The sequence below is a fragment of the Triplophysa rosa genome, linkage group LG13 (genome assembly GCF_024868665.1).
Source record: "Triplophysa rosa linkage group LG13, Trosa_1v2, whole genome shotgun sequence".
Taxonomy (NCBI): domain Eukaryota; kingdom Metazoa; phylum Chordata; class Actinopteri; order Cypriniformes; family Nemacheilidae; genus Triplophysa; species Triplophysa rosa.
This window is the reverse complement of record NC_079902.1, coordinates 7014722-7084992: the sequence shown is the minus strand read 5'-3', so window position 1 is coordinate 7084992 and position 70271 is coordinate 7014722. Positions and strand designations below refer to the sequence as shown.

Below are 70271 nucleotides of genomic sequence, written 5' to 3'. Positions count from 1 at the left end.
ATGCAACCTTTTATTCAGTTTATTGTGTCACACACATTCGGTGTGGATGTTTTATATTGCTTTGGTTGTCCTCTGATACTCACCTTAAGACATCAGGAAAAAGCAGTCTCCTCATGCCCTATATACAGTTAACCATGCTTTGCCACATCTCCTGCGAGATGCCTCCCAGTCTGATGGACTTTAATAGCATACCTTAATCACCACAGTGCTCTCTCCGCTAAATTTGTTCCCTAAATACAGTTCTTCAATTTTCACAGGAGAAACACAACCGAAAATAGGCCTCCGCATTCATGTGCATGCACGATGCATCAAGCCTATTTCGCTCTGCAATTGGAAGTCTTGGACAAAGAAACCTTTCGTTGTATTTTTTTCTAATAATGCATTGTCTCTTTCTCTTGTCCCTTCATTTTGGGGCCACAGCAGAGATCCAGCACTGCCTTGTAAGTGCGGGAGACGTGGGCTGCGGCGTGTTTGAGTGCTTCGAGAACAACTCCTGTGAAATCCGGGGCCTGCAGGAAATCTGCATGACCTTCCTGCACAATGCTGGCAAGTTCGACTCGCAGGTAAGCACTGCTCCGCACGTGACTCCCCCCACTCTCCCACGGGGTTCTTATACCTTAAATGCAGCCAGAGGACGGCCTCGCAGCCAAGCTCAGCTAACTGGCATCGCAATCAATGCAGCTCCTGTTTCATGTGGTGCAGGTGGATTTTAAGCAGAGGGCTTTAAGCTTGAGCGAAATATCTCTGCAGTCTGGCTTCTGGAGATGAACTTTTCAAACACTTCTAACATACCTGCCGCCTTTGATTTTTCGCTTGAACCGAAGTTCGTTTGGGTGTGTTTTATTAGAGTTGAATCTCGGCAAAGGGGCAGGACTGAGCATGTATATAATTCCATATATGACAATAATCGTTTTGTTACACAAATCTTACTAGGTCATGTCATCCAACAGAGCAGAAATACCGAGAGATTACGACTGCAGATCTAACAAGACTCTTTGTTTTACAGGGAAAGTCTTTTATCAAGGATGCACTCAGGTGCATGGCACACGGGTTAAGGCACAAGTTTAGCTGCATCAGCCGAAAATGCTTGGCCATAAAGGAGATGGTGTTCCAGCTTCAACGCGAGTGCTACATGAAACACAACCTCTGCTCAGCTGCTAAAGACAACGTCAATGTCATGGTGGAGATGATACATTTCCAGGACTTGTTTCCTAAAGGGTAGGTTACACGCTCGACGTATCACCTTTCCGCCTTTGTTTGCAAATACCACGGCACAGGCTGTACAGTAACCAGCTTGTGTGCTTCTTTAGAGCTTTGCAAGTGTGCATGTACGAATTGAGTGTGACTCAATTATCTTAGCTTGCTTTTTTAAAGCTGCAAATGTACTTTTCCATTTAGAGATATTGTGTAAACTGCGTGCTAATGCACAATGTTTTGTCATTTATTTATCCAGCCAACGTAATTAAATAATGTTCGATGTAGCAGCTGTTAAATGTCATTTTACAGTCTCATGAAAGGTCGTTGTAGTCACGTCGTCGCCGTATGGTGACAACCTTTCATCGCAGTTGTTTGCGCCTCTTTTCATTTGGCACCGAACCGGCTAGCAATGAGGCGCTTTTTGGTGGGTAAAACAAAACAACAGGGATTGACATCGTCACAAGACTCATTTTAGTCAGCGTTTGTAAGTAGAGCAGCAACAGCAGGAATAAGCTTTTCGCTTTCCACGACTGACCGCTATCATCCCATTTCCCTAGGCCGTACGTAGAGCTGGTGAACATCTTGCTGAGCTGTGGAGAGGAGGTGAAGGAGGCTATAATCAGGAGCGTACGACTGCAATGCGAGCAGAACTGGGGCGCTTTGTGTGACAGCCTGAGGTTCTGTTCGTCCATCCCCACGGCTCCAGTGTCAGGGCCCTCGGGGGGCTTCGAGCGACGTCCAGGTTCCTCTCATTCAGAGGGGGAGCACCACAAAGGCTCTCGACAAGGAGACAAGGACAAACCTGGCAAGGGTGGGTTCAACCCGCACACGAGAAGTCGGAGCCAAAGCCCTCGGCGCGCCGGGTTAGATGCCGCTGAAGATCCGAAGATCAGCGACATTCGGAGGTGAAATGACAGGATGTCACAACCACGACACCTTTAACCCAGTCGCCAACTTGACAGACTGAGCAAATGAGAGCAGATCATCCAATTCAACCCGCCCACTTGTCACATGCAGTACGCACACACCTGTAACTGTCATTCCAGAATTCCCAAACTGTACATTTCAAAGGGTATATGTGGTGTAGCTTTTTTGATACGACAGATACTAGGAAAGAATGTTAATTTTGTAGACGAGCAGTGCTTATATTTTCGGTCTAATGCAGCATTTCTCTTTTCAGATACAATCACTTCTATTATTTATTTTATGCTTTATGCAATGTTTGAATATAAAACATGTACATATAATTCTATGTATATCTATATTTAAATAAACATGTCTAATTATATCCTCCATATTCAGTACTGATTATGTAATATAGTTCCAAGAATGCTTGCTGTTGTATTAGTTACATTGTTGCACCAATTACGCATCTGACTGTAGATATGCAAGATACGTTTGTTCATTGAATTGTTTGTTTCAAAGTCTGAAATGTGTGTGTAATAATTATTCGAAATACTTGATTAATTCAAGCTGCACAGGATTGAAGTCCAGGTCTAGCACATGCAATGGTTTGTGCTAATTTGATGGGAAATTAAATGTGACAAAAGAATGTCTGAAGATAAGTTTATTGTGCCCTGTGAGTATTACATAGAGGCTTTACCCCAAAATAGACCATGGTAAAATATATATAATACATTACAATGTCAAAATATACTAGCCTCTATATGAAGTAAGTTCAGCATTATATTTAGATGTGTGCTTTGAAATATGTTAAAATATAAACACAAGCATCCAAGTATGATAAAGAATACTGATTCTATCATTTATGTTTAACGTGTATGGCTGCTTCACATTACCCAAACAGACTCAACTTTAGAGCACAGAAAGAAGGCCTGCCTTTACAGATGTACATTGATGTTTCAAAGTTAAAAAATTGACGTTTTCACTTAGAGCCACTGAAAAGAGCCAGAAGCTGAAACTATAACTAGCCGAAGATCCAGAAACCAGGTTCCAGTCTACAGAAGGAGCTCAGGATATGACTGACAATGACTGAAATACGTAAAATGAATGCCATGTTATTGGTTAATTATTAGGATGGTTGGAACTTATTGTTGGTTTATGAAGACACCATGGCTTATGTAGTCGTGCTATTCGTCCACCTAATGATGACAGTTACATTGACTAATCATATATTTTTATTTACTCAGGAATTGTTACAAGAATGCAAGGAAATCTGAAAAAAACTATTTTAATGGCATTACTGTATAGATTTCATGTCCATACAGATGTGTTCTGATGTGCAGATGTGCATGTGTTCCAACGGTTTTAGAAAAATAAATACTAAAGCTCATTTCTAACTCAGATGTGTAATTTTGGATTTTTTATTTCAATGACATTAAATACCTCAGTTTTAATGTACAGTGGACAACGTTGTTTAGAATTTCTGTGCTATGATAACATCTATATATTTTGACATTTGTCATAAATTTAACATATAAAAATATTTTCACAACAGTTTGAACTGCTTTTCGAATTCTTTAACATAACATTGTTTCAAAGGATTACTAACTTTCTTATTAAAAATAAGTTATGATGTGCATTACACATCCAATTACTTTCTAAGTATCATTAAAGGGACAGTTTACCCAAAAATAAAAATTCTGACATCATTTACTCATCCTCGAGTTGTTCAAATCCAAATCTGTGCAAATGTCTTTGTTCTGATAAACACTTAGAAGATATTTGGAAGAATGCTGTCATGAACGATGGGTGGTGAGTGACACGGAGACAAGGACAGAGGACCCAAGTGCAGACAACGGGTAAGGGGTTAACACAAACTTTAATAAATAATAAGCAACAAAACAAAGACCCACGTGGGGGTAAAGTAACAAACATGGAAACAGGAACAAGACTAACTAAACTAACAGGACTAGACTAAAACACATCACAACTACAAAATAAACTAACTCAAAGACAGGAACTCACCACAATACACAAACACGACACAGTACAATGAACCAGCACGAGACAGAAGACACAAGGGCATTATAAAGGGGATAAATCAAGAGGGGACAGGTGCAGGACATGAACTAATTAACAAACAATAACGAGGAGACGAAAGGGCGGGAACAGAGACGCCACACCAGAGAGTGGAAGACCAACAGGGACAAAACGTCACTCTCCACATAAAACAAGAGGTTCTGCCACTAGGTCAAGAGAAGCAAGACAAGGTGGGGCAGAACCATGACAAATGCTTGTATGCTTGTAACCAAACAGTACTCGGTCACCATTGACTACCATAGTAGGAAAAATAACAATGGTAGTTAAAAGTGCCCCAGAACTCTTTGCTATATTCTTCAAAATATATTTTGTGTTCAACGGAACAAAAAAATGTACTAAGCAATTTTTCCTGTGGTAGTCAATTGTGGTCAAGAGCTGTTTGGTTATAAGCATTCTTCCAAATATCTCTCTGTGCTCATCAGAACAAAGACATGTATACAGATTTAGAACAACTTAGGGGTGAGTAAATACAGACAGACATAATTTAAATTTTTGGGTGAACAAGGTGATATATACATTGTCCTTGTAAACAAGCACTTTCTGCCGCTTGATTTACACCAACAGGGTGATGAGCCCCAGAAGACTACATTATCCACAGCAAAACTCAATCCAAACATCCACGAAACCCCAAATTTCTAAGAATCTGGTTGCTCAGCATCAGTGTTGCTTAGGTCCACGTTAACTGTAGCCAGCGCTGATAATCTGATGTTCCTCTTGACTGGCACATAAAGCCGCCAGGACATGTGGCATGGGGCTGGCGCCAGGCTGAGCTTCAGTGGACACCTTCACCAGCCTCCTGCAGAAACGCTCAGCTCGTGGCAGCAGTGGGAAAAACACTCTCTCTCTCGCCGGAGTGGAATGAGACCACCGCACCGTAAACAAGCTCCCCTACACTCTGGCTCAGACTCTCCTGTCATAGGGCTGAAGATCTATAAACAGGCTTTATGAGGCCCTGGTGGCTGTGGTCAAGCAGCAGGCGAACCAGTTCTCAGGCTGGAGCACTACACCTAATATATGACAGCCGAACGCCACAACAAAGTGGCCATTCTGAATGCTGATGAATTTACTGAGCCGAAGGTGTGGGTGATCTGGTCAAGCAGTCAAAGACTCGGGCTTCCAGAGATCCCCGGAGGCCGGTTTCAGAGATGGCTGGCACGGCGCACTGTAAATTTCATACATTATATTACAGCTGTACTCTGTTCATTATGACTAATACATCATAAAGTCTCTGCTGTTTCACAGAGGAGCCTGCTGCCAAGCTACCACTATTTTCCATCTAAAAAAAGCAAGAGATGCTAGGTCTTACTCAAGGTGAAACGTTTACCTTTAAGGGTTTATTGATATAGTATTTGTTTGTTTGTTTATTTTTCATCTTTATTATGTCTGCCAACTTGCACAAGGCTCAGAATGCATTGGTGGCCTGAAGCAAGAAGGAATGAATAATGAAAATAGATCAATAGCCTAGAGACTTGTAAAGATCGACACAACAATTATATGAAATAATTCAGCAATAGAATTCAAATTTGAAGCCAATGTAATTTCATTAATATACATTTAAAATAATCAATGTCAGGCACTTTTCTGGGACAGACACTTTCCTTGACATTGAGTGTTGCTGCCCTCTAACGGTTCTAGTTGTTAATCGCTAGTATCGCTTACATCAAATTATTGTAGAAATTAAAAGTCGTGCAATTCGAGAATTTGGGGACTTTGGTATTTGATCTGCTTCATATTGCGAGCAAACTTAATAAATGCATTGAATAAATAGCCCATATTACGTGGTAGCCTACTTTTGGCCACATCTGATGATCTTTACTAAATGTAGTGCTATTTCTGAAATAAACTGGTGCAAGAAAAACGAGATCGGGAGAGTTATTTTGTCTTCTTTAAAAAGACTGAAAGCAAAAACTTTCTTGTACACTATATAATAGTGCATTAATGCACGAATTAAGCTGCACCTGCAGTAATATTAAATCAGCCAGCAAGGGGGCGCATTCAACTCAGGGAAATAGAGCTGAAACGTAAAGAAACGTTTACGCACATAACAAAATGTCAAATAATGCGAAAATATAGCAACATTTAATTACATATTACCTTAAATAGAATTCATGTAATAATAAGTATGAAATTGTGTTTTTTTTGCCAGAATTCTTATAGGTTGCATTATTGGGGGAATATACGGCGTCTCATGCCTTTCCTGAACAGGGAATGGTCCTTGGGAAACTGACTATCATCACTTGCCCAAAAAAACAACTTACTCCACATCCAGAGGTAGGCTATTCCGTGAGCACAAGTGCCGGAAGGGGCCAGCTGCAAAAGTCCTCTTTAATTATGATTAATATAGAGACAAACCCTTTGAGAAATGTCAGCATATGAACATCGTTTCAATGTGAGCAAGTAGTCAAAACTATTCCGAGACATCCAAAAGAAAACGGGTCGTCTGACTCCCATAGGGAGCAATCATGTTACTCTTTGACCCTGACTAATCCGCTGCCAAATCTCTGAACATGAGTTGACAAAGAAAACTGTTATTCCCTGAGAAATGGAAGACAAATGATGTGATGACAAAAGGCACAAAATATTTTAAGGATTAATTGATGTTAGTTTGACTAAATTACATTTCTGTATGCAACATATTTTCAATTAAATTTAATTTCCCAATGTTATCAAGTCTGTAGCGTTTATGCACTAATAAATGAAGTCTAATTACTGCATTGAAAGGATTAGGAAAAGATTTCTTATTTAATTAAATATTGAAATCAATGATTTGATTTAATTGGTTAAATACAACACTTTTGAAAATAATGTTTCAGCTAGTCATAAAGCGTGTCCCCGCGGTTAGCGTTATTAAAAAGGTTCTGTTTTGTTTTAAAAAAGAACCTTTTTTTAAAGAACAGTCTTATATTTTATAGTCTTTTTACACTACAAAGAAGCGTTTGTGCAATAGAAAGGTCCTGCGAATTTTAATGTTCTTTATAAAACCATAGATGACGACTAACTTTCTAGGAACCTTTATTTTTTAACAGTGACGCTGTTAGGCACAACACATCCAGCAAACGCTTTGAAAACACTGCACATCAATGAGTATGAAATAGCTTATACTGTAGGCCTACTGTTTTAAGAAATTAATATGCTTTATTAATATAGCCTACATTATTTTAATGTATGTTAAATACTATGATTTGAACATCAGATAATTTGACACAAAAGTTGACCTGGTGTTGTAAGAGTATACAACAATAATAAATACACAAAACACATATTTTTAACATTGCTTGTGATTATCGAAAGGGGAAGATATATATATATATAGCATAATGTAACATTTAAATAAGCGTTTGAATAACATATAGGGCCCAAATACCATTGAATATTTTAGTAGATATGTGAATGTTTCAAATTATTGGTGAAAAGTCAAAATAATTCTTTTTAAAGAACGAATGTCACAATCACACATTTTTGACTTGTATTTTATTGTTTACATATTTTTTAGAAGACGACAGATTTAGTTGCGGAGGGCCTAAATGATTTTCAATGCAAAGTAACGCATCTTTAGCAGAGCAAAAAAAAAGATGATAGCGATAACAATGAAAGGCGCTATTAAAAATATATAAAGAAATCATTTTGCTAAATGTCACAACTGCCACGTCCTCAAAATCGTGCTACATTTACCACCATTATTTAAACTCTCCAGATCTCCCTACATGAGCTTCCATCTTGAAGGTGTTAAATTTGGAAGTGATTGACAAGGATGAAGAGCGGCGGAAAGACCCATGCAGGTCCTGTTTTCAGTATACATCCTCTCATCACTGCAGCAGGAATGACTCATTCAGATAACACTCATCTCACCCCTTTGCCCCATCGTTTCCTAAACAGGTCGGCCTACAGGAAGTTTTCAAGAACGCTTATCCCACTCTTTATCTGCTCTAAACGCGCTGTTGAAAGACAAAACTAGATGCAGTTTCTCAGCGCGTGACGTTGTGTCTTCTTCTCTCGGCCATGTAGCCTGTCATAATATTTATTTCAGAGGTGCATCAAACAAGACGAATTATTCCACACCGCTTCGACCCATCCCTGTTTCTGAAAAACTTAGTAAACTCTCCGAAACATTTGAAAGTTTTAGCTCCATCCGTCATAAGGGATCGTGTCCCTAACTGCAGTGGCGCTCGAGGGGAGGAGATGGTTAATAAATCATCTTGATAAAAAGCAGTTTCCATAAGCTGTGCAGCCCGTTTACTTTATTTCACCAATTATTGCAGCGATGGACAGGGGAGTGTTGATTCGCTCATACAGAAAAGTGCTTACGTTCATTTATCAGAAACGCCTATCCTGAGACTCAGACATACAGATTTTCTTCAAAACTATAAACATGAAGCTCTAGAGCAGACACGCACCATTTACTCTGCAGCATTAACTGTTACAGATAAAACAAACGATAATTCTGTCTGTCTCCTCTGCACAAGCACGACCGATGACTAATACCAGCTCTTCTTTCCATCCAGAGGAACGGCACCAGTCCTGCTTGTTGCAAAAAAAACCCCACAGAATTACACTTTACATTAATGTGGTCATGTTACAGTGTAATTACATAAGTATAGAGCAATAATAAGGAAGTCACCAAATTGATGACGTTTCACTGAAAGATCATTTTAAACAGACATTTTGTGCAGTCACAATGTTTGTTTTTAGCAGTAGAAAAAATACAAGGTGATGATAAAGCTTAAATATCCACTTTGCCAATTCTCACTTTATCTCTTCTCCTTTAATGTGTCGTTTGGGGACATGCTTGTTATCAATTGCTGTTATTATTATTATATCAAATAAAGTAAATTAATATCCTTTTCTGCTGCATTGCAACAATGCAAACTTGTGAAAATGTGCTGCAGAAATGTTTAAAACGTAACTTATTTGTAACATTCACCCGTAAAATAATTTTCAAGTATAACAAGGTGCCCTACGTGTCACAAGTGTACAAAAGCAACTTCCGGTATGTGTGTCTATATTTTAGATGAATTACCACGTGTCCCTCTTCTGCTGCGGCTGTTCGGCGTGGGTGGGTTTCTGGTTTGTTGTCATCTGTTATCACGTCTTGATAACAAACCCAGTGGCACCAGAATCTTTCAGTGGTAGACAGTTGGGTTTGTCATTGGAGGTTTCAGGTTCCAGCAGTGGCACTGTCTAATGCCCTGGAGAAAACTCTTCCTTGGCCTGTAGTTTCCCTTTGGATTAAGCAATTAAGCGAAAAGCAAACAAACCCTGCACGCAATTTTGTGCTCAGTGTCGGAAGGGCCATTTAGAACCTATTATAAATGATAGAAGTGATTCATGTATAACTGACATACTTGAAAATGCAAGAACATTTGCTACATGGTATTAGCACGAACAATTACGCACAACACAAACGTATAGGCGTAAAAATGTGACTTCGTTTGGATTTGGACTGTAGGCCTACTATTACATTCGAAGAACTTAAAACACAATCTGATTTTTTTCTATAATTATTTTATTAAAAGTTTCTATAATTGGAGGATGTTTTTAATGCACGCACGAACAATGACGCACAACACAAATTTAGGCCTAAAAATGTGACTTCGTTTGGATTTGGACTATGCCTAAGAACTTTAAACACAATCTGATTTTTTTCTATATTTATTTTATTAAAAGTTTCTATAATTGGACGATGTTTTAATGCATGGACGAACAATTACGCACAACACAAACGTAGGCCTAAATTGTGACTTCGTTTGGATTTGGACTATAGTCCAAGAACTTTAGACACAATCTGATTTTTTCTATAATTATTTTATTAAAAGTTTCTATAATTGGAGGATGTTTTTAATGCATGGACTTGTATGGATAGACTATCTAACAATAAATTATAATATAATGCGTCACTAAAATATAACTGGCCAATGAAACGCTGAGAAACGGTTTACTCGGTGTTGACCCCGCCCTTCCGCCTCCCTACAGCATGCCGTCACTGCGACCTACCTTAGACCTCAAAAGTGTGTTAAGAGGGGTCTATTGGAAAGATGAAAGTGCGTATATACCTCCAAACACAACAGATTATCCCTATTCATTAAGCGGCTAGACATCCTGATAAATGCCAACTGGATTGCTCGTGGGGGACAAGCTGAAGAGGACTCTCATTATTCCATGGCAATGTTTTCCAGCCAGATGACTTCCACTCCTTTCTCAGTGCGGGACATACTAAACCTGGAGCAGAATCAGGAGGACATGGTCTCTTTGGACATGTCTCAGCGGCTGGACAGTAGCCTTATTCCTACATCATCCTGCATGCTGTCAACTTTTAAACAAGAGCAGTTCATGGAAATGCCATCCGGTGCCTCTCTTTTTAGCGAAGACCTTCAGGAGGACAAAGCCAACAAAAACGGCTCTCTGAACTTTAACACCGCTGCCTTTTATGGGAAGAATTACTTAGAAATGGACTATGTTAAAGACGCAAAGACGGATGACACATTTGAGGAAAAAGAGAAAAAGGGTGAGTTTCTTATTAACTAGATTTTTTTATTAAATTGAAATAGCCTATACCACCGAATTAAACCGTATTTGAATGTATAAAATAATAAGTATTGTTATAAATTACAGGTCAGTGAGTGTCTTGGTATTTTATGTTTTGTCATTTTAATTTCGTCTTGTATAACTCTAAAGGCCTACAAACAACGTAACGCCTTTCATGCGTTCTCAGTTGGTTTGCATTTGTCATATCTTCCCTCTGGTCTAATAAATGTGATTTTTTTCTCAGACATCAGCTGCTCTCAAGAAGAGCCGAGCGAGGATCTTAAACTGGAGGATCCCGATCGTCCCAAACAGAGGAAACGAAGGAAGCCTCGCGTCCTCTTCTCTCAAGCGCAGGTGTACGAGCTCGAGCGACGCTTCAAGCAGCAGAAATATCTCTCTGCTCCTGAGAGAGATCATCTGGCCAATGTGCTCAAACTCACCTCCACGCAGGTGAAAATCTGGTTTCAGAACAGACGCTATAAGTGTAAAAGACAGCGCCAGGATCAGACCCTGGAGATGGTGGGCATCGCCCCTCCAAGACGCATCTCCGTGCCTGTTTTGGTTCGAGACGGGAAGCCCTGCTTGGGAGACACGTCCACTTACAACACCTCGTACAATGTGGGAATCAATCATTTCACCTATAACACGTACCCGGCGTTTAGTAATTTCCCGAGTCCAGGCAACACGAACTACTCATGCAACTACCCATCGAGTATGCCGACCATCCCGTCCTCACAGTCAAACAGTAATTACGTGAACTTTGGAGTTGGGGATCTAAATAACGTCCAGGCATCATTTCAGTCCAGCAGCGGGGTATCATCGTTACATGGCATCCGGGCTTGGTGAAATGGACGATAGACGAACTGCATGTGTTATTTCAGTATATCATTGTGATTATTAATGATAGTTTACTGAAAAGCAGATCCAGTGGGATGATTTTTGTTTGTTTAAGCTTGCTTTTAAATAGATGATCAGATACACGTTATACGTTCGTTTTCACGCTTTGATATCTCCCATTAAACGCTGTATAAATAACTTGATTGCACTTGAGTTAAATTATGAAAAATTAAAAATCAACCACAGAACATGCAGGAGCCTATTTATGATTTTTCACTCGATGTATTATGCGCCCCTTTCAACCTTCAAATAGGGGGAAATTACAAAATTTGTAACTTTCTTTCTTTCTTCGTTTTAATTGAAGATCAGAGTTATTTTTGTGTGTAACACATACAGACTGAAACTTTATCATACTATAACAAAAAATAGCACGGTACAAAAAGTATGATAATACTCCATATTAATGCATTTCTTTTCATTGTGTAAATTACCAGAAGCATGTAGATCGCATAAATAATACGTAAAAAATGTGTTATTATTCATTGGTCTGTGAGGGTTTGATTTGTATTTTTTTATAATAAAAACTGCAAGAATGTATGCATTTATCATTTCGTTTGTAGGCTATATAGCAAAGTATCAGTAACATTTTAACTTAAAACAATAAAACTATTATTATTATTATTATTATTATTATATAATAAACCATTTTTATTATTTTATTTTTCTCATTATTATTATGACTATTATTATTTTTATTAGTAGTACACTGCAAAAAGTGATGTGTTAAAAATGACACATGTTGTGTCAAATTTTAACACATGTAGGGAGTGTGTTCAGGGACAACACATGTTGTGTCAAATTTAACACAATATGTGTGCAAGCCATTTTAACACACAAATTGTGTCAGATAATTTAACACACAAATGCGTGTTTTTAAGCAATTAATGTGTTACCATGTAAAATATTTTTAGTTTTAAAATTACGCCCTCCCTTCAGGAGATAACACATTTACTGTGTTAATCTTTCCAGGGGTATTTTTTTTTAATAAAATGCACACTATGTGTGTAGAAAACTACACAGCATGTGTCATTATACTATTAACACAGTGATGTGTGTTGTTTTTTAACACATCAGTTTTTGCAGTGCAGTAGTAGTAGTAGCAAATAATAAAGGAGAATAATAAAGAATAAAAGAATAATTAGGCTATATATTCAGTAATTCGTATTTAGGCTAGGCTATTTGTAAAATTCGTAAAAAGTCGAACAGCCAAATAAATACAACGATTTATGTTACGACAAGCACATTAGGTTTCACACGCCACAAAAAATCATCGTCGCTTTTTAAAGTTGAATATGAGTATATTTAATACTTCAGTAACGTTTAAAAAGCTATAAAATATATTTGTATATTTAATCATTTTAATATTCAAATTAACGCGTAACATTTAGGACTTGAAATAAAACTGAATCAATGCCAAATGGTAAATGCTTTCTTGTAACTCATCAAGGTTGGATTGATTTGATGGGTCTTCAAAATAAAACTCTTTGACCTCTAGTGTGGTTTGGGTGAGAAGTTTGTCGTCTTTGCGATGACTGATGGTCCAGTTACGTGCGCCACAAGCTGAAGATACACCGACGTTAAAAATAAAGCAATGACTACACAATATTTTTTCGTGAAGTGTAGAATAGATATCCACACATGATTTTCGTATGTTTTTTAAGATGCTGTATCAGCCCTGATTGACAACACAAAAGTGCCGTGCTATAGTGTGTAGAATGGCACAATTTGCTTGACATAGAGAGGTAAGAGTGATCGGTTGTGCATGTAAAGACTTGTATGAAGGAGGGAAGGAGATCCAGATTTGCTGCCACTTCAAATGAGTAATAGATTGTCCTTGTGCATCTCTCTGGCCTCTCCACACATATCAGTAAACACAATTCCCTCTCCCTATCACAACAAAGGCTGAGCAGCATCTGCATGCACGCATTGCAATACCGCACAGGTTACTTCCTATATAACTATAATTTCAAGTCAAATATGAGGCCACTGAGAGGTAGAGAGAAAGGTCACACAGTTGCAATAGTGGCCCACTCTTCAGAGGCGTTGAAAAGAACAAGTCAGATAACACAGACACACATCTCTAAAAATAACAGACCTTGTCCTCCAGCCACAATAGCAGGAGAATGACCGAGAGAGAAAGGTAGAGAGAGAGAGCGAGAAAGAGACCAGGGATGGAATAATCAGCTTTTCCGGGTCTTATCGGAGGAAAGACAGGGTTGCATGCCTCTTTATCAGCAGAGCTCTGATTATGGCCATAGCTTTTCTGAGCTTTTCCCCCTGTGATACACCAGTTCTCTCCTGCCCAGCATAACAGCTGCTGCTTCATCGCTGCCCAGGATGTGAGTTTAACTCACCTAATTTGCCTGTCATACCGTAGGTGTTCATGTGACAGCATCCAGTTAGAGGCATTCACATGGAAAAACTGGAGGGCTACTACATCAAGGGTTAAATTCTTAGACATGAATTAAGCCTTGTCTTTAGCAGAACACCTATATCATGTGCTTTTTTTAATAAAAAAATAATGAATTACAGTTTTTTCATTAGACAAAATTTGCAATAATGTAATCGATTCCACCAAAAATGCATAACATTATTTGACATTTAACAAATACAAGTCTACCAGTAATATTTTGATGTAGAACAACCAGTTTCGTGTAACCAAACACTGGTAATTTGGTCTTTAAACAGTTAAAACATGCTGTTACCAACAATTTCATTATACATAACGCGTTTAGCTGCTTTTATAGTGCCTTTGATATAATTGTACAGCTTAGATTAAGTCTTACTTATAACCATTTGATAAATACAACAATGTTCATAAATAAAATATGTTAAGAGAATGAAATGCAACCATAATGTAGTTACAGATTTAACACTAGATTTTCTTTTTTGTGGTGACTTCATAGCATCTCAGTCTGTGCTGACACGTGCAGTTTTAGAAAAAATGAAAAAAGCTTTTAAGAAATAGTTCACTTGAAAATATGACACAAGATGAGAATTTTGAAGAATGTTGACGGAAATGTCATTATTGGGTGAACTTTCCCTTCAAGGTGTATTTCACTCCTTTTTGAAACAATGTGGATATTTAGCAGTCATCACACTCAAAAGAAAGGGAACAGTCTTTTCTTCAGAATGTATAACACTGTAGCCAAGAAGAGAGCGAGAGCCAGGAAAATAAGCAGCTTATCTGTAAGTTCCCGCCGATTGTACTTAATGATGAGTTTTCGGCCCAGCTGTATGGTTCCTGACATAGCCTTAAACTCTTCGTGGGTTTCCAGCACTGTTCTTGATGAAGTTGCTACAGGAAAACAAACCAAGTGTTAACATTCAGACAACTACACAAAGACCACAGTTTCTTTTATTCAAAATATAATTCACCTGTAAATGTTTTATTCTCAGTCCCTCTGCATCCAGTCTTTAGATCTTAACTCACCTAGTGTGCTCATGGCCTCCTCGCTCTGCTGAACCTGCTGTGACATCATCCGACTGATGTTCATCAAACTCTCTGTGATGTCACTGGAGGTCTGAGCCAGACTCTCTTTTGTCATTTTTCTGATTATGTGGACAGAGATTTTAGCCCATTAGAATAACCAACCTAAAAGACAGTATTTAAAATGGTCTGCTGTAAGCTTATTAATACTTACCTATGCCTTACAGACATGTTCTTTGAATTTAACAAATCTTCTTTCTCCAACTGATCAATGGACAGTTTAGAGGCAAGATTTGCCTTTCTCCAAGCCGTCTGATTACTGCAAAAGGAACATTGCTCATTTGAGACGCAATGCATGCTCTTTCATGCTATTTAAACAGTGATAAGCATTGCATTTACAAATGTATTACACCACAAAATGGTGTGTTAATGAACTCAGGTTAAGTACTTAAATAATAAACAGAAGTACACTAGATAGATTGTGTAACTTAGCAGAATTACCTAAGCATTTGCTTCCGATGTCCTTCAACTTTATTGAGAAGGTCCAGCTTGTCAGATTCTTTGTCTTGTTCTTTTCCCATTTGTTCCAAATCCTGTTTTTAAAAAGTGTCACTTGTCGATATCAAATTGCCTAAAGAATTCAGTGTGTAATAAAATCACTCTTCAATAAATCTGTATCTTACCTGAATCCGTTGTCTAAGGTTGCTGAATTTCTCTTTCACTTTACAATGTAAATCTGTCAGTTTGCTTTGTGGTCCTGTACATTCACTGACATCCTGCAAAATTAAACACATAAATATGTATCAGTATCATTCTGGATACAGGAGGGAAAACCGGCGACGGAAAAAATAAAACAGTAAAAAAATACAAGTTTGCATGACTTAACACTAGTGCATTAAAGCAGTAAATGAATACAGAAATGTAATTTATTTATTAGCTTTGTGTGGGCGAAGATGCTACCTGTAATTCATTCATGTCACCAGCCTAAACTCTTATTTTATAAAGTGACTTTCTAAAATAAACAATAACATGACAAATGGTATACTATTTTAGCTTGAAAAATCCGAACAGCTTGACGTTTTTATTCATACCTGAATTAAAGCTTTTATTTCTAAATCATATTTGATGATTTCTTGTTCACATACTCGTACGTGGACATCTGCAGAAGCTGCCATCGCTGCATTCACAGTACGCTGATAACTTCCGACCCCAAAGCTAGTCAGAATTTCACAATAAAAGTCCACAACATATAAAATTATGCACAAGCGTCAGCATTTCTCAACACTATCAATGAGTGCTATTTATTTATTTGTATTCAATACTGTGCCACTATAAAATAATATATAAATAACATAATATAATCAAAAAATAATATATAAAGTTGGTTATCAAAAAATAATACATTATGCCGCGTGAATGGCTAGAAAATGAATTGTGTATCTACACGCTTAAAAAGTAAGAAGTACGTAAAAATTCACAAAAAGCAACAAAATGGTTTAGACAAAAAGTGTGTACTTGTCTTGTTGTTTTGCGCCCTCTACTGTTGATCAGGCTCAAACTTTTTCAAAGCTATAAATTATTAAACCTGCACGTGGGATAGTGGTTTCTTAATTTTAAATTCTCTGGCCCGATGGGTGTTAACAGACCGGAGTATAAGGGGCACATGTCCAAGTTTTATTTTAAAACGCATTTCACTTTTGAAACGCTTGCTTGTTATATGACATGAAAATGGACGAGAACAATGACTATAAAGGTGTAGTGTGAAACGTCCTGTGTTTGAATTAAGAGATGTAGCCTACTTGTTTTGAACGTGAGGAGTGGCAGCAGTTGTTCAGCTTCAGAGGAGTGTGTATTGAATATATCCTGCGCTACAGGTGAGGCGCGCAGTGCGCAGGAGACACTTGGAGAGCAACAGTACAGTATGAAATGATTCAACATCTCTGCGCGGTAGGTAAGCGCTTTATTGAACAATGCATTACAGAATTGCAAAAAAAAGCATTACATTTAATAACTGGAAAGCAATAGCGTGTGTAAATGAAGTTATTCATGGAGATCTGTTTCTGCAGGTGATTGTTCTAAGCAATTGAAATACCGTTCGACGTTTTAAAATAGTATATTTATGGCTTATTGTCGTTCTTTTTGTACAGTTAATCTCTCATTTCTGGACAAAAAATATTTATTATTTATTTTGAATCGCTGACAATGCTCTTTTAATATTGCCTTGACTCGTCGAAGGACACAAAGACAATTTTAACTTGTTACCAAGGTGACGAAGTGTAGGGTAATGTTAATTCTATGCTATATTCACGACAGGTTAGATGAATCTACAGTCATTCTCGTTAATTGAGACTTTACATTTACATTTAGCAGATGCTTTTATCCAAAGCGACTTACAAATGAAGTAAACAATGGGTGCAATTGGAACCACAAAAGGACAACAAAAAGCATACGAGCAACAGAACTGGCCTCATATAGCCCACCAGAGTATACAAAGCTTAATATATATATATATATATATAGAAAGCGTAGAAAAGAGATAGAAGTCAGAACTGATCGGTCAGTTAACAGCATGTTCACCTTTTTAACTAATTTTGGACTAAATTTGAAATGGATTTGGAAAGTTCAAAATGTATCAGATTTATCCTATAGTGATTCTCTAAAGTATCAACTTAATGCTTGTAATATGAGGTCTCTCGTCTCTTGTTCTTTATCCACATTTGATTTTGGAATCAATTTGTGATGTTCTGGAAGTTGTCATTAAAGTTCTGGCAAATAGTAATTGTATTTGATGTCAAACAGTGATGGTAGACAACACTTCTTGACTACATGTTTTGTTCATTTCTATACTTTATGGCAGAGGGTGGAGTAAGGTTTCCACTTTAGTAATGATTTTCCATAATGAGGAGCCTGTCTGAAGGGATTAGCTACAGCATCAGTAAAAGGATCTGCATCCGTGGGAAGTGCTGTTTGTTTAGTACTTAAAGTATGACTTATTGGTATTCATGATGAGAATTCACGAGGCCCAGGACAAATATGATTTCTAACTTCACCTCTCAAAAACAGACTTTAGTATTGGTGCTTACATTTTTTTACAACATTTATGGTTATATAGCAAAGAATTTACACAGTTATAACAGATGCTTTTATCCACAGCACAGTGTTTGCTATTCTTACCTGTGTACAATGTCATGCATTCAGTTGCTATAGCCAAGTAAAATAAATACACATGAAAAGTTGATTTCAGGATTATGATATTTACTTTTCAGATGGCTAGCATGCAATTCAGTTCATTAATAAAACAAGTTAACATAAACAGATACTCCCTTATGTTTTTAGCGAATAAAGTTTTTAGCACTATTCAGAGTTTACTTTTCTTACCCATGGTCATGACCGATGTGTATTTTGTGTTGCACGAACAATTAAACTTTTTAAATGATCAAGATGTATACACTTTATGCCTTGCAAATGGTATTTTCTTCCACAAAATGTACTTCCACCGAAAGCAACACATACACAAAATTTTTAAAACACGTCATTGAACATATTCAATCATAAAGTAAACGCTGATAAGTCAGATAAGGGCTTTGAATAAGTAGAACATTAATGACATTAAATTTCACCTTGTCCTTTTCATGTAGGTTCTCTTTGAACACATTCTTTAAAAAGTGTGTCTATGATTTAAACATAATTCGGACACAGATACTACTCTCCTTTCCTCCAATGTCAGTATTCTGAATGAATGTCTTTGTCTACAGAAATGGAGCAAACATCAGGATTCTTCACTACTATGACGTCAATGCAAGATATGGGTTTGGATTTTCCTGGACAAATATAATCTCACTGTTTTCCCCTCCAGCTTCATTCCACGATGAACATCTCAACATTCACTCTGAATCTCTCCAGTTTGACTAATGCGACAGATGTTCCTGATACTGGTCCGGTCACATGGAGAATGGCCATGATTACACTTGTAACAGTCCCACTGTCTCTCATCACCATCATTGGCAACATCCTGGTCATGATCTCATTCCGGGTCAACCCACTCCTGAGGACAGTAAGTAACTACTTCCTCTTAAGCTTGGCTGTGGCCGATGTCATTTTGGGCGCCGTTTCCATGAACCTCTACACTACCTACATCCTCATTGGCCGATGGACTTTAGGAAACCTGGCCTGCGACATCTGGTTGGCGGTGGATTACGTGGCAAGCAACGCGTCCGTTATGAACCTGCTGGCCATCAGCGTTGACCGCTACCTCTCTGTTACGAGACCTCTGACGTACCGGGCTACTAGAACGCCCAGAAGAGCCGCAGTGCTGATCGCCCTGGCATGGGGCGTCTCATTTGTGCTTTGGGCACCAGCCATTCTGTTCTGGCAGTATATCGTGGGTGAAAGGACTGTTCCGGAAGATGAGTGCTCGGTGCAGTTCTTATCTCAGCCCGTGATCACTTTCGGAACAGCCATCGCTGCCTTTTACCTGCCAGTGAGCGTCATGGTTGCGTTGTACTGGCGGGTGTACCGTGAGACAGAGAAACGCTCCCAACAGCTGGCCGGGTTGATAGCATCACAGGGGAGAGACGCTGGAAACACATCTCAGGTGGGCCCCTATGAAATGGTTAAGCCAGCTCAATTTTCAGATCTGTTTTGATTTTTGTTTATATTGCAACAGCATGTTGGGTAATATATCTTGTTATTGGATTGAAAATTGTATACACCCATGTGTATACACTATACACTTCTTTTCAACCCATTGCTGGGTATTTGGACAAAACCAAACTGGGTCACTATTGACTACCACAGTAGGAAAAGAACTACTATGGTAGTCAATAGTGACCCATTGAGTTTTAATGCAGGACCATCAGTTTGCCCGACCAATGACATATTAAAGGAATGTTGAAAGCAATACTTTGGCACACAATTTATCCAGTCTTACAAACAAGCTATATTTACATCAGATTCTTTTTATGGTTTATTTCTTCCAGAGATCTTGTACTGATTCCAGCAGCGTTGAAGATGTCAGACAGCAGACAGACGAGAGCCAGCACAGCAAGAAAACAAGAACCATCTGTCCCACCATCACCCACCGAACCGCAGCATGGTGGAAGAAAAGAGAGAGGGTCAAGATGGCCAACTCAGACACAACACACAACCATCCACAGATACACATTTCTCAAATACCAGATGAAGATGACAACAAATACATTCCACTCGTTCGCATGGATGAGACTTCAGTCCTTACTGTACAAGATACGGACTGTCAATCAGACAGCCAGCATTCACTTAATTTGCCTATCAGGCCTGTAACCACAAGTAATGGTACGTCCACACAACCCCGTTCTCCTCCCCTGACCACAGGTCCACGCTGTCTGAAAACTCGAACCTCGTCTCTGATCAGGGAGAAGAAAGCCGCCCGGACCCTCAGTGCCATCCTTCTGGCTTTCATTGTAACATGGACACCTTATAACATCATGGTTCTGGTTTCGACTTTTTGTGATGACTGTGTTCCCGAGGGTCTGTGGCAGCTGGGTTACTGGCTGTGTTATGTCAACAGCACGGTCAACCCCGTCTGCTACGCGCTCTGCAACAGACACTTTCGGGTCACGTTCAAGGCTCTGCTGCTTTGTAGGTGGAAGGAGCAGAGGAAGGGAATCAGATGGACCCCAACAGGAAATGGCTGATTTATTCAAACAGCTGGATTCTCAAAGCATTCAATGGGCAGTTCAGCGAGGATTGACCTGTCGTGAGTTCAGGAGAATCACTCATTTTATTCAAGTGCTTGTGGATTCTCCAAGATCCAAGAGATGCATCAAGTGTATCCTATGTTCAGCTTGTCTATGCATTGTGAAATCAGAGTTTTCACAGGGAAGGTAGCAGTCTTCGGGTCTCTTGAGATTTCTCGGCACAGCTGAGAAATACAAATGTAGCATTTGATCAAGTATTTTACTGTGATGCAAATGTCAATAATAAGTTCTCAAATGTATGAGTCTTGTATAGTGATAGCAGTGACAGCATTATGACATGATGTATATATAGTCTAAAACTATTTCAAACTGCATTTCATTTATTGTTGTGTATTACTATTAACAGTTTTGGGTCACATTGGATATTTGTGCTGAAGAAAATAATATGTAGCATTTTTTTAATTTAATTTGTAATGACAGCATGCACACAGACTGCAAAAAAAGACATTTTGTATATTTGTCTTGTTTTAAAAAAATCTAAAGTGACCATGCTAAAAATATCTGGGGTACAGCAAGTTATGCCATATATTTCTTGTTTTACGCATAGTCACTTTTGATTTTTTTTTCAGAAAACAAAACTTAAAAGCTAAGGTAATTTACCTGCTTCTCATGTAAATGTGTCTTGATTTAAAAATCTTTAGATATTAGTACTGAAAATAAGACATTTTTGCACTATAGAGCATAACCTATAATTTACATAACTGATCATCTTTTTCATTAACTTAAAACTTTAAATTTGATTCTCTCTATACATATACACTATGATATATACAGCCACAGAAAAAAATTAAGAGACCATTTTTCTGATTTTAAAATGTACTTTATAAAACATTGGTTGGTTGAGTAGAGTTCAAAGCGGTTATAAAATACCCCGATTTATAACTGCTGACTGCACTACATAGCCTAAATAAATATCACTTTATTTTATGAAACCTTGCTACGCATATGGAATAACTGTTTTATAAAAGCAATAAGCACCGCGAAGCAGTGGGTTACAAGTGCATTTTATAACAGCTAAGGGGGTTTTAGGCACTTCGCTTCGCATTGTGCAACAATGCCCTTAGTTGTTATAAAATGCACTGTAACCCACTGCTTCTTGCAGTGTGTTAAAGATGATCACTTTTATTTTATTCTATGAACTACTAACAATATCCACAGATTAGTCCTGTCACTTTAAGAAAGTACTCCTAAATCAGCTTGTTATGTATATAAAAGATGCTGCCAACAGAATCTGTATCTTCCATTTCAATCTCTCCACCACCATGCTCAAGACCACATAGGTTTCAAAGGATGTCAGGGACAAGATTGTAGACCTGCACAAACCTTGAATAAGCTACAGACAGAAGCTTGGTGAGAAGGAGACAACTGTTGGTGTGATTTTTTGGAAATAGAAGAAATACTAAATAACTATATCAATTGCCCTTGGTCTGGAGCTCCATGCAAGATTTCTCCAATGGAGTAAAGATGATCATGAGAAGGGTAAAGATCAGCCCAGAACTACACGGAAGAAGCTTGTTCATGATTTCAAGACAGTTGGGACCACAGTTAGCAAGCAAACCATTGGTCACACGCTATGCCACAATAGATTGAAATCCTGAAGCACCTGCAAGGTCCTCCTGCCCAAGAAGGCCCGCCTGGCTCATCTGAAGTTTGACAATGAACATCAAGATGATTCAGAAAAGGTTTGGAGAAAGTGATGTGAGACCAAAATTGACTCCTGTGTTTGGAGGGAGAGAAATGCTGACTATGACCCCAAGAACACCATCCCTACAGAGAAGCACAGTGTTGGAAACATGACGCTTTAGGGCTTTTTCTCTGCTACAGGTATACATGATGACTTCACCGCATTGAGGGGCAAAGGGACGGGCCAGTGTACCGTAAAAACTTCCTCCCCTTAACTAGATCACTGAAGATGGGTCATGGATGTGCCTTTAACATGACAAAGACCCAAAACATATTGCCAAGACAACCAAAGAGTGGCTTAAGGAGAAGCACATTAAATGTCCTAGCCAGTCTCTAGACCCTAGTCCTATAGAACCTCTGTGAAGGAGGCGAAAACTCCAATTTGCTGAGCGACAGCCAAGAACCCTTAAAGATTGACAGAGGAGTGGACTAAATGTATCCTGACACATGTGCAAACCTGGTGACCAACTATCAGAAATGTCTGACCTCTGTACTTGCCAACAAGGATTTCTCCACCAAGTACAGTTATTTTTTGCTCAGGGATCAAATACTTATTTCACTGACTGAAATGCAAATCAATTTATAATCTTTATATAAAAAAAATTCCCCTGATTTTTTATATTCTGTCTCTATCAGCTAAAATAAACCTACCATAAAAATTATAGACCCTTCATTTCTTTGTAAGCAGGCAAACTTACAAAATCAGCAGGGGATCAACTAATCATTTCCCTCACTGTATATAAATATATATATCGATACAGCTAAACATTTTACTATACTGGCAGCTGTAAAAATACATTAAACTAGCATCTGTTGCATGTGTGTTTATTATGGAAAGGGCAATACGAAAAATGTAAATAAAAAAGACAGCAAAATACGTAATTTACATTCAATACCAAATACAAAGCAACATGAAATACCAAAAACCGATACAATACTCACAATAATTCAATATGATTATTCATCAATTATGGATATGGGATATACCATATAGAAAATTCTACTACAAAAGATAACCCGCCTTATGAGAGTGTTTTTGTGTGATTAAAACATATAAATGTGTGAATCCAGAAAAAGTAGCAAAAATGAAATAATAAAAATAAAGCACCATCTCCTGGTTTTTGAATATGGACCTTGGCACAATTACTTCCTGAAAGAACTAGCAAGAAATAATTACAACACCTCTTATACAAGTAAATGTTTAAATCCATAACATCCTCAAAGGATCAAGCTATACCTTTCCACTTTGTAAACAAATGTGTTTTGAGTAAGCAATATAGAAAACAATATTTGGCAATGCAAAAACATCATCTGTACCATTACCCCAAACGTAACGGAATGTGGAAATGTTGCAAATAATGCATGAAGTACATAAAATAGCTTTTAAACGCCACCCTGTGTGTGCTCAGTCCATTTAAAACGGTGTTTATAATGTGTAAATAATGTGTAACAGTCACAGTGAAATATAAAACAGTGGCAATGTAAGGGTCAACAACTCTTCCTGCCTTTCCATATCCACCATACTGTAAAATGTCACAACGGTATAGATGTGTTTCTTTGTGTACGTGAGGGTTACGTGTTCTTCAGGATATACCGTTGTCATGGTTACTCAGTTACTCCATTGTGTTGTTCTGACTCTGATAAATGGAGGCCTTGTCCTTCAGAAGAGCCAAACACAGGTGACAACTCCAGCTTCCTGTAAACATGATTAAAGCCACATGTAAATAATCAGCCTATAGCTTGCTTTGGATGATATGGAAAAAATTTAATCTTACTCCATATTTTACATAATATACTGCTGTAATAGAGTTGCTGTAATCTGTGTTCACATGATCATTGATTTTTACCTTCTGGGGGGTCAGACATGGGTGGGCTCAGGCAGTACATGTGATATCCTCTATCACAGTCATCACAGAAGAGAAGCTGGTCCTGAAGAGGGTTAAACAGGTCAGCTCCTATAATCTACAGTACTTGTACTGTACACACATACAGCCACGGAAAAAATTAAGAGACCTGTTTTTCTGAATTTACTATTAATAGGTATGTGTTTAGGTAAAATTATCATTGTTTCATTCTGTGAACTACTAACAATAATCCTCCCAAATTTCAAATAAATATATTGTTTCTATTTGCAGAAAATGAAAACTGGAGAAACAGGTCAAAAGAAAAGATGCTTTGTATTTTTTCAGACCTCAAATACTGCAAAGAAAACATGTACATGTATTTCGGAAAAGTTAAAAACGACGTTTTTATGGGATGACCTTGATTTTCATCACAGTTTTCATGTGTCTTGATATACTGTCAGTCTTTCACATCGCTGTTTGATTTTGTTGAAATTCAACAGACACTGGACTGGAATGACCACCATACATCTAGAAATACTGACTGAATGAAAATTTTAAATGGTCTCTTAATTTTTTCAACAGCTATATTTATAAATGTTACAAACCTAGTTAGTCAGAAACTGTATTAACGCAACACACTGACGTGAGTGATACACTAAATAAAGAGTAAACCTCCTGTGAAAATCAGATTACCAGAACAGTAAATTCCAGGTGTAAACAATGATCTGGTATGATAACGGTAGGTGTAAACATGGCCTTGATTCTCAACTCACATCATTCTCGGATGTACCACAAACATTGCAGCACTTGCACTCAATACACTGCCAGCGGTAAGTCTTCACAGCTGCCATCATCACGGCGGTGAACTGCAGACATGACGGATGCCCTGAGGAATGGTCAAATAAACAAAATGTTTACATTGTCTGCGTCTGATCACTGAAGCTTTGATATCTGCATGACTGATGTCTCTATACCTGAACGTCCACAGTCAGAGCAGGACACCAGCTCTTCAGACTGGCCTGTTTTCTGGTTCATGTTGGAATCGCCCAGGCAGAAGTCACAGTAGTCATTGGGTAATGCCAGGCCATTTGGACCTTTCTTAGGGGCTGAAAGAAAGATTGGGTCTGTTATGTGGCTTTATTTCATGTAGCAATTTGAAATGCCAGACTATCCAGATCGATGTTGTAATCCACGTGGTTAAAGGCGGGGTAACCGATTTCCGAATTACTCTTTAGACAACTGAGTCGGGCCGAGTACCAAAACAGCCTTGTAGCCAATCAGCAGTAAGGTGCACAGTGCACAGGACGGACATTAGCCGAGACGAGCGCTGACGAAAGCGAAAGATGGGGGTAGGGGTGTGTTTGATTTGGTGATTTGAACATCAACAACGGCTAAGAGAAATTGGACACCCCGCCTTTAATATTTGTCTGGTTAAGATATCTCATGCCATTCAATATTTACTGAATAAAAACATCTGCGTAATATCTTAAATACCCCCCCCCTAAAAATACAACTTCTGGCATCATTTACTCGCCCTCTTATAGTTCCAAATCAGTATAAACTGCTTTGTTCGGATGAACACAGAAAGATATTTAGACGAATGCCTGTAACCAACCAGTTCTTGGCCACCATTGACTACCATAGTAGGAAAAATGACAATGGTGGTCAAAAGTGCCCCAGAACTGTTTTCTTTCCTACATTCTTCGAAATATCTTCTCTTGTGTTCAACAGAACAAAGAAATGCAATTTTTCCTACTATGGTAGTCCAAGAACTGTTTGGTTGCTGACATTCTTCCAAATATCTTCCTCTGTGTTAATCGAACAAAAAACATTTATACAGATTTGGAACAACTCGAGGGTGAGTAAATAAAGACAGAATTTTCATTTCTGTGTGAATGGTTCCTTTAATTCGTCTTTACAGTTCGGATGGTCATTCAGATCTAAATACGTGAATAAGGCTGAAACTCACTCTTTGTTTCTTCTCGTGGTGTAGGTGGGTGAATGTCAGGTTCATCTCGGTCCTCCCCTTCCTCATCAGCCAGGTGAGAGTGAGTATAGTGGTAACTCAAACCAGGTCTGTTCTTGTAGCGCTTTCCACAAACTATAAAAATAGTGGTGTTCAAGGAGACATATAATGATGAGTCTCAGAAACGGACTCAATGCAGGTGTGAATAAGGTTCAAAACTTTCACTTTCAAAAGTTCAATTGGATCATTTCACCCACATGTAGTTATAAATCAGAGCCCGAACATCAGCAATTGCAACGTACTCCAGTATTGGAAGCGAGGACTTGTGCATGATCACTCAGGATGAATGTAAACACTAGCATCGAGTTTGCAGTACTATGAAGCCATCCGCTTGTTATGGGATAGGTAAGGAATACCGTTTCCGGATCCAAGCCTCCACTCATTTCAATGAAAGATAGCCGTTTATGAGCACTGTTTACTTATATCAACCATTTAAGTAAAACGCTTATAAAACTACAGTCTCACTGAATCTCCAACATTAATATTTTATTAAGTGTAAAAAATAAATTGTAGTGTGGCCACTTGTGATTTCCTTATGGAGATAAAGGATGGGATAGGGGGTTTTCGGTCGTTTTAAATCATGCCATGAGTGTATATTAGCATTTTTTGTTATCTTCCTATGGCATCTGATAACGGTAAATAACATTATCAGATAACGGTATCGGAAACGGTAAAACCGGCCTTCCGGTGGTGCGTGATGTCAGGCTTAAGAAGCGGATAACTTTCACAACTCAAAGCTCCCTCCCCGGCCGACCACAAACATTTAAGAAACCAAGATGCAGAAAAGGGCCGTTCAAAACTTGTCATGGCATTCAAATCCCAATCACAAGTGCATTAGCACATGACTGCACATGTTTGCATATCAATACCTAATAAATATTCAGTGTGAAATATACCGAGGAACAGGCATCAGTCAATCATAACAGAGCTCATTTACATATACACCTCATAAAAGACCAGCATGGAAAACCTTTTATTCAAAGGTTTTAAAGGGATAGTTCAGCCAAAAATGAAAATTGTCATCATTTACTCACCTTCCAGTTGTTCCAAATCTGTATAAATGTCTTTGTTCTGATGAACACAGAGAAAGATATTTGGAAGAATGCTCATAACAACAGATCTTGCCTCCCATTGGCTCCCATAGTAGGAAAAATGTTTTGAAGAATGTAGGACAGCAAACAGTTCTGGGGCACTTTTGACTACCATTGTATTTTTTCCTACTATGGCAGTCAATGGGGGGCAAAATCTGTCTGATTATAAGCATTCTTCCAAATATCTTTCTCCGTGTTCATCAGAACAAAGAAATTTATACAGATTTGGAACAACTCGAAGGTGAGTAAATGATGACAGAATTTTCATTATTGGGTGAAGTATCCCTTTAAACGGGTCATATGGTGCGAATACGTGTTTTTCTGTGTCTTTGGTGTGTTATAAGTTGCCCATGCATGTATTAGACACGTAAAATTGCAAAAATTAAAGTGTTGGAACAAAAGATGCATTCTATCTAAAAGCAAATGCTCACCAGACCTGCCTGAAACGCCTCGTGTAACCACACCCCCACAAATCTACGTCAGTTCGTGGTATGATTTGACTAAGACCGCCCAAATGTATACGCAAGTAAGGTGGGCGTACCTGTCAGCACAATTGCTTTGGAACCTGATTTCCGTTACACGCTTGCAGTATTCCGAGCGGACTGAACAGACACGATCATCAAAAATGCTCGCGTTTCACTTCATAACACTTAAGATTAAAAAACTACTGTCTTTTGTTGGTTTAAATTATGATTTGGGTATGTGTCTAAAAATATCTCACGTATGCCCAAATCAGCAACAGGGGAACAAGGTTATTTTTCACAACTTTTGAAGGCATAGGATATGCTAGCTAACTTTGTTAGTTATACAACAAGCAGTTAACTATCGGCCAGAAACTAAAAGGAAACTGTCATCTCTTTTCCTTTAGTTCGTCCCTGGATCCATTGAGTGAGCGTGTATAGGTCGGCCAGGTTCCTGGCGTTAAAGTGAACTTTTTCAAAAACTATCGCGGTCCTGACAGCGAGTGACCTTACATGTTAAAATTTATTGGATTTTTTTCTAGTCATTGTCAAAAAGCAAGCAAACAAAACGTGCTACCTAGCATTAGTAATGCGGTCAGGGGGCTATTTCTGCCTCCACCTAAGCTCCGCCCACAAAAACGCATCACAATGTTTACTAACAGTAAAGGCGTCTATAAGCGTAACACAAAGAAAAATGCTACAGAATAGAGAAAAACACATCACAACTTACTATCACAAGCATAGGGTTTATCACGATCTTCCTGGGCAGCGGCAGCGGCTTCCATCTTCTTCTTTCCATTTCCTACCCCACGACCCTGTCAGATTAAACCATCTTCATCACACTTTTTCTCTCGACCAAAATCACGTTTCATCTTTGATTTTTGTAGTGTGCTGAATCTATTGTCCGTGACTGCAGATGTTGGCACGTTACCTTAGACTTCCCTTTTCCACGTCTTTTAGGAGTCTCTTCCTCAAAATCTTCATCATCCAGATCATCCAGGTAGTCTTCCGGCTCAAGGATTCTCTGAGATTGACAAAAAACGATCAGCCCATGCATTTATATAGAGTTAAAATAATACACAATAATAGAAAAACTCCACCATATACCTTCCTAACACGTGTGGAGCTAGTATGGCTGCTGGCTGCACTGGTTCCAGTGATCTCAGTCTGACTGGTTTCTTCCTCTGGTGGTCTGAGCTCTGTGGTTACTCTTTTATCCAGTGGTTCTCCTTTCAGTAAGGCTTCCAGACTACTCCCGTCCAACGGGGCCAACACATCTTTCTTCAACCCCAGTTCTATCTCAGCTTAGGGAAAATGATTTTTCCATTTTAATCTGGTCGTATTTAACAGTCATGATATGTTTGATGGCTCATTGAGATCAATACAGATTGTAATGAGCCAAGCTGAAGTGTATTCAAATACCAGTTTTGAGTGGAGGAAAAACCAAAGCAGGATCCTCTGGAGGATGGGCTCTTCTTTTCTTCCTCCAGCGTCGTGCAGGATACGTGTACAGCTGTCCTGGCGCAGTACCTTCAAAACCAAAATTATTAAACAAATTATTGATTGCATGTTATTGGAGACAGGGGACACAACAAAATGAGTTGGGCTGATACTGAACCTGCACTTCTATGTCTCTTTTCCATCCAGATGTAGCAATTGCTTTGAGCCACTCCAGTCTGGGAGTCCAGGAAGGGCATGAGGATACTCCTCTCAGCACACAACCGGGCATTATAACTGTGACACTGTTCCAAAGCATCTTTATAATACTGTTCTCCAAGCCTGTGGTCCAACAAACAACACAGAATAAGACAGACAAAACAGCATTAAATGTACAATCCTAACATTGGTATGGTACATACTCTCTACATGCAGGCAGAAATCGTATACTTTAACAGATCTAACTATAATTTACTTGATTATTGTTTTAGAAAAAGACACACTTTGTTGTTTTGCGGGATACTGTTACATTTAGTGCGCCACAGCGTGCTGATATGCAAACAATGGAGTTCAATAGTGCCCAGTGTTGTGCAATAACAAAGACAACAATAAAAACGATAGAAAAATAAACATAAGTCTACTTACATAGTTGTACAAAGGAGTGTACAATGGACGCAATCTAAGCATCAACCAACTGGTGTAAGTAATTTTAAAAGAAGTCACGTTGTAGCGCGCTTTGATGTCACGGAAAACAATGAATGAACGAGGTGTTCGTTAGAGCTATTTGTCTAACACAATGCCGTCTTTAAACTTAGATCCGATTATCGATTTTAAAGTCACCCCAATTTACCCATGGTTTGGAAATGAGGGGATATCAATTAAATAAGGAGAAGTGCATGTACTCACACTTGAACAATATTCTCCACGGCAGTCGCCATTGTTTTGCCGTAATGTGCTGTTGTTGACTTTACTGCGCATGCGCGTTGAACATTTTTTGAACTGCGTGTACCATATGTATTTTTAAACGAAAGATTTGGTCTTGACAACATAGTTGGGCACTGAAGATAAAAATGGTACAACTGTGTTATGAATACAAAATGTCAAACGAAAGTAAAATCGCTGAATTACAAAAACAGAAATATAGAGCGCATTTCGCGGTGGGCGTGGTTAACTCTGTATGACATCATCTATCCGCACCGCCGCCATTTATATTCCCCCGCCATTTTATATCTTCCCAACCTAACGCAGATTAGATTACGAACATGACGGCTCAAATGGAAAACCAGCTCTGCAAGCTCTTTGTCGGGGGACTCAACGTCCAAACCACGGACGATGGGCTGCGGCAGCATTTCGAGCAGTACGGGAAGCTCACGGACTGCGTGGTGGTGCAGAACCAGCAGCTGAAGCGCTCTCGCTGCTTCGGTTTCGTGACCTACTCGAGTCCGGAGGAGGCGGACGCGGCCATGGGGGCCCGTCCCCATTTGCTGGACGGGAATAACGTCGAGATCAAGAGGGCCGTAGCGCGAGAAGATGCTGGCAGACCCGAAGCCCTCGCTAAGGTGAAGAAGATATTCATCGGTGGTCTTAAAGACGACATCGAGGAGGATCACCTCCGCGACTGCTTTTCCCAGTTCGGTGCGGTGGAGAAGGCCGAGGTGATCACAGACAAAGAGACCGGCAAAAAACGGGGCTTCGGCTTCGTGTATTTTGAGGATAACGATTCCGCCGACAAAGCTGTGGTGCTTAAATTTCACGTGATTAATGGACATAAAGTAGAAGTGAAGAAAGCCCTGACCAAGCAAGAGATGCAGGCTGCTGGTAGTCGCGGCGGTCGGGGAGGCAGAGGAGGCGGACGGGGGATGGGGAGACCTCAGAACGGCTACGGTGGGCGCGGCGGATACGGCAACTACAGCGGCGGCTACGGGGGCAACGATGGCTACGGCGGAGGCTATGGAGGCGGATACGGTGGTGGATATGGGGGAGGCTACGGAGACCAAATGGAGGGCTACGGCGGTGGTAACGGCTACAATGACTTTGGCAGCGGCTATGGCCAGCAATCCTCTGGCTATGGTCCAATGAAAGGTAATTACTCGGGCAGAAGCAACGCTCCTTACTCCCGAGGTGGTGGTGGCGGCGGTGGTTACGGCAGGGGGGGTTACGGAGGCTCGTATTAAAATTACGTGTTAGGTGCGATATTAAGAGCAGCTCCTTCCCCAGCCCACATCACAATTTTGACCACACGTTATATTCAGCAAAGTAGCCAGAGCGTGTCACCTTAACGTGGCTCGACATTGACTGAAACAATGACGCATCGATTCATTCAGGAGTTCACAACTTATCCAGCCTAGCAGATCATAGGTAGAGGGTTACCTATCAAACTTTACCTCTCACAGCTGTTACTACACATTCTCTTTTTTAAGGCACCCATCGTTTCCCTAAAGTTCTAGGGAGTTTTTTTCAACAGCACAAATAGGACTACTGCCGTGGATTTCTGCTTGTTATCAGACTGGCCAAAAATGGCCGGGGCATGCTGCTGCCTCCTTACGAAACTGTTTCTCTCACGTTTTTGTGCTTTGCAATTAAGTTAAGATTAGCATTTTTTGCTTGTTAGTGTAGGCATGTGTTTTTTCCTTTAGCATATGTATTGTATTTTATTGTCTTTTTGTTTCCCTTTGTTCAACGGCGTTATTTAAATCTGTTGATTAGAGCCAATCACGGTGAACCAGCGTAGAGGTCTGATATTTCATTGGTTGGTAGTGATCACGTGATGTATTAAATGACCACAGTCCAGCGGGGCTGCTGGTAGAGTCTGCAGCCAACCCGTGGAACATTAAAGGGATACTTCACCCAAAAGTGAAAATTCTGTCATTTACTCACCTTCCAGTTGTTCCAAATCTGTATGATGTCTTTGTTCTGATGAACACAGAGAAAGATATTTGGAAGAATGCTTATAACCAGACAGATTTTGTGTTCGACAGATTTAATTTTTCCTACTATGGGAGTCAATGGGGGGCAAAATCTGTTTGGTTATAAGCATTCTTCCAGATATCTTTCTCTGTGTTCATCAGAACAAAGACATTTATACAGATTTGGAACAACTCGAAGGTGAGTAAATGACAGAATTTTCTCTTTTTGATGAAGTATCGCTTTAAACTCGTATTTAATTAGGCTCCTAGTTTGTCGACCAGACATAAAAACCGCGCTGGATGGGATAAAGGCACATTTATATTCGTGTCGGTGAATACAAATAAAAGGAGTAGTTTTACCTTTTGGTGTTCAGTCTCGCATAAACTTAACATCCGTTGTAGTAACCTAATGTGACTCTCCAATAATTAGTGTCATTTGTCAAATAGTTCCGACTTCATTATGAAATATTGTATTTGGTGTTACAGTGAACCTTAAAGACAGGCTTGATTTGAGTTGTTTTTCTACAGTTAAAGTCCTTAAGGATGCATTTGTCTAATTGTATTACTGCTTCAACAATATAATACCTATGGAATATTGTTTATTTCAGAACCAACTGTATGTATTTCTATTAATAAAGGTGATTATTCCGTAGCCATTATGGTTTGACTAGTTGAGCTTTATTGGGTGGTTTGGACGTATACGAAGCCCGCTTAGTGATTCTGTATCGCCATCTAGGTAAGACTAAAACTGGAGGCAAGGATAGCGTATGCTGACCCTTTGCCTCTGCCAGGCATCGGCTTTAGTGCTCCATATTGACTATATTTGCATCAGACGTGTGGGGATGTTAAAATTTTCCCAACCATGCAAGATATGTTGTCTTTATTCTTAAAATATGTTTAGAGCTTTGTTCCAATACTTTTAGTGATCAAATAAGATGGATCTATACCTTAGCTGTGTCCACTACTACGTCATTGGATTCTCCAGGGGTACTCCAGAGATGTAGAAACCCAGCAGAAAATCCATAGGATAATCGCACCAGGTTTCCAGGTTTGTAGAAATACTTTATACACAAGACATTACATCAGGTGTGTCTTTAACATACTTCGGATCCACCTGGAACAGACGCAAACGAGGTATTTGTGAGTGGATAGTGTAAAAGCGTGCATGCAACTTTATTACAGCATTACCTAAATACAATCTTCTTGGTGTCAACTGGCGGTGACCATGTAAAATAGAGGAGAAGTGGAAACTGTGCTCTCTAGTCCAATGTGTGTGAAGTGGTGGTGATTGTGGTCTATGTAGTTATGTCTTAATCCAATATATTTTAGACAATTTTCAGTTTAAGGTCAAACCGGAGAATGGGGCTTATAGTTCCTGTTTACTTGATGCATTAGTTCCAGATATTAATCGCATCAAATGCAAAGGAGATCAGCATTTATTAAGCACAAGGTTTGTGACTTCAGTTATTTACTTTACATCTTATCAATCCCCCTCCCCTCCTCATCTCGGTGTTTTGCTCGTGTTTTGTCCTTTTTACATTTCTGGCACGCTAAGGACAATGGATGTGTGTAATTCATTGAGACTATGTAACGTCATTTGGTTTGGCCCTTTGGAACGCTATTAGTTTTAAAAAAAACGACACAGCTCCTACATAGACCGTCTTTCTTAAAGGCAATCACAAAAGTATAAATCTGATCGAGTTGTGTCATAGACTGGTTGTAGTTAGGCGTGCTTCAGGAAAACATCACTTGTTGACTTAACGCTAATTGCATCGGTCTTCTTTTTCCACAGAGGGTATGCAATGGAATAAAATCTTGCTTCTGAGTGTGGCTGCTTGAGAACCTCTGCTTCAGCTGAGAATCCAGTTGGCCAGAAAAGTGAAGCAGGGACTTCATCAGCATCTCCGGTGAGTGCTTTTTTTATTTTCACACAGGTAGAACCACCTAATGTCTACATACTTTAACACTTATGATATCTTGCAGATTTGAGATGGACTGCAAATGCTGTATTCCTGGGGACCTCTGAGAGGCCAGATGCTTTGGGTAAGATTTTGTAGTTTAAACCATGGCAATTACTTTAGTGGTTTCCCACTTTATAGTTTGATGTAACGCAGAACTAATTCCTTTCAATTTTTAAGGGAAACTACTTTTAATACTTTTTTTGTGGTAATTTTGGACTTAATTATACATTTAGGTTCAATCCTTTTGTAAGCCATAGACATTCAGTATACATTAGACATTTCGTATTTCTTTTTGTAGGTCTTGTCACTGACGCCCATTAAAACAACAGTTCTTTGCATCTTTAAATACAATTTCTGATCTGATCAGCACTGTCTTTACACAGCTGGTCCAAAAACGATGCCTTGGTGGTACCAGGTTGAGGATCAGCTCGCTGGAGATTAGCACGTGGAGTCTTGCAATTCAGTCAATGGAGTCATTTTACCTGTGCAAATGAATAAAATGTTTTAAATATGATGTAATAAATTCAATAATAAATGAAGTGTTTGGTGTCTTCTATTGTTTGAATGCATCAAGAAACAGTGTCTTATGTGGTTAGCCACGAATATATGAATGAAAATAATATTGCTCTTATTTTATAATCTTATTTTAAGATTCCGTAATTAACTAAATGAAAAGCGCAGTGACCATGTATAACCATTTATATGTAGCCGATAAGAGGAGCAGCATTATCTCGTAGTGCAGCGGTCTCGTGACCTTGCTGATTCTGCTGAAGCGCTTGTGTCACTGTTGCCAAGCAACGCGCTGATGATGGAGGACCGTTACGACGCTCTACGGCTGTGTGAAGTCAGTGAGTCCGGCGATGGCTGTGCGCTGCTAACCGGACAGAAACAACCTCAGCCTGCTCTACAAGACAGCGCTGACCACGAAACCAACTGATGTGAACGTTCAGCATTCGACTTTGAGCTTTAAAAAAACAGCAGACCTTAATAAACGAGATAGGGGAGTCTTAACAAAAACGACGAAAGATGATGTAGCAAGCTAACTTTAGCCATCTGCCTCGCGCGATACTTAAACATGGATTGTGACGGGTAAGTGTTTATTATAACTGAAAGGGGTGAATGTAACTCGTAACTAATATTTGTTTTTAAAGAGAAAATAACGAGAAATGGATAAAGCTAAAATCTGAAGCATTAAATTGCAAGGAGAGCGCATGTTGTTGTCTGTAGCAGCTACATCGCTAGCTGTCTGTTGTGTACTTGATTCATTTGTTCCCTTTTGGCAGATGTATCTGCGAAGACTTTTAAACTTAAAAACTTGTTTTAAGTAACAATCGCTGTAAATGAGTGAGATGTTGTCATACGAGGCTCTCAGATGACAAGACTTGAAAATCTCGCGTATAGCGTCTCGTGCGGTAACTTGACTGGACTGTTGGTAAACTGCTGGGCGCTATAAACTAACCATTATTAAAAATATGATCAAAAGTACAGGTGATTACTAACATCAACTAATTTTCCTTCAGTTTCTAATAATTAAACATGTTTTGTTCAATTTTGTGTTTTGATTTATGAACTAGGTGTGGAGTGCCTTGTCCTCCGCCGGGTTTGGATTCACACGAGGAGGATGTCAAAGAGCCAGGGATGCACTCCTTCGGTCACAGTCACATGAGGAAGGCCTTTTGCCTTATGAATGATTTGAGAAAGTCAGTGCATAATGTTTAAACTTACTTATCGAGCCCTTTTAATAGTCATTTGTGTTGCATGCTCATATCCACGTGATCTTTGCCTGTTGATTTTCTTTCATTCGTGGTCACAGCCGGAGGATGCTTTGTGACGTTCTGCTGGTGGCGGGTGAAGTGGAAGTACCAGCACACAGAGTGGTTTTAGCATCATGCAGTCCTTACTTCTGTGCTATGTTCACAGGTACTAGCATATCCCATATTACCCAGCAAGTCCAAACATTAAACATCAGACCGATCTACAGCCAGGAATAAACAAGCCTCCTACTCAAGTTTGTCCTTAGAAAGTGTTAGATTTGTTGAGTGTAGGTGTTCACAGTGTTTATGCAGATGCAGTGCAACCGTTCACATATTTGAGCTTATCAGAGAACACAAGCTTGTCCGCTGTTCCTGTGGGTAATGGTTCTCCTGTACTTGTTGTATGAAGGTGACATGAGTGAAAGCAAGGCTCACCACATCGAGATCAGGGACGTTGATGGACAGACGCTGCTGAAGCTGGTGGATTATATTTACACAGCAGAGATCGAAGTGTCTGAGGATAACGTTCAGGTAAGTCGAGACATTTACAGACGCTCTACTGTTACAAGCATGACCGACTGTATGTAATCTGCCCATACACTCTCTGTTCTTTCCTCTGATGTTCAGCTGTGCTTGCTGCTGTTGTGAGAGGCAGGGTATTTCCTCTTATTATTAGCACCGGAAAGCGGCAAAGAGTGGAGGAAGTCTTGTGCGATGTGCTGGATTGATACTCTTTGCCCTTTGTACTCTTTTGTGTTTTGTTGTCCCGCTGCATTCTATTGTGTGTGTAGGAGGAGCTTTTGTTTAAATGCAAAGAATACAGCAGTAGAGAATGACATGATCTGAAAGGCTTCATGCCACTTGTACTGGGATCAGTCTGAGGTCAGTAGAAAGCCTTGTGTTGAAGCCAAGTTAAGTGGCCTAGTTTTCATCTGGGCAGGGTGGACAGATGCTTCAGAGGGGCAGAGGCTGTTTATGGCTTTGTTGGTCCTTGGGGCTTTCAGCAATGTCATGCAATGCAACGGCTCACGTTCTGTGTTCCCATATGGCGTTTCGCCCATCTCTTGTTCAAAGAAAGTTCTCCTGTAATTGAATTTCACAGATGCTGCTTTCAAATTTAGTCAAGTCTGGGCCTTACCCCCCTTTACATGTGTTATTTATGTGCTGGGTTACAGAAATGTTTTAATTCCAAAAAAACATGACTACATTAATATCGGAACCTTCCGAAAGTGTTTATAGTATTTTAGTGTTTCCGTAATCTTGCTTACTATTAGTCATATGCAGCAGTGTTGGGCAAGTTACTCTGAAAAAGTAATTGATTACTAGTTACTAATTACACATTCAATAGTGTAATTAGATTACTGTACAAATTTCTCTCTCCAAAAAGTATTTAATTACTTATTACTAATTACTATCTATATCCTATATCAACCTTGATTAGTTAAGTGATTCAGGGTTAGACATGAAACAGCTCTTTTAATTCATTTAAAGTCCAGGTAACGAGAATTCTGAGAATTGTTTCTAAACACATTATAGATGTTAGAAATGTATTGCTGAAACACATTACAAAGACTCAGAAGTATGTAGTACTGAATTGTGGAGTTAAACCGTTAAACGTTTTTTCACCAATTCTCTGTTCAGGATTTTTTGGGCGGGGCAAAAAGGGGGATCGATGACGCAATGGAGCGTCCGAGCATGCATGGCCCCTCTCCTAAAACTAGAGCACCTAGCATCAGGTGTCTGCTCAATCACAAGCTCAGGGTTGTAAGCTCTCACGCACACGCTTTCAGGCTCTCTCACTCTGCCCAACTAAACAAATCTCACTTCAGGAGAATAAAGCGAACGGAAGGAGGATCACTGCGCTTGATCGTGACGTGCTTCAGTGAATGACGTTTAATTAACAAATTAAGAAACGAGTACGAGCAGTTAATTCACCCGGCTGGTTCGCTATCAGCAATCTCAGCATCTACCTTATCAGCTCAAGAGATAACCACTACAAATAGACAAAGCTGTCTTACCTGCATTTTCTCTACAGTCTTCAAGGATCCCTCCACCACCCCGGCTCCTCACCATGAGACTGTTTTTTCCCGCAGGACAACAGGGGAGCACTCTGGGTTCAGGCTAATACCGGGCCCGGAGCAGTCTCACCGGACAGGGGAAGAGTACTCCAAATTTGGAAGAAACTGCTGGGCTCGGAGCCCTCTCCCCGGACAGCACGCCAAATACGCATACCGTTTAACCTGCATTACTATCTGCATTGGCGAACTCGTGAATTATCTATTGATGAATATCACGTGTGTTTGAATTCAAATCCTCCTATAAAACGTATTCACATATAGCCTACTGGGCTGGGGACTCGACGTTGGTAGAGCGACGCAAGTGGGTGTGGCTTCAGCGCCAACAGCGGACACGCCCCCAGCATTTGAGAGCAGAGAGTCCTGCCTATTTTTTCAAGATTTTGATAACTTATTTTATTTTTTTATTGTTTTTTTTCGCCATTCAAATTTGGCTGGGTGGTTAATAACACACTTTTCTGTTGTGTGACAAACTCAGAACACATATTTTAATGTCACTTTACTCTGACTTTAAATAAATGATATAAAACTAAATAAAGTAGTATTATTAACTGACAAGTATTACAAATGATAGAATTATACATTAAAGTATGGATTTCAAAGTTAGACTTTGAATGTTGATGTAATTTCCGCTATTGCACACACATATCTTACACAAAGTATTAAGTTTTATTACATCAGAAGTAACTGTAATTAAATTACATAAAAAATGAGAGTAAACCCTTACTTTACTTTTCAAGGGAAAAGTAATTCAATTACAGTAACTAATTACTTAGTAACTAGTTACACCCAACACTGATTGCTAGCCATCGTAAATTCAGTCCACTGGCTGTCTGTTTACTTTTATGTAAAGTGTGAATGATTTTCTTTGTTTTGTTTTCTTAAAGGGGGCGTAAATACTGTTTCATGCATTCTGACTTCTTTACACTGTTAAACGTGCTGGATTCTCATGCTTAACATGGGCAAAGTGTTAAAAAATGAGTTGGACATATAACGTAGTATTTCTATGCCAAATACACTCCCTCAAATGGCTCTTCATTACGTAATAGCGGTCCTTATACCTTATATGGTATAGCTCCGTGTTAAGTGGTAAGAGCATGGCGCTAACAACACCAAGGTCGTGGGTTCGATACCAGGGGATTGCACATACTTAGAAACAAATGTATAGGATAATGCAATGTAAGTCGCTTTGGATAAAAGAGTCTGCTAAATGTAAATGTAATATGGGCAGTTTCCTAAGGAATAGAACATGCGCACACATCAACCAGAACGAGAGAAAGATAACGCCCATCAATGTGCTTCGTTCGGGTTACGGAATTTCAGCTGTGCATGTGTGTTTGTTTGTTCACGGGATGTGGGTGATGAATATTATATAACCGGTGAATATCACGCTGGATTTGCAAATAATTTGAAACTAATAGTGGTCCCAGCACTAACCACATGCGGTGAAACTGCATCAAACGTCTGTGTTTTGTTGGCAGTCGCCGCGTACGTGCATAATGTAAACAACACAAACTACTGTTTTTGGAAATAATCGTACAGCTGTCTCTGTCTTTCATAAATGTGATCAAACTAAAGACTCTTCAGAGATATGAAGTATGCAATACTAGTCTATAGGTACTCAAGATTAACATGTGATTGGCAGATTGCATGTGTTACCTCCGCTTTAATAAATTCTGCTGTGACCAGGTGTTGCTCCCTGCTGCCAGCCTGCTGCAGTTGATGGATGTTCGGCAGGTTTGCTGTGACTTCCTGCAAGCCCAACTCCATCCCACCAACTGCCTGGGCATCCGAGCGTTTGCTGATCTTCACGCCTGCATAGGATTGCTTAGTGTGGCTCACTCATATGCAGGTGAGTACTCGTTTTTTTCCAATGTACACTAAACTGAGGAGCAGAGGCAGCAGTGTGTATATTCCAAACATATGTTGAGACAGTTTTCTGTGTGTATATTTTTCGAGCAGAGCAGCACTTCACAGACGTCATGCTTGGCGAGGAGTTCATGGCCCTCTCATTGCAGCAGGTGTGCTGTCTCATCTCTAGTGACAAACTGACGGTGTCCACTGAGGAGAAGGTAACACCTGTCGTCTTTGGGGCTGAAAATGTTCAGCCAGTTGTTGTTTCTAACTTTAATTTTCAATGTCTTACAGTGTTACATCACTGAAGGCCTGTGCTTAGCTCACCCTCGCATGATTTGTAGACAGCAGACTGGTGGCAGGTTTTTAGATCTATGTGCTGGAGAAAGACCATCTGTCACTCACAGACTCGCACGTCATTAGCTGCTCTCTGCTTACGGTTGACTTGTGTTTCAAGTCTGTGCTTGCACGCCCACTGGATGGCAGCTGTCTTATGAGCAGTGATGTCGGCGAGGAAGATATTGTTGGCCTGATTTACTACTTTTACACTCCTAGGTTTTTGAGGCTATGGTCGCGTGGATAAAGCAAGATAAGGAGGCCCGTCTGGAGCACATGCCAAAGCTGATGGAACATGTTCGGCTGCCACTGCTGTCCAGAGACTACCTAGTTCAGGTGTGACCGTTCGCAGTTTGTTGCTCTGGATGCATTATTTGCAATCGTTTTCATGTTTTCTAAGATTTGAATGTTCATTTGAACAGATTGTGGAGGAGGAACCCTTAATTAAAAACAACAACACGTGTAAAGATTTTCTCATCGAGGCGATGAAGTATCATCTTTTACCTGCTGATCAAAGGCATCTTATAAAGACTGACAGAACCCGACCACGCACGCCCATCAGTTTGCCAAAGGTACCACATTGTATCTTACATCTCTCGAGACATCCATTTCACATACGTTTTATCAACCCTAGTGTGTGTCATCAATTCTTCAGGTGATGATGGTGGTAGGCGGTCAGGCTCCTAAAGCCATCCGCAGTGTGGAGTGCTATGACTTCCAGGAGGACCGCTGGTACCAGGTGGCAGACTTACCCTCCAGACGCTGTCGAGCAGGTTCTCAGCAATTCTGTGCCTTGTCCTTTGCTTTCTGCTCCAGTTGGTCTTACCTCTCGGCGTGAACGTGTGTCATTTAGGTGTGGTGTTTATGGCTGGTAAGGTGTATGCAGTTGGAGGGTTTAACGGCTCCTTGCGCGTGCGGACAGCGGACGTTTACGATGGGTTGAGGGATCAGTGGAGCTCTGTTCCCAGCATGCAGGAGCGGCGCAGCACTTTGGGTGCAGCTGTATTAGGGGACCTACTGTATGCTGTCGGGGGCTTTGACGGAAGTACAGGTAAATACCTCAATCAGCTCTGTTTTGCAGACTGTGCCCTGCAAATACTCGTTTGTCACCTGTTTCCGAGCAACACTTATTCATTATTACATAACGCATGGTTTGTCCCTTCAGGCCTGTTGTCAGTTGAGGCATATAGTCCCAAGACTAACGAGTGGACGTTTGTAGCTTCCATGAACACCAGACGCAGCAGTGTCGGGGTGGGCGTAGTGGATGGTAAGCTTTTTGAGTGGTGTGAAGTGTTTTATATGGCATGGTTTTGCAATAGGGAATAGAGCATAAAACCTTTCTGCTTTTTTATGCGTAAGTTTTACTGAAATTTTTATTTTACGTTGTGTCCAAATTAAAAACGTGCAGCTGTGATTATTGCTTTACAAGTGTGTGTTGCACAGGGAAGCTGTATGCTGTTGGAGGATATGATGGAGCGTCCCGTCAGTGTCTGAGTACTGTAGAGGAGTATAATCCAACCAGTAATAAGTGGAGCTATGTGGCGGACATGAGCACCAGACGCAGCGGAGCTGGTTAGACCCTTTCATTAGACTTTTGTAAAAACACACTTTTGATATTTATCTTGCCGGATTCATTTTGCAGTTCACAGATCCATTTACTCAAGGCCTGTGATGTGATATTGGTGTTTGTGTACAGGTGTCGGAGTGCTCAATGGACAGCTGTACGCTGCAGGTGGGCATGAAGGTCCTCTGGTGAGGAAGAGTGTGGAGGTCTATGACCCCTCTACTAACACCTGGAGGCAGGCGTGTGACATGAACATGTGCAGGAGGAACGCAGGTGAGTGTTTCTTCATTTGAGAGGCCAATTTTTCTTACCGTCAGAGAGATCAGGAGAGGACGCTTAAAGAAGTGTGTTTGTCTCAGGGGTGTGTGCCATAGATGGGTTGCTGTATGTCATCGGAGGAGACGATGGCTCATGCAACCTGTCTTCTGTGGAGTACTACGACCCTGCTGCTGATAAATGGAGCCTCATTCCAACCAACATGAGTAACGGCCGCAGCTACGCAGGTCTGCTTCACATGCTTGCATTCAAATTCAGTCCAGTTATACACAAATGACTTCGACATAAGATGATGTCATTTACATCTGTTGCAGGGGTGTCTGTTATTGACAAGCCTTTATGACTAAAAGTCCTGGGCAGTGGGTCCATGCACACCTGTCCAGGGATCAGCTGTGACAGACAGACAGTGATCTGAGGCAGAATCTGGATGAACCTTACAGTCTAATGGATCCTCGTGAAGCTGCTTGATCTTAAAGCTCAGAGCATTACACACGCACACAGATTCCTGATCTCTCCAAGTATCCAGAAAGTGCCATTTATCTCTGTTGTTTTTAAAAGAGAGGCCACCACACGGTCCCTCTGTACAACAAGACCTCGTTTAAAGTGACCCGCTTGGACTGAATCAGGCTGGGTAGAGCGTTTAAGAGATTGACTGAATGATCTACGCCCCGCGCAGACTGACTGGTGTGGAAATCCGAGTGGTAGTCTGTGTGCAGGTGAAGATTGTGCCAACAAAGACCCTCCCTCCCTGCTTGCTTTACTACTGACTTTACAATGCTCTTAGCAAATACACTTGCATTGGCAGTGCAGTTACTATCACAGACTCAAAATGACGTCTCAGCGTTTCCACAGTATAAATGCATATCGCACCCCTTTACCTAGATCAGGGTTCATACTCACAAAAATACAATACTCTGATTGTATTTCACTCACTTGTTTTTTGTTACAGGGTTACTTATTTTAGGTTTGTATGAAAAGTATTATGGAAACACAACCGCAAAGAAATGAATACTTGTTTGAAAATTGACTTAATAAGCAGCTTTTGTGCCATAATGTATGTTATCGTCAAAGATGTTTAAACGGGAAACATCATATAAATCTCACAGGGTAATGTGCCAAATGTAACATAATTATATATAGAGAATACTATAATATGTATATAAGCACTTGTCATGTGGCAGTTTTGGTGTGGAGTCGTCCATGTTGGACATACAGAGCCTTAATATCTTTCTTTTAAGACTTTCTCTTAATTCTACAACTCTGTCTGTACAGTATATGCATTTTCCTGAAATTGCACTGGCTAGGGAATCTATCTGCCAAACATAACAGAATCTTAGTAAAAATTGCACTGAACATCTTATACAGCAGAGCTGGTACTTTTGCAATGGCAGGTAAACAACCTGGCACAGGTTAATATTTTACAAGCACAATTCATTTGCAGCACACCGCTTTATTTATTTTATTGTGGCATAGGCTGATATACTGAATCATTTGAATCTATAACTGGAAATGTAAAGACTTTCAATAGTCCTAAACATGATCATTGTACATTTTTTAACAATATAAAGCTTTAACTTCGTTTGCAGTGGATCCTACCTGTTTACAAAACATTGCTCCATTATTCTGCCCATAAATTCTCCCACGGACCTTTAATTTGTCAATGGACAAACGGTATACTGATACAACACACTATGCAGAAAGACACAGCTTTGCAAGGTTTTAACATTACGAGGCAAGAATGTTCCCAGGAGCTTTTTTGGCATTAGGGCTGGTGTAACTGCTGCCACTATCTTTGATGTTTTTATAAATCATAATCATAACAGTAAAACTAATTATTATGACATTCAAATGTGGTGCGTCATCTATGAATTATGCACAAATGTGGTTTTATGGACATAACATATTGATGTATTTCTAAGGATATAATAATAAATTAATGAAAAGCTTTGTTATGAGGATTTGTTTTGTTTCTTTTGTTGAGATACTGTGAGATGCAATAAGCCGCCACTTGATGGCAGCAGTGACTCATATATGAAGACTTAAGTGAAAAGCGAAAGTAATTTTTTTGTGATTAAGTGCATTTTACATAAAATCATACCACTCAATGTAAAGAACATTTTTGTGGAAAACATTATACATGGTACATTTAATGTAATAAGTTAATTATCTTAATAAATGTCTTGATTTTAAATGAGTAAGACCATGCAGTGGCAGACTGGCTGTATGGAGCACCGGGAGTGCTCAATGTAAGCGAACTAAGCGGCTGCTTAGGGCCCCCGTGGCCACCAGGGGGCCCCCAAGACTGTTAAAAAACGATGTCATTTCATGTACTCTTGGACCATTTCTTGACATCGTTTTTTTATATATAATATTTCAATGGATATGGGTAATGAAACAAAATGCATTATTCAATGAAATAAAACCACAACGCAATATTATGTTAACGGGCTGCTGCAGCAGGATGCACAGCTAGAGTATTACTGATTGACGTAATTGAAGTTGATTGAAGAATTTCAACTCAATAATGTCACAAAAAAGGACATATCCTTCTGGTGCAGAGAAAAGAAAAAGGAAGAAAACCGAGGAAGAGAAAAAACACCAAGATAAAGGCAGGGTTCGAATTGAGGGGGGGGGCTGGGGCGGTCCCGGACCCCTCATAAGCCTTAAGGGACCTCTCAAAAGGTCTAAAATAATGAACTTGGGGGGTCCTTGGTTTTTCATTAATACTTGACAACTAAAAACACAAAATTATTTTTTTTGTCAAATTATCATGCTAAAACAAAACACTTTTGTCCATTATTTGTACAAATTTCATAAAACTAAATGTTATTTTTATCTGAAAAATCCATGCATGCTCAAGTGCGCCACACAGTGTTCAATGAAGACATGTACAGAGATGTCGCAGCAAGTCACTGGCTGCGTGCGGATCCTCTCAAATTGAAAGCGTTTATCTTAAAACTTTACAGTTAGCCTAGTATCATTTTGATATGCAAGTCTTTCTTTATGTCCGATGTTATCTCACATTGTCAAAACAGATGCGACACTGAGCCACTACAGGGACATACAGGTGGTGGAAAAATAGGAAAGGGAGTGAAAATAGTTTGCTCTCCCCAAAAGTGCGTTCCTTTGCAAAACTTTTGTGTTTCCGCAAGAATGTTTTTCTTTCCCTCAGAAAACTTTCGCATTCCCCAGAGATTATTTTGCTCTCCCTTCTGCAAACATGAGCTCCGACTTTGATGACATTCGTTTTTCTTATCCTGCATGTTCATATGGATTATTTTCATATACTTGATCTACATTATCAGGAGATGAATCACGGTTAAAACGCTCATACGCTTCTGCATGAGGTGACGTGTCCTCTCCCTCACTGGCTCCAATGATTTTTATTAATGTTCAAAAAGGAAACAGCACCGCATGACAATAATATAAAGAACAAGAATCAAAGGACAAGAAAAAAATAAAGAAAATAAGAGGACAGGAAAATCTCAATTAGAAAGAAAATGTTATCATACATTTTGAAAAACTTGTTATTCATATTGCTGTAAATAAATTTAAGAGATTTTACAATGAGTGAAATCTCAGCAAGAAAGACATCAAACCAGAAAGACAGCCAATAGCCTAGTGGGCAGTGCTCCGACATGTGGCGCGGTTGCGCATCGCGCGACCCGGGGTAGATTCCCGTCTCGTGGTCCTTTTCCGAACCCACCCACTTCGCTTCCTGTCCTCTCTAACAATAGCTGTACAATTAAAGTCAACAACAAATCTTAAAAAAAAATCTAGGCTACAATGCAAAATAAAAAAATTACAGCAAGATCGATAGCATGGTCACTGCAAAAAATGTCTTTTAATCTCTCCCTCATGTGGATCTCTTTTAATGGATTATCAACATGTTAAAGACATTTATGCGTGTAATGTGGTCAAATTATTAGAATGATCCAAACCATCATGTGATTGACTATATTGCAACTATATTCCAAGCTAAAGTTAGCTGGCTAGTTAATTAAGCAAGCAAGAAAGTATGTTTAATTAAACATCCGCAAATAGCTTTGCAATCTTAATTATTATAATACACAACATATTACTTAGCTGGTTTTAAAAATAACTTTCCTGGATTATATTTCTATAATAAAAATAAGATTCTGTTTCATAAACTATAGTGATAATAAAAAATAAGCTTCTGTTTTATAACTTTGGTACTGATAAGTTTAACATTACTTACAATAGCCTACCTTTGGGGTCTTTGCTATTATATTGCAGTATCATTATGCCTCAATGTTTTAGGTGTACAGCTTGCTGCGGTGCTGTGTTATATAGTTTATAGTTAAAATAACTGCTGTTTGTTGTTGTTGTTGAAATAGCTTTTTTAATGTTAATATAACATTCTGTTCATTCAACAACGGAGCTTTACCAAACTCAAACTGATCAAAAACTATTGGAGATCTTCCATGGCTCAAGAAAGACTGAGTGGACTTGCACTAATTAGAATTAAAGCGGCAGTCCGCAAGTTCTTTTGAGTAAAAATGAGCTAAAACCAATTATTGAGCAAGTACATGAAAGAACGGTGTTTAAAACTGTAATAACCTTTGCTGGATTCACCACAGAACACTTGTAATAATGGTTTGTAATTTGCCCTGTCGGGTCGTCTTTCCCGGAGATCCTTATATGGTGTCTTTCGTCGATGCTGCCAGTGACAGGCAATTTGTAGCGTGTACTCACAACTGTTGGGTAGGATTTCATACAACGTTTAGTATTATTTATGGCGGCGTTTAGTAAGCCTACTTTTACTTTTAAACACCAAGCAGTGTTGTCATCTGGGGATTCATCATTTGTGAAAAACAAGAAAGAACGAACTGAAGACGGTTTACAAAGAAACAGGGAATGTGATCGGACTCGTGCGAAAATTAATACTGGCAAGGCATTTCAAAGGTGGCGTGAACTCCGTGATCTGAAAGGATTGTAAACGGATGCAGACATCGCTTTATTTCTTCTGAACAGGTAAGACAATTTTTTTATATTTCAATAGATAACACAAAAACCGTAACGCACTTGTTGTGTTAATATAGACGGGTACAGTTTCATCAGTTGTTCTTTCTCTCTGTATGTTCATTATGATAAATGTAATTTAAGCCCTATTCGCATGGGATTAGTATTATCTGGGGACCTCGTGTGATTTAGAAATGACCTCCCCACATCTGTATTTCATGTGGCGCGAATTAGCACGGACAAGTGAAGCCTGTGATTTTACTCAAATTTACGGACTTATATCCCGGATATGATGGCAAGGCTTTGCATACAGTATATATAGTTGTATGGTGTATAATGATTTATGACCAATAATATCAAAACACTTCAACACAGCCTCCATTTGCGCTATTTGCGTCTCTTTAAGTTCTTATTTGTTTCGTGTTATATCATCTGCCATGTTATCTGTTTATTATGCGCTACTGATGTACAGTGAAGATTCTCACCGCTGCACTGTCACAGGCCACGACTCAAAACATCAGACTCATCCGCGCAGTTGAGCAGTGCCGAATCACAACTCACGTAAAGAAATATCTCCGCACATCACCTGCAGTAGCAATTACAAACTGAGATGGCGACAAAGAGGCCAATCCTACAGACTGCCGCTTTAATAACAAAATTGCCCATCAGATATCTTATAGTGATATCATAAACGACTTTGCCTCCAGAAACGCCAGGAAACACAAATTCTAAGGAGGAAAGTGGAATATTGAGGTGGTATGTAAAGTTGAATTAGTTTGTCTAAAATAAAGTGTTTACTTTTTTATTTTATAGTTACGTTGCTAATTTTTCTAACCAAAAGTAATTAAAGTGGTTAACATGTTTACAGTAAATCCATTGTCTACTGGTTTATTTAACTAATTTTCAGTACACCACAAGACACATGCAAGACTTTGAATGTTAAAGTGCAAATTAACACCTGACCACTCCTGTGGGTTTGCTACTGTTACAATTAAAATCCGTAGAAGGGTAAAATGGTGTGATGTAAGGAACACAGCTACAACAAATAACATTGATAATGGGTGTTTTAGATGTATAGTGTGCGAATAATCAAGGATTGACAATAATTAGTCATATTGGAGACACAGAGGGGCCCCCAAATAAAATTCTGTTTTGGGCCCCCTGAAGGCTTGTTATAGTTGTGATTTCTGTGCCCTAGCCACAGCACTCCTCAATGTCAAGAGGTTGGCCAATCAAACAGGGTTTAGAGAATTCTAGCCAATCAAATTACAGAGGCCAAGCAGAATTTAAACCAATCAAACTGAAGAGGACAGAAGTATCAGCCAATTAAATTGAAGAAGACTGGAAGGCAGAAGTTCGGTACGCGGGCGCTAACAGAAACCTAGTGCGAATTCAGTTTGATGAATGTGATGTCAAACATAACAAAGCCAACTGTTTAACAATAAAGATTTTAAAGTAAGATTTTAGAGATGCAAACTACTTAACTTTTGTGAATTCTGCTGTTTTAAATGAAAACTTAGGTGGTTTGTGACTAGGGCTGTCACGATAAACCAACGATAAATATCACGTGATTTATGCACAGCTTTTGAGTGAAGTACGGGAAAATGCTGCTGCATCCGAAAGCCAGAGGGCGCTTTCGTGCGGAAACTCCAAATACGCACTGCAGAAGAAGACCATAACACGTTCAAGAATCTATGAATCTAGAAATGCCTATGGACAAATTTTTATCACTGTTACTGTTACACTGTTGAATTCAAGCCTCATCAGGTATTTTTATGATAATAAAGTATATTTATAATGATCATGTTTGACGGGTGATGCTTTTTCAAATGCACATTATAAGCAACTCAAACTCACACTGCTTTTAGATTGAGCAGCATTTCCTACTGATCCCAGAGACGTGCAGTACTTCGCGGACAAGCTACACATTTAAAAAAATATCGACACATTGCATATCGCAGCCAGCTCGATTACAATAGGATTTAGTGGTATCGCGATGAATTATCGTGCAGCCCTATTTGTGACATAATTTAAATTTAAGATGTTTAAGGTGCATTAGACTTAAAGGGATAGTTCATCCAAAAATGAAAAATCTGTCATCATTTACTCACCCTTAGGTTGTTTCAAACCTGTACAAATTTCTTTGTTCCAATGAACACAGAAAAAGATATTTGGAAGAATGTCAGCAATTTTCAGCTCTGGGACATCATTCACTACCATAGTAGGAAAAAAATACTGCATTTATTTTGTTCTGTTGAACACATAATTAGATATTTTGAAGAATTTAGAAAAACAGAGTTCTAGGGCACATTTGACTACCATTTAATTCTCTTATGGTTGTCAATGATGTCCCAGGACTGAAAATTACTAATATTCTTCCAAATATCTTTCTATGTGTTCATCGAAACAAAGTAACTTATACAGGTATGGAATTACATAAGGGTGAGTAAATTAGGGCTGAAACGATTCCTCGAGAAACTCGAGTAATTCTAATAAAAAAATCATCAAGGCCGTTTTTGTTGCCTCGAAGCCTCGTTTAATCCATTTAACTACAGTACACATGGAGCGCTGCGTTTCCCCACGGACCGTTATTACTGACGCACAGCCCGTTAAACTCTGTTCATGTTACAGGACTCTCAAGTCTCACGCATTCACCGCGAGACACACGCATTTTAGTCTGTTCACACGCTCACACGTAACGTTATGTCTCATGCTGATAAATAACTGATAGCTTATTGAAATGGTGAACTGCTATTTTACTTAGTTTTAGTCTATTTTGCGAGTGAAACTTGTTTTCCGGCTGCATTGAGTCCATCAAACTAGGTGCAGACTAGTGGATGCCGAATCCTGTTATTTACACATGCCATCTGTCTGTTCTGCGTGTCTGAGTGAATGAACTGCACTTTATGAGGACATGAACACATGAACTTCATCTCCAGAGTTGCTCTGAGAGTTTATTTCAGAACATTTTACTGAGTGAAGCTAACACACTAAAAAATAAGCGTCTTCCGACAACCTGCCAAAATAAAAGTCTGGTTAACTCGGTATTTTTTTTTAAAGGATGCATATCACTCTGTTCCACGAGCAGCTTTAGGACTCTCTGATCACTGTTTGGTTCATCTTATCCCATCCTACAGGCAGAAACTTAAATCTGCAAAACCTGTATTAAGAACTGTTAAAAGATGGACTATTGAAACAGAGCAGGATTTACAAGCCTGTTTCTCTTTCACTGATTGGACTGTTTTTGAAGCTGTTGCCACCGATCTGGACGAGCTGACAGAAACTGTAACTTCATATATCAGTTTCTGTGAGGATATGTGCATCCCTACCAAGTCTGATCTAACTTACAACAACAACAAACCGTGGTTCACGGCAAAACTCAGACAGCTCCGTCAGGCCAAAGAAAATGCTTACAGGAAAAGGGACAAAGTCTTGTATAAACACTGCAAAACACACTGGAAAAGGAGATCAGAGGGGCAAAGAGGAATTATTCTGACAACTTAAAGAACAAATTCTCTTCCAGTGATCCTGCTTCAGTGTGGAAAGGTCTGAAAGATATCACCAGTTACAAGACACCATCCCCCAGCACTTTAGAGAACCAACAACTAGCTGACGACTTGAACAAGTTTTATTGCCGGTTTGAAAAAACACCCCACACCCGCCCTGAACACCTCTCCACACAACCATTCACACCTTCAGCAACCCCCCATCTCTCCCACACCTACAATTCAGATCACTGAAGAAGATGTGTGCCAGGTCTTCAGAAAGAACAAAAGAAGGAAAGCACCAGGCCCAGACGGTGTGTCACCAGCCTGCCTAAAAATATGTGCTGACCAGCTGGCCCCCATCTTCACACAGATCTTCAACAGATCACTGGAGCTGTGCGAAGTCCCCTCATGCTTCAAACGCTCCACCATCATCCCAGTCCCAAAGAAACCCCAAATTACTGGACTTAATGACTACAGACCTGTGGCTCTAACGTCTGTGGCCATGAAATCATTTGAAAGACTGGTTTTGGCCTATCTGAAGGACATCACTGGTCCCTTACTGGACCCCCTGCAGTTTGCCTACAGAGCAAACAGGTCTGTGGATGATGCTGTCAACATGGGACTGCACTTCATCCTTCAGCATCTGGACAGACCAGGGACCTATGCGAGGATCCTGTTTGTGGACTTCAGCTCCGCTTTTAACATCATCATCACGGACACCCTTCAGAATAAACTGGCACAGCTCTCCGTCCCCACCCCTGTCTGTCAGTGGATCAACAGCTTCTTGACAGACAGGCAGCAGTTAGTAAAGCTTGGTAAATTCAAATCCAACACCTGCACCATCAGCACTGGAGCTCCTCAGGGCTGTGTTCTCTCCCCACTTCTCTTCTCCCTTTACACGAATGATTGCACATCTAAAGACCCCTCTGTCAAGCTCCTGAAGTTTGCAGACGACACCACACTGATCGGCCTCATTCAGGACGGTGACGAGTCTGCTTACAGACAGGTGGTCAAGGAGCTGGCTGTCTGGTGCAGTCTTAACAACCTGGAGCTTATGTAACCGGTCCTACTCGCCCCGCTCTGCGCGGGCCTCGAAGCGGCTACGGTCCGGATGGGAGACAGGCGCTCTAACGAGGAGGCTAAAGACCGCAGTCTCTAGCGTCTGTCGCTAGAGCATCTCTGTTGGTCAGGGAGTGAGGTTTACACACTGCACAGCTCTTCACTAGCTGGCCCCCGTTACACTTAACACACTTAAAACTGTTGAGATGATCGTGGACTTCAGGAGAAAGCCCCCTGTTCTCCCCAAACTCACCATCATGAACAGCACTGTGACTGCAGTGGAGTCATTCAGATTCCTGGGCACCACAATTTCTCAGGATCTGAAGTGGGACAATCACATTGACTATATTGTTAAAAAGGCCCAGCAGAGGCTGTACTTCCTTCGCCAGCTGAGGAAGTTCAACCTGCCACAGGAGTTGCTGAAACAGTTCTACTCTGCCATCATCGAATCCATCCTCTGCACTTCTATAACTGTCTGGTTCAGCTCAGCTACCAAATCTGATCTCAGAAGACTACGGAGGGTAGTCCGGACTGCTGAGCGTATCATTGGTACAACCATCCCCACTCTCCAAGAACTGTACTCATCCAGAATGAGCAAAAGGGCTGATAAAATCACTCTGGACCCCTCACACCCAGCACACTCCCTTTTTAATCTGATACCGTCTGGTCGACGCTATAGAGCACTGAGCACCAGAACGACCAGACACAGGAACAGTTTCTTCCCTCAGGCAATCCATCTTATGAACACTTGACATTAAACGCGGAACACACAACTCTATTTTACATTATTTATTCACCTAATTTGCATATATCAGACCTGTACATACATAATTGTCTATATTGTATATTGTGTTTTTGCTGTTTTGTACATTGCCTATTTCTATATTATTGTATATTATTATCTTTTTTTATCATCTGTGTTCTGTCCTGTTGCTGTCTTTCTGTTGCACTGTGGAGCTTCTGTCACTATAACAAATTCCTCGTATGTGGAAACATACTTGGCCAATAAAGCTCATTCTATTCTATTCTATTTTTATGTGGACAAATATATGACTATTTAATAGTAAAAAAATTAACTAAAACTAATTTAGATAAACTAAATGCATCATGCATAAGCTGAAGTTAGTTGTTTACCTTTGAAATTATTCTTTCTATTTTTATTAATGTTTCTTTATACATTTGTATTAGGCCTATATTGCATTTTGAATGTAATATGGCAATGGAATGTACTAAATGGGTTTAGTTTTCACAGATATTAATGTATGCAATTTCAGCAATAAATATGTTATTTTTCTAAAAAGGAAACAAATTAGTTGTTCAGTTTAAGAGACCGGTCTTATTTTCTCTTGTATATTTAGTATTGCTCTTTAATAAAGAAAAAGTACTTATTATCCGAATACCCGATTTGTAGCGGCCCCTTTAGCATTCGAAAACATGAGGCAGAAAGTTTTGACGGGTGTTTGCAGTTTTATTCAGCCTTGATGCAGTCAACTTAAAGAATGCCGTGATTGTTTAACTTGTTCCGTACATCACAGCACCTCAATGCACCACGCTGCACTTTATCCGTACTGCACCATTTATCACCGTAAAACTATACAAAAAGAAACATAACAAAATTAAACTAAAGCAGTACGTATGCAATACGTAACCATGTGAACTTCACAGCATTACACAGCATGGTTTACTCAAACAGAATTACTTCATCATAAAATAAGAAATAAACACGATAGCATGAAATGCAATATGAATATAACATACCTCGTCCCGCTATTGCCAAGAAAGGGGAAACTAAACACAATTACGCGTTTTAAATGAACTTTAAATCAGTGGTCACCAACCCTGTTCCTGGAGATCGACTGTCCTGCAGACTGCAGCTCCAACCCTGCTTCAGCACACCTGTCTGTAATTATCAAGCAAACCTGAACACCTTGATTAGATAGTTCGGGTGTGTTTGATTGGGGTTAGAGCTGAAATCTTCAGGACGGTCGATCTCCAGGAGCAGGGTTGGTGACCACTGCTTTAAATGCTGCTCTGATGTGAGCTTATGCAATGCACATGACTCTTCTTCGCTTGTGCTGCAACTCTACCCTTAAGTTCCCTTGCGCCCTCTAGTGAAGCCTTCCAATAAAACAAAAGAAGGGCAAGCGGTCATTACACTCCCACCAATCATGTTGATACATTAACAAAAGGAAACAACTAAATAAATGATACATGATTCTAAACCTGGATGACAGCTCAGTCAAAATGTATAATGCATTGATAAATCACCTTTAGAAGATGTCTGATGCAAGAGTGTCACCTGTTAACAAATCACTCACTCTCAAGCAGAACCACCAACTTCTGAATTGATCTCTCAATAATAGTAGGCTTGGAGTGCTGCTCTTGTTTACTCTTTGGGTTTTGCTCACCTGTTTGAATCTTAACTCGTCAAACTAAACCATCACTTCCCTGAGTGACTTCAACAACTCTACCTAATTGCCAGCGACTTCTTGGCAGCATGTCCTCCTTAATAATGACTATGTCATTGACACTGAGGTTCGGCAGTGGCACGTGCCACTTCTGCCTTGTAGAAATGTTCAAGAGATATTCTCTTTTCCAGCGGCTCCAGAACTGCTCAATTAGGTATTGAACCCTGCGCCACCTCCTTGAAGCATACATATCTTCCCTTTGAAATTTCCCAGGAGGAGGAAGAGCGATTTTGGACTTCATCAGAATGAGATGGTTTGGGGTTAAAGGTTCAAGAGACTTGGGGTTATTTATTCCATCTATTGTCAATGGACGACTGTTGATGATAGTCATCGCCTCATAAAACAATGTTCTCAGAGAGGAGTCGTCAAGTCTAACTGGACATTGAGAAAGTGTGGCATTTAGCACACTGCGAACAGACCGTATTTGGCGCTCCCAGACCCCTCCTGTGTAACTTGCTGAGGGAGCATTGAAAACAAATTCACATTGGTTTTTATTGAGAAACAACTCTAGACTCTTGACATCACACTCTTTGAGAGCATTTTTGAGCTCATTTCTAGCTCCTACGAAATTTGTCCCGCAGTCACAGAAAAGTTGACGAACAACTCCTCTGAGACTAATGAAGCATCTCAAGGCATTGATAAATGTGTCTGTTGCAGGGATGTAGCCAGAACTTTTTTTTAGAGGTGGCCAGGTAAGACCCAGTGATTTTATTAGGGTGACCAAAAAATCCTTACAGACAGAAATTCTTTAACTTCTACTGTAATTTACACCAATTCTTCAATTACACATAGTTTGCTGGTCAAAAACATACACAAAGAACGTAAAGTAAACCATTTATTTGCAATGCTTTCATGTGCTAACATTATTTTAAAATAATTTGCTAGCTATCATTTGCAGTAAGTTAGCATTTTTTATAGAAAATAAACATTGCAGTACCCCAACTTAAACTTTTTTAATTAATGAATGAAATCCAGTTAAACAAGACTGATTTTACTGACCTGATCCTTCTGCTCGCGATGAACTTCCATGGTACACAGACAATGTCACGAAGCAGTTAGCAGCTGTTCAACTATAGCGCTCAGACTGTTTGCGTCATTGCGTCAGCGTATGACATCATATTAACGCGAGAGTAATGTTCTCGCGTTACTTTCAGTACATACGCACTCCGTAAACTCCGACACGCATCTTAAAACTGCTTCGCACAACAGAGGTGGCCAGATAGGTGGCCATCCATCATTCAGAGGTAGCCGTGGCCAGCCGTGGCCACCCATGGCCACCATGTAGCTACGCCCCTGGTGTGTTGACAGATCTTCAAGCATTTCGATGTGAACCGCTCGTGATGAAAGGCAGGTGAAAATGAATCCATACCTATTGTACTCCTTCCGAAACCTCTTTACACTTAACGGACCAAAGCAATCCATGCCCGTGTAGAGGAAAGGTGCAGAGGCTTCAACCTGCTCCTTGGGCAGCTCAGCCATTTGCTGTTGCTCTGTTGGCCGTCTGAGCTTATGGCATTGAACACATCCATGAATCAATTTAGCAACAGATTTACTGCCGCCGATAACCCAGAATCCATTTGCTCTGAGCTCCATGAGTGTCAGATACCTTCCCTGATGACAGACCCTGGCTTGACAGTGGGCCAAAATAAGTTTAACTATGTGGCTGTCCTTTGGCAGAATCACTGGATGTTTTAACTCTTCACTCAGAGATGACTGTTTCAATCTTCCTCCTATGCAAAGAAGACCTCTGTTCATGATGGGATCAAGGGGGAAAAGCGCACTTGTGCTCTGAAGAATATTTCTTGGGAGAAAGCTTGCTGTTGGATGAGCTTAATCACAGCCTCTGAAGCTCTTTCACATTCTTCCACAGTGACAATGTCGTTGGGGTACTTCTGTGCTGAAACCAGCCTCTTTATTCTAGCAACAACTTCTTATAGCATTATAGTTTTATATTGTTTGTAATGTGATCAACGTTTGCATAAGTAGTAGATGTGTTAGGAAAGTAACATGTAACATTTTAATTATATTTTGCTAAAATGAACGAAATGAACGATATGACTCGAAAAAAGATTAGTTCATTTTGCTGAACGAGACTGTAAAATGATCCGAACTTCCCATCACTACTCTAAACGAGGAGGCCGAAAGCCGATCAGTTCTAACGCTGCATAGGAATTATCGGAAATATGGGTTTTCTAGGTAAAAATTGTACTCCAACGCCCTCTGATGGCGTGTTTACCACTGGGAATATGGTGTTTGTACGCAATTTTTAAAGGGATAGTTCACCCAAAAATGAAAATTGTGTCATGAATTAGGCTACTCACTCTCTAGTCTAGTTGTTCCAAACCTGTACAAATTTCATTGTTCGGTTGAACACAGAGACAGATATTTGGACGAGTGCTTGTAACCAAACAGTTCTTGGACCCCATTGACTACTAGGGCTGTCACGATTATTAAATAATCGAGATCATCGCAATTATTGCACATCTCTATAGAAGACACTAGGGGGAGCTGTAGTGCATCTGCATATTGTATATTTTATTGTATATATTGTAACTAAAGCATGGTAATACTTGTCAAATGTACCACCACAACACAATCACTTTAAAAAAAAAACTAAAGCATATACCATAAAAATAACCTGCAGTACAATTTAATATTATTTCAGTGTGAAAACCAGTCTACCAAAATCTCATTAACATAGAAGTAAACTTTTATTGTAGTCTTGCAAGTGAGAAAAAAACAGATTAGAAGCTTTTCTATGACTGATAGTATTTTAATGGTGGCTTCAATTCACTCCTGATCAATTTACTTATTTTACAAGTATTTGGCGAATGTATTATTGACAGGTAAAAGCCTAAACCTCAAGTATGATGACCCAATTTTTTCCTATGTATTTCCAAGAAAAAGAACATAGTCTTTATATTCAGAACAATATGGTCGTTTCAAAGCTGAATAAAAAATGTGTGAGAATTAAAAGTCAAAGCTCTAAAACAGACAATTAATCATCGTAATCGCAATGATTTATTAGACAATTAATCGTCAGCCAAATTTCATAATCGTGACAGCCCTATTGACTACCATAGTATAGGAAAAATGACAATAGTAGTCAAAAGAGACCCAGAATTGTTTGCTGTACTACATACTTCAAAATATCTTCTTTTGTGTTCAATGTTAGAACAAAAAAACATCAAGTAATTTTTCCTGTCATGGTAGTCAGTGGGGTCCAACAACTGTTATTTTTCCAAATATAAATAGAAATGTATACAGATTTGGAACAACTCGAAGGAGAGTTAATGATGACAGAATTGTTATTCTTGGGTGAACTAATATTTCCATTAATTCCGGGCGCAGGTGAAGGCAGTATAATTCTTTAAAAAGTTAAGAGATCTGTGTGGCTGTATGCCACAAAACACTAGTTCTAAAAACAAATTTGGCGGCATGTCATCATTGGTTCTTAGTGAAATACCACCTGCCAACTAGTCACGAGATGCTTGAACTGATGAGATTTTAAGTTATCCATGATTACTTGATTTTAACACTGTGTTTTTGTTTTCACTTTGGCAAAAATGCCCAAAAAACAGTTTAATCATTTTCACCCACACATGTGGTTTTGTTTCCCCAAGACATTTGTTTAACCCTCTCGAGTCATTTGGATGACTTGTGCATGTGCTTTATGGAGCTTTAACATGTAAGTCACAGCAATTTTTTTATCACAATCTGTGGTCCTTCAACACCTCTGATTAAGAAAAGCAAACCAAGACAAAGGACAATAATACTTGCAAGCGGTTTATTGAAAATGCACATACTGGATACAGGAGGCCTCTCATTCCATTGATATAGGCCTCATTGCTAATTATTGCTTAATTTTCATGGCACAAAAATAGAAATACAAATTTCTGCCATGCAATCCTACAACTGACAAGCTTATACAAAACAGGACAAAGCAGGTGTTTCACTGATACAGAGGAATCACACAGTAAAGATGTATCGCAGAAAGGTGAAATGCTTAAAAATGAGAGTACAAAACAACCGTAATAAAAAAACGACGTCACACTTACACCAGAGTGATAGTGTAATATAACTTAACCTGCACGAACATCCTTCACGCACAAGTGCTCGAATAAACGAGAAACAGTTTGAACGAACAAAACAGGCTGCATTCCCAGAATGCTGTGCAAATAATCTCTATCGTCTCCTTCAGCAGTCACAAACACATCTGTTCATGCCGACATTGTAACTACGTTACTCTTCGCGAGACCCATCCGGTTCACCCCTAGTATAATCAGCCTTTACATTTCATGCCAGCAACCGCACTGTTCTCTACACCAGCGATCAAAACATCCAGTGTGCCTAACTGTCAGAGATCTCTTATCTCTTTGATAAGACTTTATTAGTGCACTGCACATCCAACTGCATAACAAAACAATTACACGCAATACCAGCCATAACCACAGATGGGTTGTAAAAAACGATACTGATATGGGTTGGCAGCTGAAAAGTGATCACGATGGAAAGTGTGACATGACCACACGAGGAAGAAACCTCACGTCCTAAAAACACGAGACACGACCTACGGAAGTGTGTATGCCATGATCAGGGTTCACACTGTGTTCTGTGCTCCTTGAGTCATCAAATGAACTTTGAACTTGACAAAAACTGGACTGGATGCTTTGAGCCATGTTGCTCGCTGAAAGTGGATGTGCTGACAAGTCCAAAAACCAATTTAACATTACTTAAAAAACCTAACTCCCATCTATCAAAAGTGGGTCGGTCCATTCAGAACTAAGCGACTATAAACAGCATGTTCTCTGAAACCATCACTGGCCTGTAACATTGACAAACCAACTACAACTTAGTTTGGCATACAAATTCACTTTCATGACATCATCCATTAGTCGAATGCACATTACAGACGTGAGCTATGAACACAGTAAGAGTTGCATACAGAGTACACGTACAGTTATGTATCATATACATATGAGTCAGTGATGTGGTCAAATAACAAGGTTTACAGAAATAGCTTGCGACAGGATTTGTCGGGTAGCTTGAGTCAGTCCGATCAGCTCTAGGTGATCCTTACATGTTCTTACAAAAAAAAGAGCACCACCTTCCTCTGATTTGTAACAGAGAAACACATTTTTCAATCCGCAAAAAAAACACAAATATTTAAACCAACGAATAGTATAGATTTATACATACTGTAGAAACTTCTGTCCCAATCCCATGAATAAGGGAAGGGGGTGACTATGACATGGGTGCTTGAAATATGATGACCATCTCTGTGGTCTGTGGAAGAGTTCAGTGCTAAATGTCCAAATGTCCACGTAACTGATGCAACTGATACCATGACTCACGTCTCCTCTGCTGACTTCTCATTATGAGAAAGCTAGAGGTCTGTGTAAAAAAAGGCTGAGAAACTCAGAAACTCAAGTCAGAATATTAAAAGGCAAAAAAATTCTGCTAAATCAGAGGACAGAAAACAAAAGCTTCAGTGGCTGAGTGAGGGGGGCGGCAGCGCAGCGGTTGATGGATGCTGACGCCGTCACGGTAAGTCAAAAGGGCATTGGTTGGGTCATACGGGTCCTCTCTGATACGGCTGGCTCCCACGCCTGGGAGATTTAGATGGACTTGGAGGAATCCTGCTTGCTGATAAGGACCTCCAGAAGCCGCAGTTTGGCTTTAATGCGTTTGTACTCTTTGTATTCGTCCATCATAGGAATGCGGTCTTCTTTCTGAACATTCCTGTGAGAGAAAAACAATGTTGCCATCTTTCATGATACACTTTAACACCGTGTCTACACAGGAACGCGACAGGCGTGACGCGACATGACAACCTGTTTGTTCTTAATGGGTTTGTCGTGGCAAAAATGTTTAATTACTGTATAATGGGTTCTAACGCATTTCTAATATCTTTTGTCGTGTTGCGCCGATCGCGTATGGTGTAATTCTTGGCTAAGCAGGCACACACAGGACGTTTTCTTTGCATTCATTCTGTGCAATTAAATATTTAATATTCATATATATATTTCTTATTTCTTCTTCTGTTCCATTTTTTTCTCAGTCCTACGTTTTTTTTTATTGTGTACTATGGGAATCAAACTTGAAATATCTGGATCAGCAATTGAGTGGAAGAGAACAGGTTAAAAAACAGATTCAATGAACGTGAGCAACCCACCTGCCGTTCTGCTGGTAGAATTCATCCTCGAATTCTCTGATGGTCTTGCGCAGTTTCTTCTTTTCTGCCCTGGCTTTCCACAGCTGCTCCAGGAGCTCAGGCCTGTGGGAGACAGATGGTATTAAGCTGCTGGATTTCTAGAAATGAAACTATGACACTTAAAGGGACAGTTCACCCCAAAATAAAAATGTCATCCTATTCAGAATACTCATCATATTCATGTTGTATATGTACCTGTATATGACTCTTTCTTCTGTGGAACAGAAAAGAAGATATTTTGAGAAATGTGTCCATAACAATGGAAGTCAATGGGGGACAATGTTGTTTGTTTACCAACATTCTTCAAAATATTATATTTTGTGTTTTGCAGAAGAAAGAAAGTCATACAGATTTAGAATGACATAAGAGTGAGTAAATGGGGAGTTTTTCTGGGGAACGATCCCTTTAACAAGTCAATACTATAGCAACAGGTAACTGTGTATTCAGGAAACCAGCATGTGCTGCTCAGAGCAGGAAATAACCTTTATACAGCATTTGACAAGTGCAGGTTGATAGAGTTGATAACAAGGTGACATGGAGGTCTAAGGCACTCGATACGGCACACTTGACTGCACCTGGCTGCCCGAGCGCTTGTTTTGCTTCATAAAGGATTACGGCTTGATCTAGCTCGAGGGTTTAAGGCCACTGAATCTCACAAACTCTATAAATAGATCTCATATGACCAGAGCATGATCTTATTGCTGCTGCTGGCCGATAAACCGTGGGATTGCATATCTGGTGGAGAATCGAGTTCTCGGTTTTCCGGTCATGTAGGTTATATTTTGTACAAGGGGACTTTTGGGTAATTCCAAACTAATGAAACCTAGGGTTTTGCTTTCCCGCTTTGTCATGTGACATACTTCCAAATAAAAAACAGGAGTTTCAAAACATCACAATACTTTTAAAACATCCTGCACAATAAAAACAGACTTGATGGTTGACATTAAAAGAGCAGGCTGGTGTTGTCTTACATGGAGGAGGCGTTCGAACTGGAGAGCCGTAGATCCAGACTGAGTTTCCCCGAGCTCAGGATGTTCTCTTGTGAACTCTGCTGAGAGCTGGGTTGGCCCACCGGGTCCATGATGATTTCGGAGTTCTCGCTCTGCATCGCTTCATTTTCCTGCTGCCCCCTGCCCTCGTCCTCCTCCTCTTCTTCGATCTCACCGCAGAAGTGGGAGGTTTCGCCCTCGATGATGGGCTGTAACATCTGATTGCGCCGTTTGCTGGAGGGTGACGCCTGCGAGAAAGAGAAGCTGGTTATTCTCTGGCCCCGTGTCAAACATGCACAAATGTCTAGCCAGCATACCATACGATCCTAAACCAACACTGGAGTCTATTTCTGCTCTACAAAACAAGTCTCCACTTTCATTCTCATTAGTCAATCAGATTCCGGCCTGTCAAACAATATTATTTTAAAATATACATTCAATGAAAACTACAGACATGGTTTCAGATTGCGCTGTACTATAGCGCAACTAAATAAACTAAATGATCAATTTATTAACATGTCGCAGCCTGAAGGCAGATTTGTATATGGTAAATAAAAATGAAAGGGAATGGCTTACTATGATAGGGGTGATGCTGACACGGGTCAGCATCTGTTTGACAAGCCGATATCTGTCATACAAGTGCTTCACGATCAATCGTTCCTCTCGGGTGACCTGCAGGAAAGCACTTCTGTTAGAGCGTTGTGTAGACGGAGCACTGTTGGTGTGTGTTTGTGTGTGCGAGACACTTACGGGGCGCCCATGAAGTCCTTCATAATACAGCAGGTTCTTCTGCAGGACTGTTTTCTCACAGGTAAGCTCCTCCTTAGTCATTTTCTGAGAGAGACAATTTTACGCTGTGTTACAATTATTAGCTCCTAAAACTAAAGTTGATGTAGTTTCGAAAATCGGTCATGTATACCTACGATGCTCAAACTTACTCTGACATCCTCCGGCCAGCCATCCTCTTCTCTCTTGGCTTTGATGCGCTGCTGAATGAGCTCCATCGTCTCCTCTCGGGTGGGTTTGTGACCCCACGCCTCATTCTCCGCAGGGCCCTCGTGAGCCGAATGCTCCAGTGTGGAGCCAAAGCTTTTGGGCAGCGTGTTACTGCGTGGACGCGTCTGTGGAGTCAGCTCACTTTCAGCCTTATGTTTGGCATCTGGGTGAGAGAGAGACAAAGACAGAACATGTAGGTGTCTTTAATATTAACATACACACAGCATAAGAAACACAAGTTCAGTGGTTAGAATCACCATGAACAGTTCATCCGTAGTGCACTGACAATTACTGAAGGTGACTGCGAACAACACCTGTGGGCTCTGAGCCCTTCAACCCCACCGACTTCCAAATAGTGTTGTTTTTGGCGGCCTGTTTTAATTTTAGTTTTAGTCTAGTCTTTGTGTCAAGCTGTCATTTTAGTTTTTATTAGTTTTAGTCACGTTCATACTCTTTTTAGTCTAGTCAAGTTTCAGTCGACTAAAACGCTGAGCATTTTAGTCTTATTTTAGTCAGAATTATCCATGACTATTTTCGTCTAGTTTTAGTCGACGAAAACTGATGACATTTACTCTAGTTTTAGTCAATGAAAATTGTATTTTAGTCTCTTTTTAGTAATGCAATTCTATTTAACCCAGTCAATATAGTAAAAGTACCTAGTAGTATAGACAAAACCAAAATTTTCTTTTAGCCAAACCCATTTCAAACAAGGTTATCTTATTATATTATTGTTACCTTAATGATTCAAGAATACATCCATTCCAGACACGGAAGATGCTCTGATTTTAATTTTAAGCCAACGTTAGGGGTGGGAATCTCTAGGCATTTCACGATGTGATTATGATTCAGAGGGCTGCGATGCGATGATAAAACGATTCTCGATGCAGCTTTTTCCTATACAAATTTTCTTTTTCTTGCTGTGTGACTATTAAAATCAAAGTACGTGAATGTACCCATAACGATTTTCCTTCCAATATCCTTTATTAATAAAACAAATGGAAGTGATTTCGCAAGTCAACTGGAAGGTTACATTTGCCAGCATTGCAAAGAACCAACAGGAAAAGAGTGACTGCCCTCAGTGCCCTGTAGTAGCATACAGAATGCAGTACATTAATGCAGACTTTTTTTGCACATAGCACTGGAGCTAAAGAGGTTTAAAGTTTGGTAGCACAAGCCAAACAGTAGGAGCACAAGTATAAATTGTCAGTTGTCATCATTAAAAAAAATTATGCAAGTGCAGTTCATCATGAAAAGGCAGGTAACTGACAAAAGACATTCATGTTACATACAGTTGGATAAATTAGGGCCATGTAATTTTTACACTACCTAAATTGATTTTATTTTTTCTAATTTGTGTGTTTTTCCTTTTTTACTATACAATATATTTGTCGACATAAATTACTGTAGTATACTATTGTATTTACTATAGTAAACTACAGTAAAATTCTTAGATACTATCGTGTTTTTGAACTTCACTATAGTATACAGTGTTTATCAATTTACTACAAGGGCACTACAATTTTCAATAGCAAATACTATAGTTCACTAAAGTATTTTTTGTCTGAGTGTTCAATTTAACGGGACTTTTATTTTGACGGGTCTTTGGGGAGACGCTTGTTTGCCCATAGCTTCACGCTCGTAAAATAAACTCTCAGAGCAACTCTAACTGGAGATAAAGTTCATGTGTTCATATCCTCATACAGTGCAGACGCAGATAAATCCTCGACCATCACTCGTGTTGTATGTTAAACTGTGCACATAATTCACTCAGAACAGCCAGATGACATTTAAATAACAGGATTCCACTCCGCATCTAGGTTAAAGCATCAGGCGAAATAACGTTATAACATTTCGTCTCGTCTCGTTTTGGTCAACGAAAATGAAGAGACATTTTAGCATAGTTTTTATTTTGTAAACCACATTTAGTCTTGTTTTTATTCGTCAACAATATTGCATTATACATTTAATTATAGTCATCGTCACATGACCAGCATTTACGTTGCGTCTCGTCTCGTTTTCGTCACGTGATAAAGGTTCGTTGACGACCATATTTAGTCATAATTTTCGTTGACGAAAGCAACACTACTTCCAAAATTACATTCTTCTTCAAAACAACACACTTAAGACGTCTAAGAAGGCTGAGACACGTGGCTGAGAGCGCCCCGTAGGGGGAAAGCATCTGCGAGACCGCGGTCAGAGAGACAGTCAAAGAGAGAGGAGGGAAGAGAGAGTCGTTGAAGTCTACTTACTGCAGATCATGTGTACTTACAGAAGAGGGGCGCCTGTCTAGAGGCATTGAGGGGGCGTGACAGTGTAAAATGGGGTGTGTTCGGGACGGAGGCTGAGTGGCGTCTGTGTAACTGAAGCACAGCCTGGTGCCTCAGGGAACCTTTGGGCAACAGGTGCTGTCGTCCTGCGGGAGCGGGCCGTCCGAGTGGATTTATTTAAAGAAAGAGAGAGACTTTATACGACAGTGCACCTCTGATGGGGGGCATCAAATGGCAATGGATGATGGGAAGTGTGGGGGCCAATCACAATGGACCGACACAGTGAGTGGAGGGGTCTTCAGTAGAGTATGAGGGTGGTCCCATGAAAGAGAGCCCCGGAGCCTCTACAGGCATGCAGTGATGGGTGCGCTTCCCCCCTTTGCCCAACAGGGGGCAGAGGAGCAGGCCAGAACCAGGCCGCCCAATGACACTGACTCAAAACCCACCCCAGACCCAAATACTCCATGTGCTCACACGGCCGCTCACTGCCTGGGCTCAGTGCCACTTACCTTTAAGCTGTTTGCGGATTTTGGTGAGGTCGGTCATCCACTTCAGGACCTTTGGATCGGCTGCCTTATCAGCGTGAGATGGCTGCAATTGACAAACAGCAATGGGATTCGTTTTTAGTCATCATGTGTACAGAAATTCATGCATGACAATCTATGTGTATTTTGCACATGTATCGATTGTTACATTTTATCAAGAAAACATAAGCCGTACTTGTCCAAAGGGTTGCAATGCCGAAGTGATTGCTAGCGTGTTGCTATAGGGTTCATAGGGTGTCCTGAGTGGTTACTAGGCAGTTACTTTATTTAAGCTCAAGTCAAATAACACCATAATATTCTGATGCCTAAATATTTAAAATCTTATAATCCTTCAGGTGAATGTCACTGGTCTAAAGTCTAAACTTAGTTCACATAGTCTAAGAAAAATGAATAAGGGAACCGATCTTTCTAACCTTATAGTTTTTCTCCTTCTCAAACTGCTCCTCAAATTGCTTGATCTTCTTCTTCAGGTTCTGGAGTTTCTTGGTGAGCGGTTGGAAGACTGTGTCTCCCTTCATACTGTCTTTGGAACTGAGGGAGGCTCGACGAGGCCTGTGATACGACACAACGCATAGTCAAGTTTCCCCAAAAATTGGAAACCACACACACACTGCCCAGCACGGTCAATGGGCATCCAGCAATGTGATTCCTGTTCTCACCTCCCACAGGACAGAGCTTTAGATGTGGCATCATGGTCCTGCTGTAGGAACCTCTGACTGTGGCCAAAGTCGAGAAAGCGTCGGGCAAGTAAGGGCTGGTGGTCCTCCTCCAGAGGGAGAGGCATCATGCGGCCTGCCAGCGGAGACAGCTGGGCTTCTCCTGACTCGGCCTCCTCTTGCCATGACATGTACACCGACACAGTGTCTGCCAAAAACACACATAGATGCAAATGCCGTAATAAACCGGATTTAGTCATCAGACACCTTTAACCTTTAGCAGAGCTATTACAACAATGCTGGGCTACTCGGATACAACATCGGGATATAAAATCCTGTGGTCTGGGAAGGAGAAAAATGAGGGTCGGCTGAGGTCAGGGGTGCCTAAAACACTACGCTGAGGACCTAGTGAGTGAGGTGGAAAACATTGCTGGGTGCACAGGGATGATGTCGGAGGTTGTGTTACTGGAAGTGTGGAGTAATGGTTATAAAGTACAGTGTCACCCACTCGAGCAAACATACACAACACTCACACAAATTTCAAAAACAAAAATTTGAGCTCCATCATTGCTGCCAAATGAGCAATGGCACTGTTATTTATCATGCCTGATGATAAGAAACATGCTCAATGTAGAAGTCACGTTGCCCTGGAGGGCCCTACGGCTGGCACAGAAGAGAGGAGCACGGGACAGTCTTACTACTGAAATGCAGCTGATGAAATTTGCACTGCTTACATTTCAGACACTGTGCACGCATAAAAAGAAATCTGAGGCACTTGCTGATGGCAGGTGGCAAATACTGGAAGTCAGCGAGAATTGCACTTAAGTCATTTAGCAGACGTTTTTATCCAAAGCGACTTACAAATGACTAAGTGGGTTCATTCAGGTTAGTCAGTCTTGTAGGGTTTCACACTCTGCAATCTTTGCGTAGAGCTTTGCGTCACTATTGCGTAGTTAAAGCGTTTATCATTTCTTTATTAAATATGTCTGTATATAAGACAATTTACATATTACTGTAAAAGGCTTTTTTGCAGCTTGTCTTGGCAGATTTGGTCTTTGACAAGCAGCTTGCACAAGTGTTGTTCTGGGCGTGCTATGGTTTGCACCAAAATGTGAAAAACACGAGTAAAAATAGTCAAGCATTACAACAAGTAGATACTCACAGTGATATGCATGTGTTGCAAACGTACGGCTATACAGAGCAAAATAAAAGTCTCTGTGTGGTAAAGAGGAGGGAGGCGGAATCAAACCTGGGTTCAGACCAAGCGGTTAAGTGCGAAAACAGCCTGAGAGGAGCAACGGGTGACAGATGAGCAGGGAGATGCTACTTACCGCTCCCTTCTCTCTGCAGATGCATACATGTGAAGTCAATGAGAGGGAAAGTGATGGGGCATGATGCTGATCAGGCATGGGTCGAGGTCGAGATCGAGAGAGAGAGCGAGAGCGAGAGAGAGAGAGAGAGAGAGAGAGAGAGAGAGCACAGAAGAGTGTGATGAGCTTTGAGTCTCTCTCTCTCACATACACACCCACACATACTGTACACACAGAGCTTTGTTTCACTTTTAAAATGATGACATTACTTAACTGGACCCTAACCTTTGAACTAGCCAATTTTTTTGAGTAGATGCAGCATAATTGCAAACAAAAATGGCTGGAAACACGCCTACAAACATCGCTCTTTGGGAATTACCCACTCAAGTTTGGTGTCTATGTAAAGCTTAGAAATTCAGCTTTCAGGTTCATCTACTCTCCACAACGTCATTACAGCCGTAAGCCAATAGAGAGCGTTAAAGCAAACCTGTTTCTTCTTAGCAACGGCCAGCTACAGCGCCTCTGATGGACAACTTTAAAGGCGATTTTCTCAACATTTTGATTTGTTTGCACCTTCAGATTGCAGATTTTCAAATAGTTGTGTCTTGGCCAAATATTGTACTATCATAACAAACCATACATCAATGCTCATTTATTCAGCTTTCAGATGATATAAAAATCTCCAAACACTAACCAAACACTAAGAAATATCTTGATATGTAATGATTGATTTAATAATTACTTTAAAATAAAAGTCTTGGAAGCCTGTTGAGGCTAAAAATGATTTCAATGACACATTTTGCTATATATCGAATGAAAAATGAAAACACACATGCTGCAGATCTACAGTCGAAGTAAATCATCATTTTATGTCAAAGTTTGGAAATCATCACTCAGATCACATGACAACTGAAGCCATCTATATAACAAAACAAGGAGACAACGTGCGTATGTTAAAGGCTTATAAATAATCAAAGCTGTATTCTTCCTCTATTAAACTACCTGTTTTAAAAAGTTTCACCATCAAGTCATCATTCAGCCAGAAACAACACACACACACAGACTTGATGAATCATACTTGAATCTACAGTATGGTGGCCCTTTCAGGATGTGTCCTATAATTGCATAAAGACAAGGCGTTTCATGTCCTCCAAGGTATTTTCCTCAAAAAAACATTTGCCACAAAAAACAAAACAAACCTATGACCATTAATAGAGACAAAATAGCGAGTTTACCTTCCTGCTCACTGTCCATAAACACACTTCTGCTCAGAGCCTGAGGGCCGTTGGCTGACTCCATGGGCTCTGTATTAGCATTCAAGTCACACGCGCCTGGCTCCTGCGAGTCATCAAATGGTCTCCGGTTAGGGGTTTTAGTCTCACAATATTGAAAAACAGACAGCCTTGCTCGGAATTGCTCTGCTATACTCACACAGGTGGTAACTTCAGCCTGGTCCATCTGCTCATAGTCAGGGTGGCTCTCCAATCTGTGTAAAGATGGAAAGAAAACTGCAACGTCACTGCTGTGACTGTGACCAGTTCCTTTTAAACTAGTGAATTGTTTAATTGGTCATATTCAGCCTATGAATAGGACCGTGTAACAGGCAAAGATATATCTGTACGTGCAGCATGACATACTGACACAAGCATAATGCGTATCCTGAGTCAACTACGGATTTATAACTGTGACATCTAGGTCACTTGCTTATCACATGTATGAAAACATATCTTCTGCTAGTATATTTCAAGTCTTGCTTTTTCATAAGACACTTCTATTGTTATAATCCAATAAAAACAGGGCGGCTTTGAATGTTGTCCCTTGAGCTATCAGCAAGTTATTCTTAGACAGTGTTGGGTGTAACTAGTTACTAAGTAATTAGTTACTGTAATTTAATTACTTTTCCCTTGAAAAAGTAAGAAATTACTCTTATTTTTTCTGTAATTTAATTAGTTACTTCTGATGTAATTAAACTAAATACTTTGTGTAATATATGTGTGTGCAGAAGAGGAATTGACATCAAAATTCAAAGTAAAATCTGTGCTTTAATGTATAATTCTCACATTTGTAATTAATAATAATACTTATGTAGTTTTATATGATTTATTTGAATGAATTAAAAGAGCCGTTTCATGCCTATCTTTGAATCACTTAACTCATCAAGGTTGATGTAGGATATAGAAAGTAATTAGTAATAAGTAACTAAATACTTTTTGAAGAGAGTAAATTGTACAGTAATTTAATTACATTATCGAATATGTAATTAGTAACTAGTAATTAATTACTTTTTCAGAGTAACTTACCCAACACTGTTCTTAGACGCATTAAAATCTGATTAGCAACTTTTCTTTTGCTTATAAACTGCATGATGCAAATGACAAAAACTCGCAAACAAAAACAAACAAACACAAATGAGAACAGTTGGCAATATACTTTAAAGAATACAAAAAAAAACCCTCGCCATTAAACCGGATTTTAATATTCAAGTAGCTAGCTAAATGTGTTTCGTTTTTTTGATAAAATTGTGTTAAGGCCTGCTACATTTAACACAGAATGTGACAATGTGACTTGTTTTAAAGGACAATGCATAAGTTAGGCTTACAGTATGTAGCAACAGGCGTCTGCGTTCATGCTCACACAGACCGTGTCTTAAGCCTAGCACTTTAAAGCTAACCTTTCTGTGTTGAGATTCTCTGCATCTATGAGAGCCTCCGTGTCGAGGTCCATTCCAGAACTTTCCTCCGTGGTCGGACTGCTGAGCTGAGAACCTTGAGGTCCCTGAGGGCAAAAGAAAATCATTACCACAGCTGGTCTATACGTTCAAAAAAGAATCCACTACATACTCCATACACAAACCCTGAGGTACCTTGAGATACTGCAACATGTTCGTGAAGCATGTGGAATAATAGTCAAAGGTATCTTGGCAAGAACATTGTGCATGTTTACTGATGTCTCAAGGCTGGCAGTTGATAAGACTAAGGACTGATGTTTTTCTGAGAGAGGGTGTTTTTGTGTTGACCAGGTGGCGCTGTCATTCCCCATAGTTTGCTATTAAAGGAAGGCGACCCAATTCCCATGTCTGTAACTTGCGACCAGGCCGCAAAAACTTGGGGCACGTGTGAAGTCAGGCTGTAATTTAGGGTCACCGGTGAGCCAGAACCTGAGACCCCACTAATCGTTTTATTACATTTCACATTGCAGTGCCTCATGCGTCTCCTTATCTTTAGCTCTGGCAATGGTTTCT

At 39.9% G+C, this 70271-nt stretch overlaps 8 protein-coding genes across 17 annotated transcripts in view; 5 read left to right on the top strand and 3 right to left on the bottom strand.

Moving 5' to 3' along the window:
* stc2a (stanniocalcin 2a) overlaps positions 1-3554 on the top strand; it is a 5612-nt gene extending 2058 nt beyond the window's left edge. Inside the window, exons 2-4 of the mRNA XM_057349567.1 lie at positions 421-563; positions 1007-1218; positions 1755-3554. Coding sequence (XP_057205550.1) covers positions 421-563; positions 1007-1218; positions 1755-2106 — 707 coding nt within the window. The 3' untranslated portion in view covers positions 2107-3554. The remainder of the gene's footprint in view (positions 1-420; positions 564-1006; positions 1219-1754) is intronic.
* Positions 3555-10356: 6802 nt separating this feature from the next.
* On the top strand, positions 10357-11645 carry nkx2.5 (NK2 homeobox 5). Its single transcript, XM_057350078.1, has 2 exons — positions 10357-10702; positions 10967-11645. The coding sequence occupies exons 1-2, from the start codon at positions 10357-10359 to the stop codon at positions 11566-11568; spliced, it is 948 nt and encodes a 315-aa protein (XP_057206061.1). The 3' UTR covers positions 11569-11645.
* Positions 11646-14105: 2460 nt separating this feature from the next.
* On the bottom strand, positions 14106-16248 carry bnip1a (BCL2 interacting protein 1a). The gene is made up of 6 exons (XM_057348810.1): positions 16141-16248; positions 15733-15825; positions 15551-15642; positions 15264-15368; positions 15053-15171; positions 14106-14917 (listed from the first exon to the last, which is right to left on the bottom strand). Exons 1-6 carry the CDS (start codon positions 16222-16224, stop codon positions 14721-14723), a joined length of 690 nt encoding a protein of 229 aa, XP_057204793.1. The 5' UTR covers positions 16225-16248; the 3' UTR covers positions 14106-14720.
* Positions 16249-18241: 1993 nt separating this feature from the next.
* chrm1a (cholinergic receptor, muscarinic 1a) lies at positions 18242-21507 on the top strand. Its single transcript, XM_057348805.1, has 2 exons — positions 18242-19643; positions 20029-21507. The coding sequence occupies exons 1-2, from the start codon at positions 18918-18920 to the stop codon at positions 20722-20724; spliced, it is 1422 nt and encodes a 473-aa protein (XP_057204788.1). The 5' UTR covers positions 18242-18917; the 3' UTR covers positions 20725-21507.
* Positions 21508-23285: 1778 nt separating this feature from the next.
* On the bottom strand, positions 23286-30378 carry dpf2l (D4, zinc and double PHD fingers family 2, like). 2 transcript variants are annotated; one of them, XM_057348806.1, is made up of 11 exons: positions 30236-30378; positions 29511-29671; positions 29315-29422; positions 29000-29196; positions 28824-28916; positions 28623-28707; positions 26284-26415; positions 25289-25420; positions 25088-25200; positions 24318-24399; positions 23286-24166 (listed from the first exon to the last, which is right to left on the bottom strand). In XM_057348806.1, exons 1-11 carry the CDS (start codon positions 30376-30378, stop codon positions 24084-24086), a joined length of 1329 nt encoding a protein of 442 aa, XP_057204789.1. In that variant the 3' UTR covers positions 23286-24083. The 2 variants fall into 2 exon arrangements, with proteins under 2 accessions (XP_057204789.1, XP_057204790.1); XM_057348807.1 differs by having other exon boundaries at positions 29975-30295.
* Positions 30379-30478: 100 nt separating this feature from the next.
* On the top strand, positions 30479-34735 carry hnrnpa0a (heterogeneous nuclear ribonucleoprotein A0a). 2 transcript variants are annotated; one of them, XM_057348809.1, is made up of 4 exons: positions 30479-31411; positions 34028-34142; positions 34219-34278; positions 34580-34735. In XM_057348809.1, the coding sequence occupies exons 1-2, from the start codon at positions 30592-30594 to the stop codon at positions 34072-34074; spliced, it is 867 nt and encodes a 288-aa protein (XP_057204792.1). In that variant the 5' UTR covers positions 30479-30591; the 3' UTR covers positions 34075-34142; positions 34219-34278; positions 34580-34735. The 2 variants fall into 2 exon arrangements, with proteins under 2 accessions (XP_057204792.1, XP_057204791.1); XM_057348808.1 differs by having other exon boundaries at positions 30498-34142.
* Positions 34736-34928: 193 nt separating this feature from the next.
* Positions 34929-44109, top strand: klhl3 (kelch-like family member 3). 2 transcript variants are annotated; one of them, XM_057348803.1, is made up of 15 exons: positions 34929-35285; positions 35771-35896; positions 36010-36116; positions 36360-36481; positions 39715-39877; positions 39988-40097; positions 40435-40551; positions 40638-40787; positions 40871-40988; positions 41069-41266; positions 41381-41482; positions 41659-41787; positions 41912-42052; positions 42139-42282; positions 42370-44106. In XM_057348803.1, exons 1-15 carry the CDS (start codon positions 35272-35274, stop codon positions 42396-42398), a joined length of 1770 nt encoding a protein of 589 aa, XP_057204786.1. In that variant the 5' UTR covers positions 34929-35271; the 3' UTR covers positions 42399-44106. The 2 variants fall into 2 exon arrangements, with proteins under 2 accessions (XP_057204786.1, XP_057204787.1); XM_057348804.1 differs by lacking the exons at positions 34929-35285; positions 35771-35896; positions 36010-36116 and having other exon boundaries at positions 36375-36481; positions 38044-39877; positions 42370-44109.
* Positions 44110-57826: 13717 nt separating this feature from the next.
* Positions 57827-70271, bottom strand: part of fam13b (family with sequence similarity 13 member B) — a 62145-nt gene continuing 49700 nt past the window's right edge. The window contains exons 11-24 of one of the 7 annotated variants that reach the window (XM_057349268.1): positions 69702-69805; positions 68462-68516; positions 68266-68368; positions 67052-67117; positions 65724-65928; positions 65478-65616; positions 65029-65110; positions 64522-64665; positions 62195-62415; positions 62007-62090; positions 61833-61928; positions 61239-61504; positions 60229-60330; positions 57827-59795 (exon numbers count right to left, since the gene is read on the bottom strand). In XM_057349268.1, the coding sequence (XP_057205251.1) occupies positions 59672-59795; positions 60229-60330; positions 61239-61504; positions 61833-61928; positions 62007-62090; positions 62195-62415; positions 64522-64665; positions 65029-65110; positions 65478-65616; positions 65724-65928; positions 67052-67117; positions 68266-68368; positions 68462-68516; positions 69702-69805 (1791 nt within the window). In that variant the 3' untranslated portion in view covers positions 57827-59671. Of the gene's footprint in view, positions 59796-60228; positions 60331-61238; positions 61505-61832; positions 61929-62006; positions 62091-62179; positions 62416-64521; positions 64666-65028; positions 65111-65477; positions 65617-65723; positions 65929-67051; positions 67118-68265; positions 68369-68461; positions 68517-69701; positions 69806-70271 lie in introns of all 7 variants that reach the window. The other 6 variants (XM_057349261.1, XM_057349263.1, XM_057349264.1 and 3 more) reach the window with 6 other exon arrangements.

What these genes read in the sequence shown, in the direction of transcription:
- nkx2.5 (XM_057350078.1), top strand. Translation starts at nt 10,357, where the DNA reads ATGGCAATGTTTTCCAGCCAGATGACTTCCACTCCTTTCTCAGTGCGG. An exon ending in TGAGGAAAAAGAGAAAAAGG is followed by an intron (nt 10,703 to 10,966) that starts GTGAGTTTCTTA and finishes TTTTTTTCTCAG; the next exon opens with ACATCAGCTGCTCTCAAGAA.
- bnip1a (XM_057348810.1), bottom strand. Translation starts at nt 16,224, where the DNA reads ATGGCAGCTTCTGCAGATGTCCACGTACGAGTATGTGAACAAGAAATC. An exon ending in CATCGGAAGCAAATGCTTAG is followed by an intron (nt 15,369 to 15,550) that starts GTAATTCTGCTA and finishes TTCCTTTTGCAG; the next exon opens with TAATCAGACGGCTTGGAGAA. An exon ending in GGAGGCCATGAGCACACTAG is followed by an intron (nt 14,918 to 15,052) that starts GTGAGTTAAGAT and finishes GTTTTCCTGTAG; the next exon opens with CAACTTCATCAAGAACAGTG.
- chrm1a (XM_057348805.1), top strand. Translation starts at nt 18,918, where the DNA reads ATGAACATCTCAACATTCACTCTGAATCTCTCCAGTTTGACTAATGCG. An exon ending in ACGCTGGAAACACATCTCAG is followed by an intron (nt 19,644 to 20,028) that starts GTGGGCCCCTAT and finishes TATTTCTTCCAG; the next exon opens with AGATCTTGTACTGATTCCAG.
- dpf2l (XM_057348806.1), bottom strand. Translation starts at nt 30,378, where the DNA reads ATGTTGTCAAGACCAAATCTTTCGTTTAAAAATACATATGGTACACGC. An exon ending in ACCACGAGAAGAAACAAAGA is followed by an intron (nt 25,421 to 26,283) that starts GTGAGTTTCAGC and finishes TCTTTCTTTCAG; the next exon opens with CCCCTAAGAAAGGTCCAAAT. An exon ending in CTCTGACTGTGGACGTTCAG is followed by an intron (nt 25,201 to 25,288) that starts GTATAGAGACAT and finishes ACCATTCCTCAG; the next exon opens with GGCATCCGTCATGTCTGCAG.
- hnrnpa0a (XM_057348808.1), top strand. Translation starts at nt 30,592, where the DNA reads ATGACGGCTCAAATGGAAAACCAGCTCTGCAAGCTCTTTGTCGGGGGA.
- klhl3 (XM_057348803.1), top strand. An exon ending in CGGTGTCCACTGAGGAGAAG is followed by an intron (nt 40,098 to 40,434) that starts GTAACACCTGTC and finishes TTACACTCCTAG; the next exon opens with GTTTTTGAGGCTATGGTCGC. An exon ending in CACCAGACGCAGCGGAGCTG is followed by an intron (nt 41,788 to 41,911) that starts GTTAGACCCTTT and finishes GTTTGTGTACAG; the next exon opens with GTGTCGGAGTGCTCAATGGA.